Source organism: Saimiri boliviensis, chromosome 2 (genome assembly GCF_048565385.1).
Source record: "Saimiri boliviensis isolate mSaiBol1 chromosome 2, mSaiBol1.pri, whole genome shotgun sequence".
Classification (NCBI taxonomy): Eukaryota; Metazoa; Chordata; class Mammalia; order Primates; family Cebidae; genus Saimiri; species Saimiri boliviensis.
In genome coordinates, this window is record NC_133450.1 from 16,436,427 (window position 1) to 16,497,374 (window position 60,948).

General features: G+C 37.5%; 1 long non-coding RNA gene and 1 other non-coding gene across 2 annotated transcripts; both read right to left on the minus strand.

The window, feature by feature from the left end:
• Positions 1-11,507: 11,507 nt before the first annotated feature.
• On the minus strand, positions 11,508-11,642 carry LOC120364168 (U11 spliceosomal RNA). Its single transcript, XR_005579510.1, has one exon. It is a non-coding gene; the product is annotated as a U11 spliceosomal RNA (small nuclear RNA).
• Positions 11,643-53,975: 42,333 nt separating this feature from the next.
• LOC141582559 (uncharacterized) lies at positions 53,976-60,707 on the minus strand. Its single transcript, XR_012515432.1, has 3 exons — positions 60,517-60,707; positions 54,644-54,803; positions 53,976-54,179 (listed from the first exon to the last, which is right to left on the minus strand). It is a non-coding gene; the product is annotated as an uncharacterized LOC141582559 (long non-coding RNA).
• Between the last annotated feature and the right edge of the window lie 241 nt (positions 60,708-60,948).

Here is a 60,948-nt window from a genome sequence, read left to right on the forward strand (position 1 = left end):
AAAGCCTCTTCAACTGGGGCAAAATGATATCTCATTGTAGTTTTGGTTTATATTTCTCTGATAATTAGTGATGCTGTAAATTTTTTTCAGATACTTGATATATGTACTCCCATATTTATTGCTGCACTATTTACAAAGCTAAGATATGGAATCAACCAAAGTGTCCATCAACAAATAAATACATAAAGAAATGTGGTATACACACACACACACACACACACACACACACACACACACAAAATGGAATATTACATGCCATAAAAAGAATAAAATTTTGTGATTTGCAACAGAATGAATGGAACTTGAAGACATTATGTTAAGTAAAATAAGCAAGGCACAGAAAGACAAATCTTGCATGTTCCCACTCCTATGTAGAAGCCAAAAGAAATTGAACTCATGATTAGAATGATGGTTACCAGTAACTGGGAAGAGCAGCAGAAAGGAGAGTAAAAGAGGGGAAGATAAGATGATTCATGGGTACAAAAATACAGCCCCGGCACATGCAGTGGCTCACCCCTGCAATCCCAGAATTTTGGGAGGCTGTAGGTGGATTACCTGAGGTCAGAAGTTCGAGACCAGCCTGGCCAATGTGGTGAAACCCTATCTCTACTTTTTGTAATACTTAAAAGAGCAATTTTGTAAGTATTATAAATTTTGTATTTAAAAATACAAAAAGTAGAAAATGCACTTTTATTTATAAATACAAAAATTTGCTGGATGTGGTGTCGTGTGCCTGTAATCCCAGCTACTTGGGAGGCTGAGGCAGGAGGACCGCTTGAACCTGTAAGGCAGGGTTTGCGGTGGGCTGAGATTGTGCCATGGCACTCCAGCCTGAGCTACAAGAGTGAAACTCCATCTCAAAATATAATATATATTTCTATAGAAAAAATAAGATCAGTAGTATAATAAGGTGTCTCTGGTTGCAATAATGTATTGTTTATTTTAAAATATCTAAAAGAGTAGAATTGAAATGTTCCTAACACAAATAAATGATAAATGCTTGAGGTGGCAGAATTCCCAGTTACCCTTATCTGATCATTATACATTTTATTATTATATCAAAAAAACAATGTACCCTAGAAATATGTACAACTATTATATAGCCATAATAAAGAGAACAAACCAAAACAAAATATCAATTGACTATAGATGCTTGGGTCCATTTCTGGGTTCTCAAATCTGTACCACTGGTCTATGTGTCTATATTTATGCCAATATGATGCTGTTTTTATTACTATAGCTTTGTGATATATTTTGAAATCTGATGGTGTGACACCTGCAGCTTTGTTCTCTTTATTCAAGATTGCTTTGGCTATTTGGGATATTTTGTGGTTCCATAGAAATTTTGGGATTTTTTTTTTCTATTTCTGTAAAGAAATAAATTGGAATTTTGGTAGGGATTGTATTGAATCTGTAGATTACTTTGGGAAATATAGACATTTTAACAATATTAATTCTTCCAATCCATAAACAAATGATATATTTCCATTATTTATGCCAACCTCAATTTCTCTCATCAATGTTTTATTATTTTTAGTATATATAGATCTTCCACTTCCTTGGTTACATTTACTAAATATGTGTTTTATTTTAATTACTTTTATGCTTGAGATTTTTTCAGACAGTTAATTTTTTTATATGGAAATATTATTTATTTTTGTACGTTGATTTTGTATTCTGCAAATTGACTGAATTTTTATATCTGTTCTAATGGTTTTTTGATGTCGTATTCAGAATTTTCTATATGTAACATTATGCCACTAGTAATCATGGACAATTTCAGTTCATACTTTCTATTCAAATATCTTTGGTTTAATATTTTGTCTAATTGCTCTGGCTAGAACTGTCAGTACTGTTGTAAACAGCAATGTCGAGAATGACTTTCTTGTCTTATTTCTGATCTTAGAGGAAAAGCCTTCTAGTGTTCTTTGTTGAATATGATATTAGCTGTGGGCTTGTTGCATATGGCCTTTATTGTGTTGAGGAACATTCTTTTTATAGCCAATTGATTGAGAATTTTTAATATGAAAAAATGTTTAGTCAAATGCTTTTCTGCATCTATTGTGATGATCATATAGTTTTTCTTTTTTTATTCTGTTAATGTATGTGAATCACAAGTACTAATGTATGTATGTTAAACCAACCTTGCATCCCAGGGATAAATCCCACATAATCATGGTGAATAATCTTTTTAATATACTGCTGAATATTGTTTGCTATTTTTTTGTTGAGGATTTTGTATCTCTCTTCACCTGTGGTATTGGCCTGTACTTCTGTTATGGTGTCTTTGTATGGCTTTGGTATCAGGATGATGCTGACCTCACAGAACAAATTTGGCAGGATTTCCTCTATTTCAGTTTTTTGGAAGAATTTGAGAAGCACTGGCATTAATTCCTTAAATGCATTATAGAATTTCACTGTGAAGCCAGTTGATCCTGGACTTTTTGAAATGGAATATTTTAAATTACTTATTCAATATCTTTATCTTTTATTTGTCTGTTCAGATTTTCCATTTCTTTGTAATTCAGTCTTGGTAGTGTGTATATTTCTAGAAATTTATACTTTTCTTCTAGAAAATTGTCCAATTTGCAATAAACTTCCTTCTTAGCATGGCTTTTGCTGCATCCCATAGGTTTTGATATGTTGCATCTCCATTTTCATTTGCCTAGGAATATTTTGAATTTTCCCTTTAATTTCTTCTTTGACTCAATAGTTGCTCAGGAGCTTTATTTTTCATACATTTTCAATCTTCTTTGATTTCTTCTGTTATTAATTTATAGTTTTATAATGTAGATGGAAAATATGTTGATATGATATTGGTCTCAAACTTGCCAATATTATCTATTCTGGAGAGTGTTCTGTGTGCTTAAGAAGAATGTGTTTTCCATTAGTGTTGGATAGAATTTTCTGTATATGTTGTTAGGTCCATTTGGTCTAACAGTACATTTCAAATTCACTGTTTTCTTTTTTATTTTTGGTCTGGATAATCTGCCTAATATTAAGAGTGGGATATTGACATGCCATTCTATTATTGTGTTGGAGTCTATATCTCCTTTCAGATCTCTTAAGGTTGGCTTTACATGTTTATGTTCTTTGATGTTGGGTATGTATATATTTATAATTGTTTTATTTTCTTGGTGTATTTTCCCCCTTTGTCATTACATAATGACTTTTTTTTTTTTTAACAGTTTTTGACCCAGTCAGTTTTCTCTAAAATAAGTATAGGTACTCTCATTCTTTTATAATATTCATTTGTATGGAATGTGTTTTTTTAGCCCTTCACTCTCTCTTTTTTGTTTTTGTTTTTATTTTTTTTTGAGATGGAGTTTCACTCTTGTTGCCCAGGCTGGAGTATAATGGCATGATCCTGGCTCACTGCAACCTCCGACTCCTGGGTTCAAGCTAGTCTCCTGCCTCAGTTTCCCAAGCAGCTGGGATTAGAGGCATACACCACTACACCTGGCTAATATTTTATTTTTAGTAGAGATGGGGTTTCTCCATGTTCGTCAGGCTGGTCTTGAACTCCTGACCTTAGGTGATCTGCCCACCTAAGCCCCCCATAGTGTCTAGGATTACAGCCACTTCACCCAGCCAGCCCTTCACTTTTAATCTATGAATATCCTTTAATGTGAAATGAATCTCTTGCAGACAGCATATTGTTGGGTCTTATTTTTCATATTTATTCAGCTACCCTGCCTTTTGGTTGGGAAATTTAATACATTTATATTTAAAATAATTATTATGAGATAATAACTTATTAATGACATTTTGTTCATTGTTTTCTGGCTGATTCGTAGATAATTTGTTCCTTTATTCACTTGCTTTCTTCCTTTGCAATTTAATTGCTTTCTGTATTAGTATGCTTTAGATTTTTTTGTTTGTATCTTTTGCTTTATGGTGACTTTCATAGAACATCTTGCACTTATAACAGGCTATTTTAAGATGATAACTTAATTTTGATTGCATACACAAACTGTACACTTTGACTCCCCTTCCTCTCACATTTTATGTTTTTGTTCTCAGTTAAATCACATATTTCCCCTTCCCTCTGGTCAGTCCTTGGAGATTTATCTTCTTTTCGTTTTTCTTTTTGGAATATAATCCCTGTTTCTTCATTTTTCTTGGCTCTCTATGTTGGTTTCTGTGCATTAGATAATACAACTACCTCTCTCAGTCTTGTCATACCTGCCTCATGTAAAAGAAGGATCTCACCAATCTCTTAGGCCAGAGATTTTTAGGTGCTTCTCAACTTTTTGTGTCTGTCAAGATTACTGCCTCTGTTTTTGGTAGCCACCTGGACCTTATGATGTGCCACATCCATTCAATACCCCAAGACTGATAATGTAGGAATGAGACTCTCTAGATGTAGTTTGAAAGGTTGGAGTTGTTGAATGTGCATCTAATTCCTTCTATCTTCTTAATAAAGTTAGTAAGTACAGCAAACCACCATAGCACATCTATACCTATGTAACAAATCTGCACATTCTGCACACGTATCCAAGAACTCAGAGTAAAATTTAAAAAAATAAACAAATGAAGCTGTGTGTGTAGGTTTATCTCCCACTGTCTTTGAACTGAGCTGGGGAGATGGTCCAGGGCAGATGCCTCCACTCATGTTCTGACTAGATCCTCTGATCCTTGGAAAATTGTGCTGAGAGTAGGACCACGGTATGCACACTCTTTGCTTTCTGGGATCTAGAACCACTCAAAAATGTAAAGTCCCATTAATTCCCAGAAGTATATTGATAAGGAGACAGTCCTTCTGGTGGGAGCTACAGACAACATGGTAGCACTTGATGCATGGCCAAATTCCTTCCAGGTAGCATGAATAGGTCACTGGGGTGAGCTGAAGGGAAGGCTTGTAAAGTGCCAAGCTCTGCTCTGGCTGCCAGAGGGCTATAACTTATTTTCCTCGTTAGCTTCTGAAACAAGTTTGTTAGAAGCTAGGCCATCGAGTAGCCACTGGAAGTGTATGCCATAATTCCCTTTCAGAGCAAAAAGTGAAGCTGTACATTTCCACCTTTTTCCTGCGCTGCTCTAGAGTGTATAGGTGTTTGCTTGCCTGTTTAAGGGTGCCTTTGTGTTCTGTGATCTAGGGAAACTCTTGTATGCTTAGTTCCTTACATTTCCAGATCTTAGTTTTTGGATGGAGTCCTTGGAGGTGGCTATAAAAGTTGGGACACTCAGTGCATGGCATAAATCCCTTCTAAGGAGAAACAGAAAGCTGCATTTTTAGAGCCCCTTCTTTGTGTTGCTCCTGGGAGATGAAGCCCCTGGAAGTGCTCATGTGTCCATATAAAACTGCCATTTTTTTTTCTGTAGTCTAAAGAGACTCACATATACTCAGTCCCCTCTGCTCTGAGAGTTAGGAGGTTTAGGATGCAGTACCTCACGCTGAAGCTGTAAAAGTTGGGGTGCTATTGATGTATGAACAAACTCCTTCTGGTAGGTATTAAGAGACCTGGAGTTATTGCTGGGGTGAACTGTGGAGAGAGCTTCGGAAGTACAGATCTTCTCCTTAGGCTGCCAGAGGGCTATTACTTGTCTGTCCCTTTAACTTCTTGATAAAACATAGTCAGTAGCCAGTCTGCCAAGCAGCACTGGAATACTATGCATTAAACCTCTTCCAGGGAGACATGAGGGCCTGCACTGTTTAAGCCCCTTTTCTGCATCACTTCTGGGGGATGAAGCCCTTGGCAGTGCCTGCATACCCACATAAAAGAACCCACTTTTTTCCTGTGGTCTAGAGAGACTCCCATGTGTCTAATTCTCCTCACTCCAAAAGCTAGTGAATTAAGAACCAAACCTTGGGGAACCGTAGAGTTGGAGCACTGTCTGTGAGACCCAAATTTTCTCCCCACTCAGGGAAATGCCGAGTACTGGGGATTCTTCTTCTAATTTTAGGGTGTAGCACCCAGGATGGAGTCTAAGCCTGAATGTGCCTCAGCCTTTCCAACCTGTTCAATGTGGATGTTTTCTCAGTGGCCCCGTGGGTAGAAGTCTCCCTACTGGTCTCTGACACTCTCAGAGGAAACTGATTCATAAATCAGTGTTTATCTGGCTCATTTGTGGGTGGCAGAAGAGTCAGGAGCTTTCTATTCTGCCATGTTGCTGACGTCACTTGTCAGTCACTTTCAAAGGATGTTCTTTTGGTGAGCTCATCCTTTCAAAAAAGTGGAAAAAAAAACCCTGCAATGAAACAAGCTTGATATTAATAACAGAGAGATAGTGCTCTTTTCCTGCATTACTTTGTATGCAGAAGCTCCAGAAATAGATTTTATCTGTCAAAAAAGCAAAACAGCAAAGGGGACAAATGGTTTACCCTCAGACTGACAAGATCAAATCAGTGATGCCATGTTATGGAATTACTAGCCCATAAATGTGCTGTCAGAAAGATGCTTTAAACTGTTAATACTGCCAATTTCACTTACAAAGGTCACCTTTCTTAACACTTAAAGTAGAAGGTCATTTACTTTCTTTCATAGTTTCTCCAACGATTTTCAATTAACAAAATTTTATGTTCCCACATAATAATTCAAAGTAGAGTGGCTTTCAATGTTTCAATGGTGAACCCTTGCAAAAGTTAACAATAATATATAATAATACTTTCTCTTTTAATTTTTCTTCTTTGCCTCCTTTTCCTGTCCTTCTCATCTTTCTCCTTCTCCTCTTTATTTTTTCTTCCTTCTCTTTTATGCTCTATTTCTCCTCTCTATTTCCTCCCCCAATTCCTCCTGTTTTTTATGAATCTTTTTGACTTGATATTTTTCTAAGAATGCAGTTTCTATTGGGTATATGAGAGATTGAGATTGATACGGCAGTATCCCTTCAAGTGTGCTGTTAATGGTCTAGGTTTTATTTATGTGACAAGTTTGGTTTTACTCCACCTCATATAGAGTTACAGTTTTCACGACTGTGCTCAGTGTATTCAGGATTAAGGACTCTTATTATAAATAATTTGTGTTTTCAACAATCATGGTAAAGACCTGAGAAAATTTTTGTTTAGTCTTTGTATGATCAAAGGTAAAATGTTATTAAGAGATGATTGTTTACTTGCACACTAATGGTGCCTCAGATTTCCCAAAAGTTACTGTGGTTGGGCCCTTAGATAGTAATGTTTTATGGAAAATCTTAGAGGAAATAGAATGATGAATGAAGAGAAAATGATCAATTCCCAAGGTGTAACGTGGCACATTGGCATGAAGTGGTGCAAGTAATGAATAAAGGCAAAGAAGGGGTCTTCTTCAGCAGGCACAGCCAAATCACGGGTTTCCCCCCATGCCATGGGGCAAGATTTAGGGTTTCTCTTGCTCTGTGGCTACCCTGGCACCTTCTCCTCTTTGAATGTAGTCCCCTTAATGACAAAGAACTTTTATAAAAATTATAAATACCGGTTTATGTTTTGTGCTATACATTTTTATACTGATTTACTGTTGTCTTTTTAAAAATATGACACTGGCCTTCAATATCTCCACTAACCACCAATTTGCCAATTCTTGGAGTTGGGAAGAGAGGTAACAAGTTCTTCTAAGACAATCAGGGAATCCCTGACTCCTACCATTTTTACTGTCTCATTCTGAGAGAGATCCTCAGGTTTTCTCTTCTTCCACCAGCACTGGGATTAAAAATTCAGGTTTGAATGGAAAATATCAGGGTCTTAAAATGAATGTAGTCACCTACAGACAATTGTACTGAGTTTAATATTGTATACTAAGATGTATATGTGTTGTGTGTTTGTTTACATACATACATGCATACTCAATTGTGTGTTCAATTGAGAACTCTACGTAACAGTCACTGTACTAGTGGCTACTCAATAAATTTCTAAAGGGGATTAAATGGATTAATACCTGAAAAGCACTTAGTATGGTGCCTAGCCACAGTAGTGCTTATTATTGTTATTATTGAGGAGGAAACAGAATCCCAGAGAGGTTAAATAACTGGCCACAGCTAGTGGCTGTGTCGTATAGCCACTAATTGCTGGAGTTGATTTTTGAACCCAGGCAGTCTGATTCAAGACATTTTCTACTCAGCCACTCTTTCATAGTAAAATAGTTATAATACTTAGAGGGGAAAGAAACCCTATGTGCACACTAGTAAGCAAAGGCCAATAGTGGGTACATGGGTTTTATTACGTATTCTTGCATATTATATTCTATGTATTATTGTACTGATATATTTATACTAAACTTCCATTGACACATTTTTAGTGCAATTATTGGCTATCTTGTATTTCTAGTTGAGAAGGAGTAAAGATTCTCCCCAGTGGATCTCTCAATGGCAGATGATATAGTCAATGCAAAATGGGACATAAAGAGAATTTAGTAATTTGAACAGAAGCTTGAAGCCAAGATGAGGTAATACCCAGGGTGAAGAACAAACTGGAAAGAGAGCAACATGCTGAGATTAAGAGTATATGTGGGCTGCCTCGAATCAGTCTGTTTGAATTCAAACCCTACCTATGCCATTTTCTAGCACTGTGATTTTTGTTATCTTACTTAACTGCTCTTTGCTTTGATTTCCTTACTGGTAGCGTGAAGGATAGTATTTACTTCATGGATTTATTGTGATGATTAAGTGAGTTAATAGACATAACAAACTTAAATTACCTGGTGCATAGTAAACGCTCAATTTAATGATAATCATAAAATATTCTGTCATGTTTCCATTACCTGTCTTTACATAGTTTTGGATTACATGTGGGAAACATATATGGAAAAAGTTTCCAATCAAATCACCATGTAAAGTGTGTGTTATGGTAAAGTAGCCTGTGAGTGTAAGGATACTGTAAATTGGGCTGGACAATGGAAGTGGGGAAGCCAGTTGAATGTGAAACATCATTGACTATACATCCAGCAAGTGGGTTTCTAGGGGAGATAGTTAACTCCAGGAGCTGCTAAAGGTGAAAAACTACAAATAAACAAGTCTTGCCCAAGGCACAAGAGCTGCACATTACCAAAGGGCTTGGCAAGGAAGGAAATCACACCTGCCAATGTTCTGTCTCCTAAAATAGTCTTACCAGGAGCATTGTGGCTTACCTGGAGATGATCACATATCCAGAGGCTGCTCTCCAAACTCCTGTTGATCTCTTGGTAGTTAGAGATGAAATCTTGCATTATCGTTTTCATCTTTACCAGTCTCCATGATAATTAAGGTAAATTTTATTAAAAATCTTTTAAACCAATCTTTTATTAAATTGGATGGCTTCTCCTATCGTTAGTTTTATTAAAGTCGAGCTCAACTGTGTCGCCTATGTCAGAATCACAATGATGTGTACATAACATGCCTCAGGAACCTTTTTAGAAATGCATCTTTTCTGGTCTGACCAAAGCCTAATGAATTCAAATTTCCAGAAGGGAAGGTCTAGACTTGAGTATTCTGAAAGTGTTCTGTGGATGATTTGATGCCACACCATTGCCATGGCTATAAATGCTTTACCCTGCCTTGACATTTTATTCCTTGTAGAAAGAACCAGGTGAACACAATCTGGTCTCAATTGCGTTTGAGAAACTTCTTCAATGTTTTAGTGCTAGAAGATTGAATCTTCTTGAGTTGGCTGGAAGTAGGACGATTTATGAGTGAACTTGATACTATTGTTTTGATTTATGGCACCATTATGGACACTTGGCCATTTTGCTTGATTGTCTGACCTCCAGTGACTGCTAAGGGCCTTGGAAAGTGGGTAAGCATTTCCACGGATCTGTTGGAGTGCTGAGTCAGAAGCCAACATTTACCCTTCTCAGACAGCTCCTCCATTCCAAGCAGAGTGACACCTGGCAAGATGTTTATCTTCTTTAAGTTTCAGCTTTAACATTTCCACATTGGGACCATGCTTGCCTCTGAGGGGTTGTTGTAAGAACTAAATGAGAGAAAATATGGGATGCACACAACTTAACACATAGTCGGTGGTAAACAATATTAGTTCCCTCCCTTCTTCTTTACCTCCTTTATATCTCTCCTATGCTCTCTCTTTATTACTAAACATAGTGTGTAGGAGTCACTAACTCCCCTAATGAACCAATTAATGGTAGTTCCCAAGTGCCAAAGTATCTGAATTCATTATTCGTGTAGATCTGGGATTTTCTTTCTCATGGAACTCACAGTTCACTTGCATATTTTTTATCCCTCAGAGGTTTAGAAACATTTGTTTGAAAATGACACAGCTATTGTAAGGAATAGTTCAAATTTCTGAGTTCATTTCTTTGCAGTTCCCTTGTATTCTTAGGGTTGTTTGGGTTCTGTCAGCTCCAGCCATCAGCCCCTTACTGGCTTTCATGAGAAACTACCAAGACAGCACTATCTTAATTTTATAGCTTTAAGAAGACTTGTGCGATAAAGAGAGAGAGGAGAGGTTGCATTGTGACTGCTCTCCATGTGACCATCCTCCTTCAGAGCCTTTCCCCGACAGCCTTCTCCTCTACACAACCTCCACAACCTGTGTTCCCCAAACCTGCCTAATCTCTCAGGGAGAAACACAGTCCAACATTCTTGATTGAACGTCTTGATACACTTAGGTTCTTGAAAATGCCGTGTCTTGCATTGACTAAAGGGCAAATTCTGATAAATCCACCTGAACCAGAAGCCTCTTGAGCCCTTTCATTTCTACAAAACATAAACATAATTTGAAAGATTATTAGTAGTTGTGAAAATGTAGAATAACCACTGTGCAAATTTGCTTGAATGCAACCCCTGCCCTTTTGGGTCCATCTGCTTTTCTGTTTGCTGCTTATTACACTCAGAAAGCAGCGGAGATACTCATGCCTCATTGGCCAACTAAGAGTTAGTTTTCTTGTTTTTAATGCTGTATTAAATTGGAACACTAGTAATGCTAAATAGTCCCTCCCCGCATATGACCCTCTTTCTGCATCCAAATGACTTTCAAGATTGCATTCTATTATTGTTGTCAGTCTAATTTCATTCACATTTGAGATTTTTCAATGAGGTAGGTTAATCTTCAAAGAAGGAATGGGTAAATATGACTTTCATTTCTGAAGTTAGAAGTTTTTCATCAAAATTATTTATATTTTTTGGGGGGTATGAAAATTAAGGAAGTCTGAGCTGGTTCCCTTCTCCTCTTTCCTAGTTCACTGTCCCTTCTCCATCTTTCCTATTTACTCATTTACCTAAGCACATTAATTCCAGTATCCAAAAGAGAGACTCAATTTCCTCAGGTTCATTTCCCATCTCTGCTTCACATTAGTTACAAAGCTATGAGCAAGTCATCCCTGCCTTCGATGTAGTTTTCTCATTTAGCAAATAAGAATACTACATTTTGCCTGTATGGGGTTAGATGGCTATTTGGCCCAACCTATTTATTCCTTTCCTTTAGAGTTACTGAGCTCCAGATTCTTAGTTTTATTTTGTACTGAAATAAAGGCCATATTTCCTGGCTTCCCTTGCAGTAACATGTGACTATGTGATCAAATTCTGGACAGTGGAATATAAGAAGTGGTATATTCCACTTAGAATATGTGTCTTTTACTTTTTAATTAATTAATTTAAAAAGTAAGAACCCTGGGGCAAACAATCACCAACTTCCCAAATAAAAAAAAAAATATGCTTCCAAAATCTCTGCATGTTGATTCTGTTTGAAGAGCAATAGAATTGCCTTACGTGTGCCACTCATGACAGAAGCTCTTGGATTTGTCTTTAAAGGTAGTGGAAATGTGCCTGTTCTTTCCTGATCCCTTCTCTGCTGACTGGATGTGGGGGCTAAAGAGAAATCATCTATGTTGAACTTCAATGAAAGGAGGTCATGGTGGATGAACTGGTTCAGTGTTCCACGGTGTTAACCTAAGATTTTCCTCTGTTGTTGCTCATCCATGCACAGACTTCACAGTGCCAGGTTTTTTTCTTTGTCATATTCAACAATTGTTGAGATTGTCTTCTGCTTACTTTACAAATTCTTCTCACTTCACTGAATTTGAGAGCAATCTGACTTGTTCACTACTGTATTCAAAGCACCTAAACAGTAGTTCAAACACAATAGACGCAAAATACTGGTTGAATGAATGAATAAATGAGTGGCGAATGACCAACAACCAGTTCAGGGGATTTCTAGCCCACTGGGTCAGTGGCAGGCAGTGACAGGAAGATGCTACGTCCTGTTGGGTGGCATGAAAGAGCCTCCATGGACAGTGTTACCTAGCGGGGTGATGGTTGTCACTGTCAGGGACAGGCAGTCCAGCTAAGTAGCAGGTGAGGCAATAATGCATGACTGGATGTGGCAAAGTGATGGAACATTAAATCTATTGGTCGAAGTGTTTATGAGAACATGTAAAATATCCACTTAGGTACATAGGCATGCCTGAGTGGGGAGACAGAGAACGCTTTACATTAGTGGGGACAACAGTCCAGTGAATTTGAATTATTGTTGCTTTTCAGTGGCCATTTGTGCCCACAGGCTGGTAATAAGTAAACATTTGAGATATAACCGTCAGAATATACAGCTTCAAAGATAAAGTCAGCTTTGCTCCTAATTTTCTCTACCTTGCTCAGTGTAGAATTCTTACAGTTGCTATTTTCCTGTGTGTCTGGCTCCTGCTTTCCTCCAAACCCTGCATGGGGGTGCCCCTTCCTCACAAATCGTGGAGGTGGGTCAAAGGTTCATTAAAATTGTCTACTTTATTTGCCTCCTGTTTGTCCCGTCCATTAATCATGGAGCTCAGCCTTTTCGTTGGATGTACCCTTTGCATTCCTGCTATCTGATTCACATGGTTTGCAGAGATAATTTATGGTTAATATATGTTTTGTCTGACTCTGCTTTGAGTGTCTGAAGTGACCCACAGGGCAGTGGTGTGTATACAATGTGTGTGGGAGGGAGGCAGAGATAAAATGCTCTTTGAGGAATTATAAAGTATAATAAATTATTTTGTGCTTCACCTGACTTCTTCCCAGCCCCAATATCATGTGAAGGGAGGGGGATGAAGAGAAAGGAGGAGGGTGTAGGAATTTATGAATAACATTACCTGATCACTTTAAATAATGCATAGGAACAGCTGCCAACGCTAGAAATGAGAAAAAGAGATACAAAAGGCAGCTATGGCCACATTACATTGAGAATTTGTAATTTGGAATAAGTTGCTGACAAAAGAGTCAGGAGAGAGAATCTGCCATTGGATAGAAATATCCATAGAAGAATGGTTTACTGTAAAAGTATGTAGAAAATTAGGGGAAAAATCACTTGAAGGGGGGATTTGCTTTATTGTTCAACATTATTAGCACACAGATTTTTTTTTTTTTACCCATTCCTCTTTCCTAAAGATAGGAGAAATAAATAGCTCCTGAAAACCCTAGAAGGGTATGGTATTGATTTTCTTGCTGCCAATGTGTGTTTGGGATTTTCCGTCTTCAATAAATCTGTCTGGAAGTAAGTCATTGCACTCTTGGATTTTCTTTAGTGAAAAATGTTTTATGATTTTTTTGGTGAAGGGAAGAGAGGTTCAGTGTTTTTGAAAGAAATATAAAGCTAATATGACTCTTAAATCGAAATTGCTCCATGCGTTTGCAAAGGCTCATGGATTTGTCTGGTGCTAGGAGGAGCATGAGAGATCACACAATCAATCCATTTGTTTTTCAGGTGAAGAATCCAAAGAGGTCAAATGACTTAACACATGATCATTCTGCTCTGTTGGACTCCAAGGTGGGGGTGAGTTCTTGGCTTTTGACCTATAGTATAATATTTCTTTAGTGTTCAACTGAGTTTAACCACAGTCAGTCCTACCTACTAAAGCCCTGCCTAATCTGATAAATCACAATTTCCACTCAAATATCTAACAAGAACAGTGCAAAGAGAAAGTAAATATTGAATTCATGGAAAATCTCCTCATATATTTATATATCTCTACATATCTATGTATGTATCATGTTTGTATGCAAGTATGTATCTGTCAATCTACCTTTGCTGTATAACAACCAAGCAACAAAAAAAAAAAAAAAAGAAACTTGATTGGGAATCCTTGGATGTTTGATGTTCATAGGCAATTCATTTTGGTATTATGAACTTTTTCCCTTGACATACCAAGAATTTATGAAACTCCACTTATTTTTTGAGGTCAAATGTGCAGCTTTTCATGATTTCCAGACGATAAGCTCTTTAAAATGTTTATCTTTATGAGTAATAATTTTCTGTCTTCCGTAGTCTCTGAAGCACATAATTTTCACAAATCTAACACATTTAAATATCTTTGCCTTGCATTTTTATTAATTTTTTATCTAACAAATCAATTGTATATCAGTTTCTGTGCATTCTAATCAGCATGAAATCACCATAGTTATTGAGTTCTTTTCATCTAATGTATAGGAAAGTGAAAAGGAAAAAGGTTTTCAACCAAACCTTCTAAAATGAGCTTTCATTTATTCATTCTTTCAGCAAGTCTTTCCAGGTCCTGTGCCAAGAGTTGAGTGTACTTTAATGAACAAGTCAATTGTGGTTGCGCCTTCAGTGACTTGAGCTTATAAAACTTTGTGTGGATGACAGATATTGAATAAGCCAAGAGGCTCAGAGAAGCTAAGAAATAGATAGCTTTAAACAAGGCTCTATCTAAATTCAAAATCTCCTCTCCCTACTCCCGGTATTTCCACTATGCCATGATAGCACTGTCCTAGGGGCTGAGCAGGCAAAGGATTTGAAGCTATAGTCTATAGTCTTGTTGGAGAAATGGAATATATACATCAGAAGAAAAATGCCAATATAGACAAAATGTTCTAAGGCAATACTTTGTGAGTTACAATATGAGTGAAGCTACAGGCTGAGATGGTTGAGAAAAAGCTCTGCTGGGAAACATGTCAATACGGTTTGGCTGTGCGCCCAATCAAATCCCGTCTTGAGTGATAACTCCCATAATTCCCACATGTTGTGGGAGGGACCTGGTTGGAGATAATTGAATCATAGGGGCAGTTTCCCCCATGCTGTTGTTCTCCTGGTGGTGAATAAGTCTCATGAGATCTAATGGTTTTATAAGAAAAAACCCCTTTTGCTTGGTTCTCATTCTCTCTGCCTCCTGGCATGTAAGAAGTCCCTTTGCTTCACCTTGATTGTGAGGTCTCCCCAGCCATGTGGAACTGTGAGTCCATTAACCCATTCTTTTTCTTTATAAATTACCCAGTTTTGGGTATGTCTTTATCAGCAGTGTGAAAGTGGACTGATAGAGATGTTTAAGTGGGTCCCTGGAGGAACTGCAGATTTTTGATGAATGGATGGGATAGAACATGGTGAGGGAGTGCATTTCACATAGAAGGCCTAGGGTTGTATGTGCCTAATTCAGTAATTTGACTGAGTGATTAATTCCTTTAGGAGACTGGTGAGAGAGAAGATTGAAAAGCTTCTTGGAATCCTTGAATTATTAAGATTAGGATTTGGATTTACTCTGCAGTTCAGGGATCAGAAGACCTTTTCTTTAAATTACAATATTTTAGGATTCGAGGACCTTACCATCCCTATGGCAACCACTCAACTTTGTTATTATAGTAAAAAGGCAACCATAGACCATAGGGTTGTGACTAGGTGTGACTGTATTCTAATAAAACTGTGCTGACTTCTGCTGTAGCTAATGGTAATACATTAAAAGCTTGTAAGCTATATGTTTACAAACTGGTTTTGGGGAAGTGTGATATGGTAGTGTTGTTTTAGTGAGGAGAAAGAGAGGGATACACAAATTTAAGAAAATCAACTAGAAGATTTTTCCATTGACGCATTTCAGAGAATTACAGGAGAAAATATGGGTGGCAAGAGAGGAACAGGTTCTAAACAACAAAAAACAACAACAAGGACAAATGAAAAACCTCTTATGAGGAAATGTTGATAATGCTTGACAGCTGAACAAATGTGGAGGCTGAGGGAGGCAACAATGACTCCAAGAAGGTAAGTGTAAGAAGGGAAAAATGGAGGAAAGCATAGTAGTGAATGAACATTTCAAGGCTAAGGACAGAGGAGGCTCACTTCTGCAATCAAGAAGAAATGACTATCTTGGATTCAAGGGCAGGTGAAGAAGCTGAATCTAATACAACCTAATTAAACTAGGACTACTGAGGAAGCTAACATGGCTCAGGGCAAAGAATGCTATTTGGTTGTTGGTAGAAGTAAACAACAGAGAGATTGCAAAACAAGCTAATGTGTCAAGAACAAGGGTAACATTTAAGAATTTTTAGGTTTAAAAAGTAAACCTGAGAAAGCTTACAGTCATAGATCTTCACTAAAGGACTTTAAAGGATATCCAATAAGCAGGCCTTTAGATGGAATTGGCTTGTGCTTGAATCATAGGTTGAATCCTTACTTATTGTATGACTTTGGTGTTTCTCCCTCTGACTCTCAGTTTTCTTATATCTAAAATGAGGATAGCATTGACTTCATAGAAAGAAACTAGAATGGTTCCTGGCATAGATTAAGAGTCCATGTGTTTGGTAGAGCCTGGGAGCCATGGAAGGGAGACAACTTATGCATAATTTTCTGTTACTTTCATCTTTTTCTCATGCTGCGAGTGGCTTCTTACAGATCAAGTACATCTGTGACTATCTGCATTATATTGGATTTTGTGTCCCATTTACTATCATGTTGAGTTGGTAGGGTTTTTGAAATTTTAGGATCATTGACTTTTGCAGAAAATTGAGATATTAAAGGGTCTCTAGGCCAGTAGATCAAAGTGTACATGATAAACATGGAGGCCACATATATTGAAATGCTTGTACATGGTCATGCAGATTAAAAATAGAATCACTGTGATCATTTTTCCCTGGAAAATTATATAACAAAAATTTTATAACAAATTAGCTTGTCATTTAGTGTCCCCTCTAATGTGATGTCATTGTACCTATTCGACTTAACTGGCCTCTACCCTCTGCGTAATCACCTCCTTCTGTTTTGCTTTCTCAAATATACCGCTTTCACTCAGAGTATAAACTTTTCTCATTTACTTTCTTTTCTTACCTGGACTGTCCATGTTATTTTTTACAAGATTAATATATATTTCCATTTTAGACTCAAAAGTAACTTTGTTTTCCTATGCTTTCACCAACAATCCCTTTTCACTTGTAATTTCTTTTTCACTGATGACATCTTTTGCCTTTATCATGTAGTTTGTATGTCCTGATTTATTCACAAATATTTATCTCCCAAACATGGGATAGGGTATACAGGCAAGGTAACACAATTCACTCTCTTCCCTGTTGGTAATGATGCCGGGCATTTAATTGGAACTCAATCAATGAAAGAGTGTGTGTATGAAAGTCTCAGTTCAAAATAAATTCTTCAGGATCAAGAGTGTTTACATCTAAAGCATTATTCATTTGAGGTTGTTGGGACACATCATTTGTTACTAGCACATAAGTCATCTTATGAGGTCTCCTTAGTCTACCAATTTGTCACCATACTTTAAAGGTTGCTTGGTTTAAAAATCATTACACTTTTTAGTGGAAGCATAACCTGTCCCTTACCTCTTTAGTAAAGGTTTAATAACCATTTCTTTCACTTCCTGTGTAAATAATTGAACAATGTATTTCAGGGGAAGGAAAAAGAATTGTGTACTAATATAGGCTCCTGTAATTACCCACAAACTCTTCATTATTTTTATTGAAAGCTTACCCTTCAACCACAGAAATAATCTTACAAATTAGACAACTATTCAAGGCCATTTAATAATGGCTAATCTTTGAAAAATGAAATATTACCCTTACTCTCTGTTTTTAAAATTTTAAATGAACAGTGAGACTCTGATTAGAATATATTGATCGGTTGACAGCTACATAAAGACAGAGATTTGAAACTTGTTTATAAATATGGATTCATGTGGGAATTTCTGCTCTCCTCCCTCATAAGAGTTTGTTTCTGCTATGTAGGCATTTGAAATGTAGGGTCTTCCATTCAGAGACACTAGGATTGATATTATGTAAGAATGATCTCTTCTGTTGGTGAGACAAAATCCTAGACTTTCAACACATGATTAATTAATAGACATATGATCTATAATGTCAAATACGAATTTAAAACACTTGCTGAGAATTCCAATGGCTTTGCATTAACTGAAACAATCTGCCATGTCTCTTATTAGATAGCTGGAGGCAGATTCAAAAGATTTTCGTCTGACCCTTTAGTCTATTTCACTGTAACGGAATCATTTAATCAGATTTTATAAAACTCTGGGCTAGAGTGCAGTGAAATGTTAAGCACATCTTACTCATTAGAAACAAATGAAAAACTCATCAGCCTTGAGACTCAGCCATTTACATTAAATATCTATATAAAATGCTACCACAGACATTGGGTCTGGATGGGTCTAATTTGCACTACAGCCTATTAAAGAGATTTTAAAAATATATAGTCTATTTCATACTACTAATATTTCTATGGCACAAATGAATAAAAAAACCAATAAAAAGAAATCTAAAAAGCATATTTTATTTTTTTACCAGCTATTTAAGTGTCCCATTTTATTTTTTAATTTGGAATTTTGTTGGTGCAATTCTCCAAAGACATTCAAATGTGAAGCAGAGTAAAAAGAGTACTTAAAATCCTGTGTTTGGTTTGTCAAAACAACCAGTTGAGATTTAGCACACAATACCAGATGTTCAGAATATACTACAAATCACCCACCATACAACTCATTACTGATAATTAAGCTCCAATTAGAATTGTTTTAACATGTACTTTGGAAAATAAAATAAACTCGTGAGTAAGGACATGTATCTTTTACTTTGCTGTCAACTCCAATCTCTATAATGCATGGAGCACTATATTCCCAGCACCTGTGATGCTGAGAGGCTCATGACAGCTGCTCACTCAAAAGTTTATGGATGACTGATGGGGGTTAGTTAGACTGTGACAATTTCAAAGCATTTGCTGGTTGTTAATAAATCGTGGGGTCCACAAAATTTTTCTTACAAAAACATTCTTATCAGACATCAATATTTATCAGGCACATCAAATAATTCTTGCCTGGCCAGGACCATCTTTTGTAATAGGAATGTAGCCATTCCTATGTGTACCACCTATCCCCATTCTTAGTGTAGTGTCATGTAGTTTGGAAGGAAGATATTCCTGACTTCCAGAGGAGAGACCTGAGGCACATTTGTTTCATTATTTATGCCTCATTCATTCAGCCAAAAGAGAAAAATGACTTTAGTCCTTAATCTCAATGAATCACAGACCTCAGGGAGATACAAGCATGGGCACATTCACAGTAGAGGGCAGTTGCATCTGCAGAGTGCTTTACAGGGAGCAAGCGTTGCTTACAGGAGAGAGGATTAATTTATCATGGGTCAAGAAGGACAGATCCAAAAAGTTCAACAGAGGAGGTCAAGCTTGAGTGGGATATGGAAGATTCAATGAGCAGATGAGAAATATTAGGGTTTTCAGATATAGGAATCATATAGCCAATGTATATGTTCTCAAAAATGTCAGACGTAAAGGTGTAAAAAATGTCAGCACTCTCAGTCCAAGGAGTAGAAATAGAAATAGGATGGAGAATATGCATGCAAGGGTTTGTGAGGTGTTGGTATGGGAACTGGGGACTGAGAGATAGAGCAAACAGGAAGATGATGAATATCATTCCCCTTGTCTTGCCAAGGAGGTTGGACCTCACTTGCAGGGGATGTGAGGCTTGCAGAGACTTTTAAGGAAGCTTGGCTTGGTTAGATTAGCATTTAAAAAAATAATCTTTTATTCCTTTTAAGTTCCATACAATTTTTGACTCATGACATGGTTCAAAATAATATAAAAACCCTGAATCCTTATCCTATCCCATTTGCTCTTACCCCTATAATTTTGGATAATTTGTGATGTAATTTTAAGTAAAAGTATTTGTTTTTGTTCAGTATATTAGGATTGTACTGTAAAATCCATCTTTAAAAGTCTTTATAAAATGAAGATTATCAGAGATTAAATTTTATATCAAATTATGTAAACTTGAATAATTTTTGCTATTTAACAAGTAACATATAGTTAATGATAGTATACAATGTTTTTGAACAAGTGATTTGTTAACAAATCAATTTTAGAACAGTATTCATTTTGTTTTGTGTTGAAAAAATAATGTATGTTAAAATATTTATGGATGTAAAGCTATATGTTGCAGCAACAAAAGACCTAAATTGCTTCTATAAACTGATCTTCAAAATGATGAATTTCTATGTTAAAATCAAGTACAGAATAGATAACTTTTATGTTCTACTTCTAAATAAAAAGGGCTTTTTTGAAAGCATTCTTGCCCAATTAACACATTTTGAGTGTAGATAATAATTACTTATAATACATTAAAAGTCATATCAGGTTTAATAATTGTCAGATCTTCTCTTGGTAGCCTTGTGCTTTATAGCTGGAGAGGCCCTTTAAGGTGCTACCCAAGTATTGACTTGATACTCTAACTTATATATTTGATATTGTTACTCTTGAGAATGGTTTTACGTTCCTCTTAAATTTACATTTACCTTTTCTCTTAAACTAATAAGGGTATACATTAACAAATATGGCACAAAAAATGAAAATCTAATAGAAACACTACATAATCCAGCAATCTCACCATTGGGAATTTATCCAAAGGAAAGGAAATCATTGTATTAAAAGAAAGGGTGGTAGCCTCTTATTTATTGCAGCTGTATTTACAATAGCGAATTAACCTAGATGTCCAACAATAGATGAATGGATAAAGAAAATATGGTAAATATACCTGATAGAATACTATTCAGTCATAAAAAGAATGAAATCCTGTCATTCATGGCAACATGGTTGGCACTGGAGGACATTATGTTAAGTAAAATAAGCCATACACAAAAAGTGAAATATTGCATATTCTCACTCACAGTGGGAAGCTAAGAACAGTTGATAACACAGAAGTAAAAAGCAGAAAAGAAAACATTAGAGACTGGAAAGGATAGAGATAAAGGGAGGACAGGAAGAGATTTGTTAAAGGATACAAAATTCCAGCTTAATAGAAGGAACAAGTTCTAGTACTCCGTACTAGCAGTCCCCAACATTTTTGGCATCAGGGACCAGTTTCATGGAAGACAGTTTTTCCACGGACCCGGGGGTGAGGTGGGGGAATGATCAGGATGATTCAAGTGCCCTACATTTATCATGCACTTTATTTCTGTAATTATAACATTGTAATATATAATAAAATATTTATACAACTCACTATAATGTAGAATCAGTGAGAGCCCTGAGCTTGTTTTCCTGCAACTAGACAGTCCCATCTGGGAGTGATGGGAGACAGGGACAGATCATCAGGCATGAGATTTTCATAAGGCATGCACAACTCAGATCCCTCACATGAGCAGTTCACATCAAATGCTACTGCTGATCTGATGGTGTTGCAGTTCAGGCAGTAATGCAAGCAATGGGAAGTGGCTGGAAATACAGAGGAAGCTTCATTTGCTTGCCTGCTGCTCATCTCCTGCTATGTGGCTCTGTGTGAGTCAGTGGCCCCAGGATTGGAGACCCGTGTTCTGTACCACTGTAGGCTAACCATAGTTATCAATAATATAGTTTCAAGTGGTTAGAGGGAGGATATTGAACATTCCCAACACAAAGAAATGGCAAATCTTTGAAGATGGATATATACCCTGACCTGATCACTATACATATGTATGGGAACACAGTTATGTACTTCATGGGTATGTACAATTATGATTTGTCAATTAAACAAAATTTAAAAAAGAAAATCTATCACAAACCATATTAGCAGCTACTATAGCTCATGCTCTGTTCCTGTATATGTTCTTAGTGTCCCCCATTTTTTTTTAAATTTTGAGATGGAGTTTTGTTCTTGCTGCCCAGGCTAGAGTGCAATGACATGATCTCAGCTCACTGCAACCTCCACCTTCCAGGTTCTAACAATTCTGCCTCAACCACCTAAGTAACTGGGATTACAGGAATGTGCCACCATGCTCGGTTAATTTTGTATTTTAGTAGAGATGGGGTTTCTCCATGTTGGTCAGCCTGGTCTTGAACTCCTGACCTCAGATGATCTGCCCACCTCGGACTCCCAAAGTGCTGGGATTACAGGCATGAGCTACCATGCCTGGCACTTAGTCCTCTTTTAAGAAGTGACGAACACTATAAAGGGAGAACAACATTTGGAGACTCAAAACTTAATAGAATCTAGAAATAATTACAACATGTCAAGATAGCTTTTAGAAGTATTTCATGTAGTTTGAATCATGAAAAATCCTTTTCATGATATATTTATATAGAGCTTATGCTTTGTGTAGCTATAAGTTACAATAACATTTCATCTTTTTCTCAAAATTCCTCAATAGAAATTTAATTTGCTCGGTATCAAATTAGATTTTGTCATTGAGTTTTTGAACCACAAAAACCTTTTATATACTCTAAAGATGCTTGACTATAGAAGTGCAATTTCAGGAGGAGTCATACGCTTTGATTCTGAGGAAGCATTCTGCCAGCTGTCTCTGTGGAGTAAGCAAAAGAGCGAAGGTAGATGTTTATATTGTGTAATATAAAACTTGCCTATTTTCTGCTCCTGAAAAGAACCTCTCTTGCTCCAGGAAGCTTTGTGAGGTTTTGAAACTAGTGACTTTTAAAATCTTTACCAAGAATCTTAGAGTGCCAAACCCAGCTTGTTCTTTTCCTACCCTGAGCTCTTTGTAGCAGGCAGGTAATTTGCGCCTTTGGGAATGAGGGTGTAAAGTGTCCACTGTGAACTGGGGAATCGTCGTGTGCCTGCTCCTAAGGCACTCAGCATCTTCTTCTTCCTGGAACCCCCTGTGATTTCAGGCCTGCTGAACACACCTTTGGCATTGCCCTTGCTACCCAATATCACATTTTAATGATCTATTTCTGAGTTTGTCATGGCCACCAGACTTTGAGTTCTTTGGCAGCAGTGCCTGGATCTGATCCTTTCCTGGGAGTTGACACCATTCCTGGGGATTAACAGGCCCCTCTTCAACACCGGTGTAGGGCAACAGCCCTGTGTTTAACCTTACTGAGTAAACCTGAGAGACGGTACAGAGCACATATCCCAGCTATATTCCACCCAAGGTCGAGGGAGCGATACTGTTTACAAACCAGCTTCCATAAGCTGGGAATTACCTCCCCGTCTCTCTGTTTTGTGGTGTATATAAGCAGAGCTGGTTCTGGTGGCCAGAGAGAGCCCCCTGGTGAAATCAGGCAGGTGCTTGGGGCTGGCGGAAGTCAGATACTGTGAACTGTACTGTAAGGGTGCAGGACTGCAGGTAAGTTACTGACCTCAAATGCTCTATCTACCCTACCTACCATACACTGGCTACCCCAACCAAACCCTAATTTTCATGCCTTAAAGCCTGTTGAAATCCTGAACCCTTTTTACATCTTGCTTCTTATAAGGTCTCCTCTGACTCAGGACACTTTCTGTGTCCTGATGGCCATAGCAGCAACATCTGCAGCAGGGATGTGAGTGGTCATTCATGCCATGCCTGTGTGGTCCCACGCAGGAGATGCAAGGATAAGTTTATTCATTCACACGCTGTGCCAGGCCTGAGCTACAGGGTATCAAAGACTGCTGGCATTTGGCCTATCAGAACTCATGGTCTAAAGGGGAAGAAAGATACTTCCCAAAGAATCATAGCCCTAAAGATAACAATTGTATGCAAATTGTGAGCGACTCATGAAGGCAAATGAATGGTGTCATGAAAGAATACAAGAGGGATGAGAAGGCCAATTTAGAGAAAGTGGTTTGGAGAAATTGTTCGGAGGTAGTGGAAAATTATGAGAATTTCCCAGAAATCATTCAAAGAAGCCAAAAGGTAGAAAGAGTTTAGTACACTAGTGGAGTTGAAAATATTTCTTGCTTATTAATACATTTATATAGCAGGAAATAAAACAAAATATAGTAAAGCATAAAGAAGAAAATACACATCCTGATGAAATGGGAGAGTTTCCTGACTGCCCCTAGCAAGACATGCAACAGAAGTGTGGCCTCATCTTATTTGGCCACTGTATGCACTCAAACCCCTTATGTGATGGGGGCATGCAGACAGGCAGGTGCAGGAGCTGGGCAGCATCCAGTGGTGGTGTCTGCAATTCCTGAAGCCTAAATGGGCATGTGTTACAGTGTGCCCTTTTACCCTTGCCATCCATGCATGGCTTAAGTGTTAGACAGTTCAGTGGATCCTCTGTCTTTTTGCAAGGGCAGAGGGCCAGTGTGATAGCTTTCTTTATCCTGAGCTCTTGTCCAGCATCCAGGAAAAAATCAGGTCACCCAGGGACTTGAAGGATGAATGCTGGGGTTTTATTGAGTGGTGGAGGTGGCTCTCAGTGAAATGGATGGGGAGCTGAAAAGGGAATGGAGAGGGAAGATGATCTTTCCCTTGGAGTTGGGCTGTCCAACAGCCAATCTCCTCTCTGACCACCTCCAGCTGAACTCCGCTCAGTGTTCAGCTCCTTCTCTTCCTTCTGCCATGTTGTTCTGCCATTCTTCTGCTATTCTGTTCATCTCTTCCTCATCTGCTTCTGAAGTCTGGGGTCTGGAGTTTATATGGGTGCAGGATGGGAGGGTGTGGTGGGTCAGAAGGCAACCTTTGGGTGTGAAAACAGCAATGCTTGTTCTCATTTAGGGCTGTGAGTTTCCAGGCTTGAGGGTGGGGCCTTTGCTGAGGAACTGCCATCTTCTACCTAGTATGTCCCTGTCTCCTGTTCATATCACCACCAGGGGTAGGGGGAAAGATGTCCATTGATGTTTCTCTCTCCTTGTTCTTGCAACATCCACTTGTACACATTCATGTACATGTGCACACATACATACACACATGTACACACATACGCACACACACAGCAATGTTAGTACAAATTCTCAAGCTTCCCCTTTGAAAGTGTCCAGCACTGAGAAAGATTTGAAATTGGCTATTGCCTCAGAGGGATAAGAGCAGCATTTTTTAGTAAAAAGGAACTCATTCTTCAAACTTTCCAAGATAGATTTCTAAGGCCTCTCTGGGTTTATTTTCTCAAGTCACACTGAACAGCTTTGACTGTAGCAGCTTTAACTTAATTCATTTTACTGAAGCTTTTAAAAAAAAGAGTGGTTCAGAGCATGGAGTCATTATGGTGACTAGGGATTACATGTTGGCCTCTGTCCTGCAGGAGCCAGCCATCTCCAAGCATCCAGGAATCAGTTATTTTGCCTTCAAGTCTAATTCCTGAGGGGCAAATGCTGTCAACCTCTCCGTGGATTGAAGCAGGGAAATGCAGTGTTAGTCTCAGCAATTGCCTGCTGTCCGTGGCAATGAAAATAGAAAAGAGGAAGCTGAATTTCCTAAAGCTGAGTCAGTTTTACACTTGATCCAGTGTACTGGCTAATTAATAATATCAACTCAATAGACATTTATTGGGCATCTGTTATGTACGTTATAAAACATGGAGTATATAAAACCAAACAAAAATTACCAGCAATAATAGAAGCAATACTAACAGCTAATATCTTTCCATCAAGGCCTTACTAAATTCTAGGGATCTAAGTTCTTTACAATGTATTTTCATAACTCGTGGGGCGGGCACTAGTTTCGCACCACTGTGCAGCTGAGGAAATTGAGGCTCTGAAAGGTTAAGCAACTTGTCCACTGTCATGTAGCTGGTAAGTTCCAGAGTAAATATTACAACCAGGTGGTCTGAGGCCTCTCCTAATGCTCAAGTTACAGATGTCAAAAAGCTTGGGCTTTCATGAGGAAGATAACCAAAAAGCAAATGCCTAATAAAACGAATATATATTGAGTATTTCCTATGTGCCAAGCACCAGTTCGAGTATTTTATGTGTTTGACTGTTCTCAATCCTCACAATCACTCTTTGAAGAGGGGACTGTTACCTTTATCTCAATTTACAGATGGGAAAATTGAGGCACCAAGCAGTTATTCACACAGCTGGTGGAGGACAGAATCAATATGTCATAGTCTAGCCCCATAGCCTGTACTCTTGACTTTTTCTGTGTCGTCTCATTCCTGATTTGGGGTAGTATGAACCCCAAAGGCTGTGATCACAAAGGAAATTTGTCAGAAATAGCTTGGGTAAGGGGACGGCAGGAAGGAGTCAGAGAAGGTAAGAGAGGAAGCTCTAGCTGCACTCTGCAGGTCAGGCAGTGTGGGTCCAGGTGGTATGTCAGCGATGGGAGGAGCCTATGAGAGGACCTGGAGACAAGAGGGAACCTGGTGAGTTTGGTGGAACTGCAAGTGATTCAGACTTGCTCTGGCACAAGGCAGAATTGAGGAGTGAAAAAAAAAAAATGAGGTTGGACACCTAGGCCAGAGTGTGAAGGTCCTTGTAGTCCATATGAAGGAGTTTAGATCTTGCACTGGTGATGAGGAGCTCTGGAAGGGTTTTAAGCAGAGCAATAACAGGGTCAGATCTATGTTTGAGAAAGACCACTCTGTCTTGTGGGATAAGACTGAAGTTCATGAGCATGGAGTAGGCTAGGGCAACTGCACAGAAGAGATAGTAATTTGCAGATGAGGGTGGGAACAAGGAGGTTTAAAATAAGTGAAGGGATCCCACAATATTTTGAGCTAACTCAAAAGGAAATGTAATTAGAGGTATATGGGGTGACATAAAAAGAAGGGTGAAGGAGGATCCCCAAACTTTTGGCTTGAGCAAGTGGGTAGAAATTGGGCTGTTCACTAAAGCAGGGACTGAAGCAGATTTAAGGTGTTATAAGGACATGTTCTGTTGGGTATGAGTGGAGTGTTTGTGGCTGTGGGAAAACCTCACGGGTGTCTAAGGCATGAGTCTGGAACTTGGGAGAATTCTCCAGACTTGTATAAGAATTGGGGGACAGTGAGCTTACTTACGAGTGATTATTCAAACTTTGAAGTACATGAAGGTGTCAGTTCTTTGGTTATGGGATCACATTAAAACTGCCGAACTCATATCTGAATTTCAGAAATAGGTTCACCAAATATTATACTTTATTTCCTTTGGGAGACATCCAATGATAATTCTACATCAGCCTAGCCTAGAACTCATTTCCAAATTTCAGAAATAAGTTCACCAAATATTATAGTTCATTTTCTTTGGAAGACATTCAATGATGTTCTACATCAGCCTAGCCCTTTGCAGTTTTCCAGGGCTTTCATATACGTTACCTCATTAGAACAATGTCTCGTTGGGAACAAAAATGATGAGGGCTCATCTCTAAAAATAAGAACAGTATCTTAATCATCTATAGAACCTGTCAAATTCCTAGTTAGCCAGAGGCAAGACCAGAACGGGCGCCGTGCTGCTCAAATATTAATCTTTTTGGACTGATGTTGGGGTCTGTCTGGTAGGTTCTGATTTAGTGGTGGTGGGATTCACCATTTCTAATATACCCCGCTGATGTCACTACTGTTGATCAAGACACACTTTCAGTATCAACAACCCAGAAAATGGAGTTTTCTTGTCTTTGCTTAGCATTCATTTTACCAATCCACATTGACTCATAATCTAAAACTAAGAGTGTACAAGATAAGGTAAAGCATTTAAGGCTAGTACCTCAAGTGACAGAAGTTTTTAGATCTTAGAAGTAGAGTTTTATAAACCTGGGATCCAATTTCTTTTACAGAAATGGAGCGGCTATGCTCTGAAAGTTTGTGATCCCCCGAAGTCATATATTGAAATCCTAACCCTGGATAGGATGATATTAGGAGATGGGGTCTTTGGAGAGCAGATAGGTCATGAGAGAGAAGCCATTATGAATGGGATACTACCTTGAAAAAGAGGCCACAGCGTGAACCCTGGCCCTTTCCGCCTTGTGAGGTTATAGTGAGAAGATGGTGGTTCATGACCCAGGAAGCCAGTCCTTACCAGACCCTGAATCTTCAGGGAGCTTGATCTTGAATTTCCCAAATTCTAGAACTGTGAAAAATAAATTTCTGTTTATAAATCACCCAGTCTATGGTATTATGGCATATTGGGTTGGTGCAAAAATAATTGCAGTTTGCCATTACTATCAATGGCAACAACCACAATTACTTTTGCACCGACCTAATAGCTGCCAAAGGGTCTAAGCCGGGAACTGACTTGCCCAGAGAATAGGACAGGACTCCTGATTCCCTGGCTCATAATCCGGTGCTTTCTACTCCAAACATTTTCTGCTTTGCTAATTTAGAGACATACGGAGTTCAACAGGATTCAACAGACTTGGGGGTTTAAATGCCAATTCTTAATCCTGAAGTTTGTCCAGCTGAATACAATCTGGGATTCAATTGCCCCTGGGTCAGTTTTGGGTGAGAAAGCAAAGTTTGCATCAAGTGTAATTCATAAACTAACATGGGAAAGGACAGAGGCAAGAGGCATTACTTTTGGTGTTAAAACCAAACAGACGTTAAACCAAGTTCTTGTCCCTGGTTCTAACAGGAAGGCTTGAATCCCTGCTGGCTACTGATTTTGTTACCTGCAACCCACCGCCTCTGACTTACAGAGTTACACTCTTAAAGCCTAATTATGCTGGCTGGGATATGCCTTTTGTGGCCAGCTAAGGTATCATTTTTCCTGCGATGATCTTTACTTTCATATTTAAATCCAGCTTTCTTTAATTTAAATTTTGCTGAAAATAGCCATATTGCTTCAAGCGTAAATGAAGGTAGATGGACATTAATGGTGTCAGTTCACAGCTGTTCTTAAGTTAAATAATTACTGCTCACTCCTGGATCTCTGTTTGAAATGCCTGCAATATTCAATTAGGAGCACAAAGCACTTTCTTCATCATTGTTATGAAGATAAGGCTCAGACTGAAGAACTTGCATGTGGTATGAGGCATCCAAACAGGACGGAGACTTGGTTGTTGAAACAGAGCCAGTTAATGTTTGAGAGGAGTCTGGAAACGCTGCTGCTTTTTCAAATTTATCACATTTCCTTAAAAGCAGCTAAATTAATGCCACATTAATTACTGGTGGGTATGCACCCTGCAGCATATGTTGCTATTAATTGTTTCCATTATCACAAAATAAACATCTCTTTATAGAAACAAATGATACTTCATTTTAATATGTGGCTGGAAACACCCTCCTCCACAGCTGCTGCTGCTTCTGTTTTGGTGCCTTTTGTATAAAGAGCCACCTGTTACAATAGACATTTTATTTATTATTATTTGAAAAAAAAAAAGAAAAGAAAAGAAGCCTTAGAAAACAGAACCCCACCTCCTTAAAACATAAGAATCATGAAAAATGAAACTCCAGAGGAAATTTGCATTTTTTCCAGCAGAAGTTCTCAGCAGGAGGGTGACCATCACACCTTTACTCTAAGCTCTGGTCCCTTAATCTAGATTTGTTCATCTGATTTTTCAGTCTTGAAGGATTTAATTCTAGTTGAAACCTCTTCATGTCACCAATGAAAACACTGAAAGCAGGTGGTGTTGGCTTAGCGGAACTGATGTCCCCTGATGTTTTAACGGAGTCTATTTGTTCCGTGGTATTTGGCTTTTTGAGTGTATGAGCCTATGGGTTTCACTGACAAGCTGCTTGACCTTGGGCAAATTACTCAATGGCCCTGACTCTCAAATTTCCTTTACTGTTTAAAGGAGTGAAAAATTAATTCATTAAGTTTGATGTGAAGATTAAGTGAGTTAACACCAGTCTAATGCTTAAAATAGCGCTTGGAATTTTGTTAAGTCCTCTAAACCGTTGACTACTATAATAATAATTGCTGTTGTTATCCTTACTATCGGAGGAAGCAATGAACATTCCATATTCAATTCCTAAAGTGTTCGCTAAAGCTGTAAATTACTTCTCACTGATAGCATGGATCCTCCTTCAGGGACCTGGCAGTGCCCTTTTTACACACAGTCCTCATTTTTTTGGTATTTAGTGTTCATGAACAAAGAAACCGAATCATAAATTAAACTGTTTTAGTCTGAATAGCAAAGGGGGCACCACATATAGCAGTAACTAAACCACAGAGATTGAAATTGCCAGATATTATTAGGAAGATTTTATAACTGGCCATTTTTCTGCCTCTTTAAATAAAAAGAAAGAAAAAAATTACCTTAGCATTTTTATACTGGTCACAAATGACTAGGGACTTAATTCTGAATCATATTTAACTATGATGCCATTCATTCCTTCATTCATTCACTCATTCACTTTGGAATTCCTGTGTCGGGGGAGAACTTTGCAGTGTCTGGTGGTGGTGGTCAGAGTGGGTAGTAGTTGCACAATCAATGTTAAATGTGAGGAATAAAAGAAGACAGGATTGTAGTCCTTCATCTTGGAGAACTTGAGACTTGGCTAAAGTCCAAAGGTCTAGTGCTTAATACAAACTGAGTACTTAGGTAGCCATGGGCTAGAAGGAACATCCCCAGTACAGTTTGTTTCAAAGAGGCTTTCTGGAGGGGTGCTCCTTCTGCAAGCCTTCCTTGGTCTCCGTAAGGAAAGGGCAGTGGAGGCGCCACTGAATGAGTGTTGCACTTCTGTCTTTAGTGTCATGCCATATATGCACAGATTTGTCATTTTGCGTGCTTATCATTCCCCTGGTTTCGTAGCTTCTGTGAGATGTTTATGATCATTCATGAAAATGAAATGTTTTGAAATGCTGACATATATATCTTCCTGGAGATCTATAATTCATTTTGCTGATTAAAGCTTGACATATATATTCTTCTGGAGACATACAATGCATTTTGCCTATTAAAGGTTATTTAATGCAATTATTTAATAAATACATGGTTCTAATTTTGTTTGTAATTATTTTGATATGGAGCTCTTTTTAAAAAAAATTTAAGTTCTGGGATACATGTGCGGGACGTGCAGGTTTTTTACATAGGTATTCTTATGGTGGTTTGCACATATCGACCCATCAACTAGGTGTTAAGCCCTGAATGCATTAGCTATTTATCCTGATGGTCTCCCTCCCTCTGCCCCCTCGACAGACCCAGTGTGTGCTGTTTCCCTCCCTGTGTGCATGTGTTCTCACTGTTCAGCTGATATGGAGCTCTTTTCAGTAAAACACCTCGACATCTCCCAAGATCTAGTGCTCTGCACTGAGCCAGCTTGAAGCTTGATGTTCATCATCTTGTGGAATCTAGACCAATCATAAAAGGATAAAACGTAGGAGGAGAATCACCCCTTTCTCTTCATGTCTCTGTGATCAGGCCTCCTCCTGCCCCCTTTATTCAGCATTCCTAATTTATTAAGGATCATAACTCAGATTTTTATCTGACTCTGCCACTTAAAAGTTAGGTGATCTTGGGCAAGCTATTTACCCTTTCTGAACTTAAGTTTTCTCATCTACAAAATGAAGACAAACATATTCATCTTCTAGATAGTCTGTGGGTCTTAGAGTCCAAGTAAGAAAGAGAATGTGAAAGCATTTGGATTTTGAGGAATGATGCAGGTATGTAAGAGCTACTCATTGCAGTTTATCTTAAACCTTGAGTCTATTTATATTCTTAGCAGGTGCTTCCTTGTGGAACTAATAATCTTTTTAAAAATCATTTCTGTGATGCAAAGGATATTTCCCTTTAGTTGTCCTAAAAGTCTTCTCAGATTCCAAGAAGTGCCTCTGAGGATGATAAAGCTGGGGTCCATGATTTCAGCCTGCAGCAGGGCCAGCATCTCCTCTCAGCATTATGCTCTTTGGTACCTTGAGGATCCTGGATGTGTCTCAGACTGACTCACCCACTTGCATTAGGGAGTTCCCAGGGCATGATTTATTTCATCTCTCTTCCAGACCCAAGACTAGTCAGTCTCCTTTCATCCCAGCTTCCATCTTATCCTGGGATGTAGGTCTAATGGTAATAGTAGATTTACTAGCCACACATTGGTTATTGACATCACCTCCAGGAATTACTGTTAATCACACATTGTTATCCTGGGATGTAGGTCTAATGGTAATAGTAGATTTACTAGCCACACATTGGTTATTGACATCACCTCCAGGAATTACTGTTAATCACACATTGGATGCAAACACTTCATCCTCCTCTTTTCTCATAAGGAAACAAGAAATTGATGCAAATATTTTAAAAAGGAAAAGAACTTAGCAAACAATGCCTAATAAACAGTGATATGAATTGAGGTGTTAAGCATATTATTCAAATTACTCACTCTGAGTGTAATAAACGGTTAGTACATATCAAGCACCGTGCTAAGTGAAGATACAGAAATGGACTCGAAACAGATTATTTCTCTTAGGTGGCTTTCTGTGTTCCTGACTGCCTTCCCTAAACATAGTTAAATTCTGGCAACCTTAGAAGTACTGCTACTGGCATCAGTAAAGGGGATCAGAATATGCCACCCAAAATGTGCCACTCTGGCATATGATTATTCTAAGCTGAAGACAGTTGACAAGAAATAGATATAAGGAAAACTCTGCCTTGTATCCTGTTTGCCTAAAATCAGGAAATAAATTGGTAAATGTTTTGCTTCTCTACCAAGAAAGAAAGATGTTAGTCACTGGGGACAATTCTACATCCTTATCAGCCCAGAGATGGCACCAGAGAAATCTACAGAATGAACTTGACTGACTAGCTTTCTTTTCTTTTCATTCCTCCATATACTTACCTTCCACAATTTGTTACTGTAAAAACTGTTTTCTTCCTTTGTCTTGTCACATTTATTTTCTTTTGTTAAGATGGTATATATCTCCCAGTTCTAACGACCCCTTTTAGTTTCTCATCTGAGTGTTTTCATGTGTTAGTGGGATGCACTTGTTAATAATAAACTTGTTTGTTTTTCTCTTGCTAATCTGTCTGATGTGGTTGAATGTATGCTCCTTCTAACTCTCATGTTGAAATGTGATCCCTAAGGTTGTGGGTGGGGCCTGGTGGGAGCTGTTTGTGTCATGTAGGCAAATCCCTCATGAATGGCTTGGTAATGAGTGAGCTCTCACTCTGTGGATTCATGTGAGAGCTGGTTGTTAAAAAGAGCCTGACATCTCTCTTGCTCCTTCTCTTGCCATGTGACACACCTGCTCCAACTTCACCTTCTGCCGTGATTAAATCCTTCTGGGCCTCACCAGAAACCAAACGTATGCTGGTGCTCCGCTGGCACATCCTGCAGAACTGTGATCCAGATAAACCTCTTTCCTTTATCAGTTTCTGAGCCTCAAGTATTTCCTTGATAGCAGTGCAGACTAACACATTGTCTTCTGTCAATCCAATTTGCAGGGCCCTAGCCAATGAATCTAAGATGAGTAGAAGGAAATAAAAATATATTTTTTCTCTCCTACACTGTTTATGGAGCTGTGGGGAACATTCTATACCTGAACAAGGTTTGCACTAGGTGGTATCCATGGTTTCCAACCTGGAGGTCTTCAAAAACAGTCTATGGCTCCAAAATTCTTAGGCTAACAATGCAAATATGCATTGCATGGTCATAAAGGATATGCTTAAATATATTCTATATTTTTATAGACAAAATATTGAAAAGTTATGGGATCTATGTGGGACATTTTAATCATAAAGAGTTCTAGGTAGTTAAGAAGTTAGAAGCTACTGTTTCAAGGTTTCAATGCTAAAATTGCATGGACATTTCTCAGAATTAAGAATAGAAAACTTCTGAATATTTTTTAAGACCCTAAAATTTAATTATTGGCTACAGTTTTCCTACCTTAAAAAAATTAAAAATTTTAGAGGAATGCCTAAAAGATACTAAGCATTTTTAATTAGCATAATCTTCATAGACTTGCTTATCTCTAGATCGAAAACTTTCACCCACCCCAAAAACATCTGAAGCTCCCTAAACATCCCCAGCTGTTCCTTGGTTATGTGCATATGTATGTGCTGTCTTCTCTGCCTGAAATATCCTCTCAACCTGACTCAAACTCTTAATTGTTCTTAGTATTTCAGCTCAGACTTTACTTCTGCTTCTTCTCAGGCAAATTAATCAGGCAGACTTTTGATGCTTTGTGGATATGGCTGCTTTCTATAACAGAGTGTGAATTTTGCAGGGCAGAATCTCCAGCTCCCAGAGCAATACCTGGCCCAGAGTAGGTGCCCCAAAGTGTTTATTGAATAAAGTTGTAATATGTCATCCAGTGCTCTTGTAGAGATTTTAAAATGGGAAGAAAAGGAGCAAATATTGATTTTTAGTTCCAAGGTTAGTTATATCATTAGTCTGCTATTTCTATTATACAAAGAAAATGTCAAAACAAAGAATAATCGCATTGTGATGACTAAATCGTGGGGTAATAATATCATACTTGGGGCATTTAGAAGTTAGGAACAAAGAGGGTTGTGTACTGATGAGGAAATGACTTCCAGCATTTTGCTTTTTTTTTTTTTTTTTTTTTTCCCCCCTTTCAAGGTAATGGTGAAATACTCCTTCAGTAAGGCACTTAAAATGATATGAAGAATTGACAAGCTTCTCAAAATTTGATGTGCATCTAAATCACCGGGGGAATCTTGTCGAAGTGCATATTTTAGTAGATCTGGGGTGGGGTTTGAGAATTTGCATTTCTAACATGTTCCCAGGTGATGTCTATACTGCTGAATCAAGGAGCACTCTAAAGATAATAAGAATCCTGCATGGATTAAAGTATTGGCTCAACTCAGTAACAAAGCTATAATAATTTTAATCCCAAATAGTCACTCAGTTCAATATGCAGCAATCACACACATTTAATCTTAGGCTTTTTGCCTTTCTACTTTGTGATTCAGATATCACCATTAATTTTTCCTCTCTATAAATGATCTTGTACATGATTAAATATAAATTGGTTGCTAGGAGCAACAGTAAATGAGACTGTACAGTGGGAATAGCTGGAGTATTTGGCTGTTAGTCAACTGAGAGGAATAGAAAAGTGAATTATTAGCTAGCTTTATTCCTATTTATCATATGACTTTTAATAATAACAGGACATCAATTAAGTACTAGATATCTTCCTTCACATTAAATGTGTTAATTGACACTGCATTGCTTAATCATTCTTGGTATAAACTAATTAAATAGCTGCAGATTTTTTTTTTTTTTAGGTGAAAGAAGAATTGTTTCCCAACTGATAGCAATGAATGTGAGCGCTAAAATTTCCTACTCTGGATAATAAACTTCTGTTTCATGTCCTATCCTGTGGGACTAGGAAGCTATAAAACATAAAACACAGACATAAGAGAATGTTACACATTTGGTTGCTAGTTTCAGGATCAAAATGATGAATATAAAATAGATCTTACTATCTGGAAAACAGTAACAACAATAATAATAGGGGAAAGTGTAAAATTTAAAAATACAGCGGATCAAAACTATGGCTAGATCAGTGAGGAAACACCAAGTCATAGATTTCACTGGGATCTAAAATTCATATGTGGCTTTTGAATATCCATTTATGTAGGAGGAATTTAAGGTAGACAGTTTGGGTAGAAATTCAAGTGACTTGTCTTCAAAAATGCATTAACTGGCAAGAACGTGTGTGTGAGCTCACATATGACTATGTTTTATTTTTAATAGAATGGCTATTTGGGAAGGCAAAGATGAAGTCACTGATGAAGTTCATTGTGAGACCAAAACCCCTTGCTCTCACTGCAATCTTCCAAGCCACCTCTTGGTACTGCCATAAGCAGGAAATGAACAAAGATTTCATTTCCCGATATATATAAAAAATGCGCTATGGTCTATAAAGCACCACCCAAATTAGAGTTCGCATTTCTTTTGTATTAGAATTGGAAGAAAAGAAAGTGTAAATGAAAGTGAATGCAATCTGAATCTGTGCTGAATCCATTTTTATAGAATTGCAAGTGAAGTTTTAAACATCCATAAGAATGTAATTATGCTTCCATTGCTTAATGTATGGACTCAAATTCTGACTTAATTATTCTGTGACTAAATTTATGTCATTTATGGAGTAAATCTTGGCAATTGCTCTCACAACTATCATTGGAAATGTAATTAACTTGGGTTAGATAAAGTTTACAGTGAGAACTAAATGCAGTGTAATACCAAGGCATTATTTAAAAGGCAAAGGCCAAATACATCTTCTTTCTAAACTTTCTTGTTTGTTTGCAATTTCTTTTCCTCAGTGTAAATGCTGAAGATGGTTTTTTCAGCTTCATTTTTCTGTCTGTTAACTGAAAGCTTCTCTATTTCTTTCTTTTTCTTTTTAAAGGAGAGTTCCACTCTTTGTATTACATCTTTTACTAAGAGTACAGCTTATTTTTGAGCAAGGCTTTCTGTATACAAGGCTTTTTTCTGTTTGTTTTCAGAGCCAACTTTTCTTTGTTTTATCCTAGTTAAGTATTGTATTGCTTTCTTTTCTTTTCTTTTCTTTTAATTAGCAACTAAGCCTTCTCTAGAAAAAAATCATTCTGCTCAACTTAGGAACTACATTTTTCTGAATTGTTAAGAAATAATATTAATTATATAATGACTAGTTAAATAATAATTAAGGAAAAGAGATAAAACAAAAATGATTTCTAGACCCTATACCCATTGTTCAGTTCTTTTTCACACTGCTATAAAGAACTGCCTAAGACTGGGTAATTTGTAAAGAAAAGAGGTTTAATTGACTCACAGTTCCATATGTCTGGAGAGGCCTCAGGAGGCCTCAAGAAACTTATAATCATGGCAGAAGGGGAAGCAGCCATGTCTTACATGGTTGCAGGAAAGAGAGAAGTGCACCAAGAGGAAGAGCTCCACACTTACTAGACAACCAAATCTCATGAAAATTAACTATCATGAGAACAGCAGGGGGGAAACCGCTCCCATGATCCAATCACCTCCCACCAGGTTCCTCCCCTTGACACCTGGGAATTACAATTCAGATAACAATTCAAAATGAGATTTGAGTGGGGGTGGGGTGACAGAGTCAAACCATATCACTCACTGTTTAAGTTTTTTGAAAATATATTTAGCAATAAATGTCTTAGTCTGCTTGGGCTATTATAACAGATAAACATAGCCTGGGTGGCTTAACAACAGAATTTACTGCTTACAGTTCTGGAGGCTGGAAGATCAAGGTCAAGGTGTCAGCAGGGTAGGCTTCATTCTGTGGTGTGTTCTCATGGCTTGTAGGTAACCATCTTACTTTGTGCGCAAATGACCTCTTCCTTGTGCATACACCGAGATGGACAGAAATCTCTCTCTTCCTCTCCCACTTTTAATAAGAACAGAAAATGTGGCACCTATACACCATGGAATACTGTGCAGCCATAAAAAAGGATGAATTCATATCCTTTGCAGGGACATGGATAAAGCTGGAAACCATCATTCTCAGCAAGCTGACACAAGAACAGAAAACCAAACAGCGTATGTTCTCACTCAGAAGTAGGTGTTGAACAATGAGAACACAAGGACACAGGGAGGGGAACAACACACACTGGGCCTGTCGGGAAGTCGGGGGCTAGGGGAAAGATAGCAGGGGTAGGGGGAATTGGGGAAGGATAGCATTAGGGGAAATATCTAAGGTAGATGATTGGGTGATGGATGCAACAAACTACCATAGCATGCGTCTACCCATGTAACAAACCTGCACGTGCTGCACGTGTACCCCAGAACTTAAAGTATAATAAAAAAAAGTACAAAAAAAAAAAAAAAACCAGTAATCTCATCACTAGGGCCCCACCATTATGATCTTATCTAAACCCAATTAAATCCCAAAGGCCTTATCTCCAAATATTATCAAAATATAATTTTCTTGTGGGGGATAAAATTTTATCTATAGTGGAAAATAATTTTATTCCTACAGGTTTGAAATTTGGATAAATAACAATATCACAGTATGAAAGTCTTCAGAATCAACATGGAATTACTTGTGTCAAACACTAATGGAAAAATAAACTAAAAAAACTGAGAGATGGCTGGGAGTGGTTGTTCATGCCCGTAATCCAAGCACTTTGGGAGGCCAAGGCAGGTGGATCATGAGGTCAGGAGATCAAGTCCTTCGTGGCCAACATGGTGAAACCCTGTCTCTACTAAAAATACACACAGAAAATTAGCTGGGCATGGTGGCACATGCCTGTAGTCCACCTACTCGGGAGGCTGAGGCTGGAAGAATCACCTGAATCCTGGAGGTGGAGGTTGCAGTGAGCTGAGATGGTGCCACTGCACTCCAGCCTGGTGACAGAGTGAGACTCTATCTCAATTAAAAAAAAAAAAAAAAAGCTGCTCTTTTCTTCAGCGTCTTTGGATATGCCTTATATGATTTGGCTGTGTCTCCACCCAAGTCTTATCTTGAATTGTAATTCCAACAACTCCCACATCATGTGGGAGGAACCCCGTTGGAGGTGATTGAATTATGGGGGCAGGTAATTCCTGGAGAGTGAATGATTCTCATGAGATCTGATGGTTTTAAAGTGGAGTTTCCCTGCACAATCTCTTGTCTGTCATCATGTGAGATATGGCTTTCACCTTCTGCCATGACTGTGAGGGGTGGGGACCCCAGAAACATGGAACCATAAGTCCAATGACCCTTTTCCTTTTTTAAATTGACCAGTCTCAGCTATGTCTTTATCAGCAGTGTAAAAATGGACTAATACCGTAAATTGGTACCAGGGGTGGGACATTGCTGAAAAGATATCTGAAAATGTGGAAGTGACTTTGGAACTGGGTAACAGGCAGTGGTTGGAAAAGTTTGGAGGGCTCAGAATAAGACAGAAAAATGTGGGAAAGTTTGGAACATCTTAGAGACTTGCTGAGCGGCTTTGAACAAACATGATGATAGTCATATGAACAATAAGGTCCAGGCTGAGGTGATCTCAAATGGAGAAGAGAACTTGTTGGGAACTGGAGCAAAACTGACTCATTACATTTTAGCAAAGAGACAGACAGCATGTTGCTCCCTGCCTTAGATATTTGTGGAACTTTGAACTTGAGAGAGGTGATTTAGGGTATCTGGTGGAAGAAATTTCTAAGCAGTGAAGCATTGAAGGGGTGACTTGGGTGTTGTTAAAGGCATTCAGTTTCAAAAGGGAAACAGAAAATAGTATTTGGAAAGTTTGCCTCCTGACAATGCAATACAAAAGAAAATCCTATTTTGTGAGGAGAAATTCAAGCCAGGTGCAGAAGTTTACATAAGTAACAAGGAGCCCAATGTTAATCACCAAGACAATGGGGAAAATATCTTGAGGGAATGTCCGAGACCTTTGCGGCAGCCTTTCCCATCATAGACCTGGAGACCTAGGAGGAAAAGTGGTTTCCTGGGCTGGGTCTTGGGTCTCTGAGCTGTGTGCAGCCTAGGGACTTAGTGCCCTGTGTCCCAGCTGCTCTATCTATTGCTGAAAGAGGCCAATGTAGAGCTTGGGTCATGGATTCAGAGGGTGCAAGCCTCAAGCTTTAGCAGCTTCCACATGATGTTGAGCCTGGGAGTGAACAAGAGTCAGGAACTGAGGTTTGGAAACCTCCTCCTAGATTTCAGATGATGTATGGAAATGCCTGGATATCCAGGCAGAAGTTTGCTGTAGGAGTGATGTTCTCATGGAGAAACTCTGCTAGGGCAGTGCAGAAGGGAAATGTAAGATCGCAGCCCCCACACAAAGTTCCTACTGGACCACCACCAAGTGGAGCTGTGAGAAGAGGGTCACCACTCCCCCAGACCCCAGAATGGTAGATCCATTGATAGCTTGTACCGTGCAAGTGCCCAGAAAAGCTGAAGACACTCAATGCCAGCCCATGAAGGCAGCTGGGAAGGAGGCTGTACCCTGCAAAGCCACAGGGGCAGAGCTGCCCAAGATCATTGGAACCTACCTCCTGCATCAGCGTGATCTGGATGTGAGACATGGAGTTGAGGGAGATCAATATGGAGCTTTAAGATTTGACTGCCCCACTGGATTTTGGGCTTACCTGGGGCCTTTAGTCCCTTTGTTTTGGCCAATCTCTCCTATTTGGAATAGCTGTACTTACCCAATGCCTGTACCCCCATTGTATCTAGGAAGCAACTAATTTGCTTTCAATTTTATAGGTTCATAGGCAGAAGGGACTTGCCTTGTCTCAGATGAGATGTTCAACTGTAGACTTCTGAGTTAATGTTGAAATGAATTAAGACTTGGGAGGACTGTTGGAAAGGCATGATTGATTTTGAATCATGTGAGGACATGAGATTTGGGAGGAACAAGGAGTGGAATAATATGGTTTGGATATGTTCCCACCCAAATCTCATCTTGAATTATAACTCCCATAATTCCCATGTGTTGTGGGAGGAACCCAGTGGAAGGTGATTGCATTATGGGCCTAGATCTTTCCTGTGTTGTTCTCTTTATAGTGAATGAGTCTCCTGAAATCCGATGGTTTTAAAAAGGGGAGTGTCTCTGCACAAGCTCTTTTGTCTGTTGCCAATGAGATGTGCCTTTCACCCTCCATCATGATTTTGAAAATTCCCCAGCCACATGGAACTGAAGTCCAATAAACCTCTTTCTATTTTAAATTGCCTAGTCTCAGATATCTCTTAATCAGCAGCATGAAAACAGACTAATGCAATGCTAAGGTCCCCATAAGTCTGCATATCCTGGGTTTGCAAAACCCTTGCACATCCCCAAATAAACCTAAGATCCCTGGGGCATCTCTCCTTGTTTGTTACTTAGGTTGACAAGAGCAAAATTCTAAAATGTAATATTTTGTTATTATAAGTTAATTCTCCTCTTTCTTGTTCAGTTGGAGAGTGACATTTCACCTTTTAAAGATGATAAAATTTCATATAACTAATTTTTTGGAAGTTGGGGTTTGTCTCCATATTTGTTCCACTCACTTTTCATATACTTAGGGTTATACTAACATAAATTTCTTACATTAACCTGCCATTTAATTATTTATTTATTTGTTGTGTTAGGCTTTCTTCCAGATAGTATCTCATGTATGCATGAATACAAATAAAGGAAACCATATATATATATATATATATATATATATATACACACACATATATATCTGTATATATGTGTGTGTGTGTATATATATATATACATATATATACACATATATGAATTCTGGGAAGACTGTAGACAAAATATGACATATAAAACAATAAAGCTTTTAGAAAATATCACAGTCAAATATATTATGACCCTGGAGTACGTAAACATTTGTCACAATTTCAACAAATCAGCTAAAAAATCAATAAGCTGCAAAAAGAAATATTTGAATGGTCAATAAACATAAAAGTGCTCTCAAAATCATTTTTCATAGAAGAAATAAAAATCAAAATCACAATTAGATATATCACTGTACAGCAAATAAGATAGCTAAATTGAAAAGTCTGATAATGGTAAGTGTTGGCAGATGTATAGAGAAACTGAAATTCTCATATGTGACTGGTGTGAAGATAAATTGGTCCTGATAACTTTGGGCAACTTTTTGCTGGTATATACTGAAGCTTTGTATTTTTATTTTCACAGCTATATTGTATGTATGAAATTCTCATACATAACTGATGTGAGTATAATTGGTCCTGATAACTTCGGACAACTTTTTGCTGGTATATACTGAAGCTTTCTGTTTTTATTTTCACAGCTATATTCTGGATCATATACCCTGTGATCCAGAAATTTTACATATAAGACTATGTATACAGAAATGCATAATACGTTCAGAAAAAGATCATGATTACTCATAATAACAGTCTTTGCTATAATTAAAAACTGAAAAAACTCTCAAATGTTGATCTATATTAGAATGTATAAATAAATTGTGGTATATTCAAGCAGTAGAGAAGCCTACATGGCAATGACTACAACAGTTCTACAAACAATTGCGAAAAACAACTTAGATGACTATTTCAAACATAAGGGAAAGAAGCCATATATATTTTTGAATTCCATTTACAGAGTTCAAATATGTATAGACAAAGCCCCATTTTGGTGTTAAAATCAACAGAGTGTCGCCTTCAGAGTGGTGGGTAGGAATAGTGAGAACATGAGAAGGGACCATTAGATGTCTTCTGGTTTGTGGTCAATATTCAACAAAAGCCTTCTAAAGATGACAGATGAATAGGTAAACAACCAACATACACACTTCCCAATTTACAAATTAGTTCTATAGGTATTAGGCAACTTGATACACAGCACAGCACAGTATTAGATCTGCCAACACAGGTGATAGTTAAGAGGAATGGTGCGCATGTTAAATTTCATTCAGATTTTAAGGTGTTTCATAACTACTCATTAATCAATGAATGTTTATTTAGTTATCACTGTAATTAAACTTTGTAAAGGGCCATGATTATATAATGATGAGAAAGAGAGATATGGCTGTACGCTCATCAAGCTTATATTGTAATAGAAGGAAGACAAAACAGGCTTATAATACCATTAAATAAGGACTATGCTATAGATGCCAGAACACCCCCTTACTACCCGTGTGATTTTTGATAAATTACTCAGAGTTCCTGATCTTCAATTTCTTTATCTGTAAAATAGGACTATAAATACTTACCTCATATAATAGATTGTTGGTGTTAATCAAAAACTTACGTGAAAATTTCCATGCTCTAGCTGATCCTAATGGGGTTCCATTTCCTTTTTTCCCAAATACAAAAACAAGAGTGTCTCATCTATGTGTTTCTTATGTTTCATGCTAGCCTGAAAGATTCTTGCAGACAAAGGTTAACTTTTATTGAAAATTGACTGCACATCTCTTGGACTGGAACTTTCTTACATCATGTGTTAAACTTTCTCCTCCGAATGGGAATGTGACATATTTCTTTAGAATCCAAGGTTGACAAGGGCCAACTGCCAACCTTTGCTATTTCTTTTGGCTGATGGATAGTCTTTTCCTTTTGTACTTGTATCTCTTAAGAAAAATTACCTTTTGTGAGTTTTACACAACTGAAAAGAGGCAAAACTACTTGAATTTACAAATACGTCTCTGTAATAGACGATCAAGGAAATGGTCCTTTCCAGGGCTAAGGTGACATTTCTATGTACATTTAGAAGTGCTCAAGAATCTAAAGTTAAACAAACATAATCAAGTGAAATTTAGAATTTCTTCCAATGAGTCAGAGACTATGGCTGTTAACAGACTATGGCTTTTAAAATATTTTTGCATTGTATTTTTATTTTCACAGGTATATTAGATCTCCATTAATATAATTTCAAACAGCTTTGAGAAATGGCTGAATGAAGTGCAGCTTTATGAGTAATACACTTTACAAATTACTGTTTTTTGCTTCAAAACAGAATTGTATTCTTGGTTGAATATCTAAAAGAAAATTAAAAGAAAAAAACTTTAATATGACATTTTTATGAAGTCCTAGTATGCTTTTCTTCTTGTAATCACAGAAATACTGGCTGTAGAAAACATAAAGACTGATTTCCCTGATCCATGAAATGGAAAATTTAGACACAAAGAAAACTTTGTCAGTGCCAACCTTCTTAATTACTTATTTTAGGTGTGTGAACAGTAAAGACGTGAAAACAAATTATCTGACCAAACCTGCAGCCTTTTAAAGCAGGGTGTCATTGCGGGGTGCAGGCTGGAGACTTTGAGCACATGGACATTCAGAAATGTCTCTATTTTGATTTCATTCTTTATTGTGGCTTGATCGGATTTTACATTCTAAATTAAATTTCTTTAGGAATTTAAAGGCATCATCTTGTTTTCTACTCACTGATTACTGCTGATGAGAAAGCAGGTATTAACCCACTTCTTACTCTTGTGTAAATAGCTTGTCCTCTGATAACTTTGGAAATCTTAAGGATGTTTTCTGCTGTGGTAGTTCATAATTTTATCAATGTTCTGTAACTTATAGCTCTTTTTGAAAATTCATCCTGCTCAGCTCCTGAGAACCTTTTCAACATGTAGATGTGTTTCTTTAACTATGAAAAATGGTTTTCTACATTTATTTATATTTTTATATATAGGATCAAACTCTGTTACCCAGACTGGAAGAATGCAGTGTCAGGACCATAGCTCACTATAACCTTGAACTCTTGGGCTCCAGTGATCCTCCACACTCAGCCTTCTGAGTAGCTGGAAATACAGGTGTGCAGCACCACAACCATATAATTTTTTGTAGTTTTTGTAAAGATGAGGTCTTGCTATGTTTCCCAGGCTGGTCTTGAACCCCTGGCTTCAAGCTATCCTCTTGTCTTAACCTCCCAAAGTGCTGGGATTACAGGTGTAAACCGTGGTGTCCAGTAATATTCCATTATTTCTTGGTTATCTATCTCCCCTCTATTTCCTCTGTTTTCTCTTCTTAAACTTGTATTGAATGGAAATTGGTCTTCTGTATCCCAGTCTTTTCTGTCATGTTATCTTTCTCTTTGTCTTTTTTCTCCATGTCCTGATTTTTTTCTTTTCTCTTCATTTTAAATTTCACCAGTGAAAGATCGTTAGCCCTGTTTGCTCCTTTTTCATATCAACCTGTTTCATGGATGTAGCATCTTCAAAACTCTCTCTTTGAATATGAATAAAACATACCCAGACTTATTTTCACTGAGGCAAGCCATTCAGTTTCTTAGTTTTTAAAACAAATCCAACCTTTCTTTTTGTGATGCTGTTTTTTTTTTTTTAGAAATTCAACTATCTGTTAATATTTAGTTAATTATTTATATTTATCATTGAAGACCTTGGTTGATTTCATAGAGAAGTGTTCCCTCTGCCACATCATGAGGCAAGACTTTGGGTCTCTTGAGTGGAGAGTATGAAGACAGCCTGCCAATCAAACTTAAGACAAGGATAGACCTAAGGAACCCTACTATGCAACTGTAACCTTATCCCCTCTAAGGGATATATATAAAATATATATATTTCTATGGTTTGAATGTATGGCCCCAAAGCACATGTTGAACACTTAATTCCCAATGCAGTGGTACTGAGGTGTGGGTCCTGCTCTCATGAATGGACTAATGTCATTATTATGGGAGTGAGTATCTGATGAGGTGAATTCATCACCCCCCCCACCTCTCTCACATGCTCTTGCCCTTCTGCCTTCTGCCATGGGATGATACAGCAAGAAGACCCTTGCCAGATGCTGGCCCCTTGACCTTGGACTTCTTAGTCTTAAGAGCTATAGGAAATAAACTTCTGTTCTTTATAAATTACCCAGTAATTTATAGGTATTCTGTTATAGCAACGAAAAATGGACTAAGTCATATATTAAATATATTTTCCTTGGGGTAAGACTTTTAGCCATGGCAATATAAAGAGTCCTGTGAATCCATTCTGCAAAATATAAATATGAAACTGAATAAAATTATGAAAAATAACCATTTCAGTGCTCTGAAGATTGACTTGGGCAAACAACAAATTCAAAATTGTTTATTTATGAAAAGCAGCTATAACTTAGAGTAAAAACCAGTGGAATCTTTAGCATAAGTTTTGCTGCCATTGGTTCAGTTTTTACTTGGAGCAGAGGATAAAAACTCATGCTCACTGGCATTATTCACAAAAGCAGCAAGCTTTGTAGAAAACAAATGGGGACAATACACAGCTCTGTTAACCTGAGGTTGCAGACTATCTGAAGGAAAAAAACAAATCAGACAGAAATTTAACAGTGATTCAGGAGCTAAGAAACCCAGAAGGGCTAGATAAGCTCTCCACACACTCCTGGTTGATGGGAAACTGCAGGCATAATCAGGGAAGACCTGAGGACTCACGTTACCTACTTTATAGACCTATTATAAGATCACTCTAATACTGTGGTATTGGAGAAAACATAGATACACAGACCAATGAAACACAGTAGGGAGCCCAGAGATTGTGCCATGCATACACAGTGCATTGATTTTCAACAAAGATGTAAATAAATTCTAATAAATAAATGATAGTATTTTCAACAAATGGTGCTGCAGCAACTAGATTTTCATATGCAAAATCACAAACCTTTATCTATAAATCACACCCAATGAAATTAACACAATATGAAATATGAATCTAAATGATGAGATCTACCACTATAGAATGTCTAGAAGAAAACATAACAGAAAATGTTTTTGAGCTTTGCTTAGACAGTAATTTGTAGGACACGAAAAGCACAATTCCTAAAATAAAATTTGGTAGGTATGGCTTCTTCACTGTGATTACTAATGTTAGGGGTCAACTTGTCTGAATTAAGGAATACCTGGAGAGTTGGCAAAGCATTATTTCTAGCTGTGTCTCTGAGAGTACTTCCAGAGGAGACTGGCCTGTGAATGGTGGCCTGAGTGGGAAAGATCTGCCCTCAAAATAAGCAGGCACCATCCAATCAGCTGGCATCCTGGAAGGAACAAAACAGCAGAGGAAAGGTGAATTCACTCTTTCTCCTGGACTTGGGACAACCTTCTCTTGCACTTGGACATCTATGCTCTAAGCTCTGTGGCCTTTGGACTCTGTGACTTATATTACCAGCCTCCTGGATTCTCAGGCTTTCAGCCTTGGACTAAGAGTGTCATCATCAGCTTCTTCGGTTCTGAGGCTTTTGGACTTCAACTAAGCCATATTATTGACATTCCAGGGTCTCTAGCTTGCAGACAGTTATCAAGGAACTTCTCAGCCTCCATAATCATGTGAGTCAGTTCCCTTAACAAATCTTATCTATTTATCTATATATCTATATTATCTATCTATCATATCTAATCTGTCTATATCTATATCATATCTATCATCTATCATATGTATCTATCATCTTATATCTATCTATCATATCATATCTATCTATCTATCTATCTATCTATCTATCTATCTGGTTTGGCTCTGTGTCATCACCAAATCTCACCTCCAATTGTAATCCCCATGTGTTGCGGGAGAGACCTGGTGGGAGGCGATTGCATCATGGAAGCAGATTTTCTCTTTCTGGTTCTTGTGATAGTGAGTTCTCATGAGATCTGGTTGTTTGATAAGTGTCTGATGCTTCCCTCTTCCTGCTCACTCCATCCTTCCCCCATGTGAGACATGTCAGGCTTCCCCCTTGGCCTTTCACCATAATTGTAAGTTTCCTGAGGCCTCCCCAGCCATGCAGAACTGAGAGTCAATTAAACCTCCTTTCTTTATAAATTATTCAGTCTCAGGTAGTATCTTTATAGCAGCATGAAAATAGACTACTATGCTGATCTTACTGGTTTCTGACTCTCTGGAGAACTCTGACTAACAAGTCACCAAAATTAAAACATTTTATCTTCAAAAGATTCTATTAATAATATAAAAAGATAAGCTACAGATGGGAGAAAATATTTGAACATTATATATCTGAAAAATAATTTGTATTTGGAATATATAAAGAACTCTTACAACTCACTAATAGGAAGACAAATTACTCAATTAAAAATTGAGTAATATATGTGAATATACACTTCACAAAAGATGATGTAAAGATTAAAGATATATGAATTGCTACACACAAAGAAAGATGCTCATCATTAGTAGGTGGAGCAATGCAAATTAAAACTACTATGTGAATCATCAGTATACTCTCTAGAGCTGATAGGAAGATTCCTTTTGAAAGACTGTAAACATCATGTTTTGGTATCTATTTGAAAAAATTGGAACTCTTATACATTGCTGCTGGGAATATAGATATACAATCAGTTTGGATAACATTTTGGCAGTTTTTAGAAAAGTTAAATACGTTATTTACCATAAAATGCAACAATTCAACTTCTAGATACTTACCTAGAAAATAACAAAAACATGTTCTCACAAAGACTGGTATGTGTGAGTGTTCCTAGCAGTATTATTAATAATAGATTTAAACTGCAAACAATCTAAGAGTCTGTCAATGAATTAACAAAATGCGGTTTATTTACACAATGAAATACTATTCAGCAATTAAAGAAATTAGGTACTGATGCACAAGATATTATGAATGAATTTAAAAATGTTATGCTAATGAAGGAAGCCAAACATAATAGACCATATATCATATGATTTAAATTATGAAAAACAGCTAGAAAAAGGAGACAGCTAAAAAGACAGTAGGCATTATCAGTGATTTTCTGGAGTTAAGAGAGGAAATAGAAGTTGACCAAAACCAGGCCCAAGGAAATTTTGGGGAATTACGACAACATTTTCAGACTGAATTTTGCTGATGGTTGCAAAACTGTGTGCATTTATTAAAAGAGAACTCCTTATATTGGGTAAAATTCATGTCATGTAAACTATACATTAATAAAGCCCTTATATGAAGAGAAAATTATTTTTCTGTTCCAACCTGGAGCAAAGGCTTTTATTACGTTTTTGTTGTTGTTGCTGTTGTTTTAATGTGGAGCTAGGGTATGGGGAATCACATTGAGGAAACTTTGCTGAACACCATTTCCAACAGAGTTTCAGTAAATTGATTTGAAAACATCCTAGTCAGTTTATTAATACACCAAGTATTCATTTAGTGGAACACAACCAACATGCCAACTTTTTCATCTGGTGATGGCAAATTTAACAGTAGAAAAATAATGGAAGAAAATTGCCTTAAATGATACGTCACTGAAAGACACATATGTATATGAGGAGGAAGGAACACATAGTTTGGCAAAAGAGGATGCTGATGTTCTTGATTTCTGGTTCAAGCCGGCATTAGATCCTAATAGTGAGATGTGCTTGTGGATAACTAGTCTTAAATCTTAAATGACTTTCTGTAAGAACAACAGATTATCTTTCATTAGAATTTCTGTTGACCAATTCTTTTTGGTTGAATCATCCTTATTGTAACATCTTCTTTCATATTCTTCTAGAACAAAAGTTTCAGATTCCTGAAATGGTACATGTCTCTTCATTAACTTCCTCTTTGTCCCCTAAATCTGGCCCTATTGTTCCTGTGCTTAAGACACATTTTAGAATTTACTTCTTATTTCTTTTTTCATGAATTCTTATCACTGTTGTACTCTTTCATGCAACAGTTACAGGGATAATTATGTAATATTTTATTTGCAGAATAATAGCTCTTCCAATATTATGTACACAGCAATACAGCTTGTGCCTCCACTAAATCTTACACTATAGAAATTCTATAATTGTGTCTGTAACATAGATGGTGATTATCAGCAGGTAAGTTATTCATTATTTATCTATATATTCACATTTTGAAGAATAGCGATGTCAATTTCATTGGAAGAAAGACTCCTTTGATTTTGAAACAGGAAAATGTCTTTCCTCAGGATCCTTTTGATTAATTTATTTCTTACATTCACTCCCTATGGGTTGCTGACCCCTGTTTCCTTCACATAAATAAACTGTGTTAAGGTCTCTTTGTTATAAGAGATAAAATTGATTACTTTATTATTACCCTGCTTTGCTAGTTTAAAATATTACAGCCTAGTGAATTGCTGTTATCTTATTAATTATGAATTAATTTGTGGTGGTTGAATGGATTCACTGTTTTTCTTTAATTAATTGTTTTTAGATGTGTTGCTAGAGGAGTCTTTTGTAATAATGATGTGGGCTAATGACACAGCCTTTCATTTTTGGATACCAGGTCCTGTATTAGACAAGGGCCATAAATAATGTGAATCACATTTTGATTTAGTTGCCACTCATATGACCTGATATTCATCAGTTGACTCACCATGAAGAAAAAGTTAAAGGAAGTTTCTTGAGATCTGCCTGTGGAAGGGTTACGTGAAATGCTCTGTGTCTTTAGTGGGCTCTGATCTCTAAGTTATTCCTGTTATCTGACTGTCCACAGACTCTTTTGTGATGAAATCCTGGCTCCATTTTGTACTAGGTGCTTATAATCTGCATGATCTTATACAAGTTACTTCAACTTCAAGGCTTGAGTTTGTTCATCCCTAAGTTAGGGAAACTAATTACAATTATTTAAAAGAGTTGGTGTTTTCATCTGTTCTTGCTGCTATAAAAATACTAGAGACTGGATAATTTACTAGTTAAAATTTATTCTTTACAGTTATGGAGTCTAGGAAGTCCAAGATCAAGATTCAGGCAGGTTCAGCGTCTCATGAGGGATTGGTCTCTGCTTCCAAAATTTCACTTGAATGCTGTGTCCTCTGGAGGGGACAAATGCTGTATCCTCACATGTCAGAGGGATGGAAAGGCAAAGAGGGGCTAGCCAGTTGCTTCTAGCCCTTTTATTAAGTTGATAATCTGTATTAAAGGAGCCTTCATGACTTAATCACCTTGTAAAGGCCCTACCTTTTAATATTATCACACTGGCAATTAAATTTCAGCCTATGAAATTTTGGGGGCATTCAGATCATAGCAGGTGGCAATAGGATTGAATGAAATTACAAAGTGAATAAAGCAGTAATTGAAGCATACTTAAATGCTCACAAGAGGTTAGTTGTGTTATTACTGTCCTTGTTTTTATGGTTATCTAGCAACCATTTTAGAACCCCCTGTCCTACCCTTCACTTCTTCCCTCTTTCTCCATTTTATTTTTCTGTGAGTCTGGGATTCTTTTACCTGGATCTAAAAACACCAAAGATGAATTCATAATAATTTGTTACAAAACAGCATATTTATGCTGTTTACATGAGCTTTTTAAAATGTGAAAGGTACTTTTTTCCACTTGTTTGACTTTTGCATGATTCAGATTCCATGTCAACATGCCTAAAAATTGATAGTTTGGTTAAATTTTTTATTCATGCACTAAGCATTTTTTTTTTTTTTTGAGACAGAGTCTCGCTTTGTTGCCCAGGCTGCAGTGCAGTGGTGTAATCTTGGCTCACTGCAAACTCTGCCTCTCAGGTTCAAGGGATTCTCCTGCCTCAGTCTCCCGAGTAGCTGGGATTACAGGTGCTCGCCAGCATGCCGGGCTAATTTTTGTATTTTTTAAGTAGAGAGAGGGTTTCACCATGTTGACCAGGTTGGTCTCGAACTCCTGACCTCAGGTGATCTTCCCAGCTCAGCCTGCCAAAGTGCTGGGATTACAGGCGTGGGCCACGACACCCAGCCGCATTAAGCATTTTTGAAAGTATGTTTTGTAAATATTATCCTTACTTTTTTACTCTGGGTATATGTAGCCCTAAGTTGTATAATTTCAAAAGGCCTGCTTGACTATATGTTAGCTCCATTCATGTCTCCATGTATTTAACCAATAATTCTTGAGCACCTGCTCTGTGTTAAGCATTCTTCCAAATACTGAGTTATAGCTTAAATTGACCACTACATTTAAAATGAAGGCCACTGGTAATCTTGATAGTTGATAGCCTGATTGGAATATGATTAAGAGGAAACAGGAGTAGAAAAATTGAAGAAATCAAGTATAGATCATTCTTTTCGGGAGGTTTTTAGAGAAGAAGAATAAAATAAATTGGGAGGTAGATTAAAGATATTTTAGTTAGAGGAGGGTATTATTATTTTTTAGATGGGAAAATGATGGTTTGCATATATGCTAATGAAAATAGTCTGCTAAGGTAGGGAAAGGCTGTGATATAGGAAAGAGAAGGAGCAGTTGCTGGAGAAGGATCCTGAGTAAGTAGAGGAGACAGAGCCTGTGCCCAAAAGGAAGGCTGGCCTTTGATAGGTTTTTGATAGAAGGAGAGAGTCACATACTGGTCACCAAGATTCATTATTAAGTAAGTGCTCAGTCACACTTCCCTCTAACTAATGGGGCTGTCACAAAACTGCTTTCCACATAATAAATACTTGATACCTGCTCTCATCTACAGTTTCTTCTTCCTTTACACTGTCTTGCTTTCTTTCTTCTTCCTTTACACGGTCTTGCTTTCTGTCAGCAAGGACTCATCTCTATCTTTGCATTTAGCACAAAGTCTTACAATTATGTTTGTATATCTATGTCTGCCATTAGAATGTCAGCATCTTGGGCTTATAGCGCCTGACGTCTGCAAGACTAACAGTAGAATTCTCAACCTAATATTTTTCTCCAGCTGGTGAGAAGCTATTTCTAATTTCTCCAGTGAAATCAATGATTGGTTTACCATTTTCTGCTTTCAGTTCATCCTAATTCATCCCTTTCAGTTCAAAGTTTTGTATTTTGTGTAAAGTTAACCTATAAAATACATGTAGTTTCTTCAGGATATATGTGTGTGTGTGTTTGTGAATTCATGTATATTTGTGGGTATATAATTTTTTTAACTAGAAATGCTTCTGAAGGAGTGTAAGTACACTAATTTGTGGGAAATTGTGTGAAGACTGACATTCAACAGTTCACTTTCAAGCGCATGCATTGAGTTAGATGCCTGTGCACATCTGACTTAACCAGGGAGGAGGTACTGATCCTTCTGTCAGTTTGGGTGGAAGAATGTCTCAAGGATGGGCACACAGTAAGACAGAAGGTTGCTCTTTCCCCTTTAGTTATGGTAAAAGAAGTTTTAATTGCTTTAATTAATACCCTGGGTTTCTTTGAGATTCCCTTGCTCCTCTGCACAGTCAGGATAACATCTCAGCCTCTCTTGAATCAGTTCCAGGAGAATTGAGGGACATTTACTTTATTCGCATGAAATCGCCTTTGATTTCTCCTTATGTAAAAGCTGCTTATCATGGTTACCACCTTGGCTCTGCCAGTTGCGCTGAACTAATTTCTCATTCCTCTTACCAGAGTGATGTTTTATTTAAATAAACCTTGTGAATAACTCTTGGTTTTGGGGTAGGGCAAAGAGTTGAATTATAGGGCAAAATGCACAAAAATTACTCTCACTCACTGTAGGCTTTTGGTGAGCTTTGAGTTTTCTCATTTTCTGGATGATCCTAGATTGGATCTGAAATGAGAAACGGTAGGGCAAAAGATGAATTTGAAATGAAAAGTCTATTGAAAATATTATGAATCAATGTCAATTTTCTGATGTTGAAAATTATACTCTATGTTGTTAACATTTGGGGAAACCTGGAGAAAAACATAAGGTAAGGCTTTACACTACGCATGTGACTGTTTTGTAAGCCTGAAGTTTTTCCAAAATAAATCGTTTTTTAAAAATTTTCTTACCAGATCTATTTAAATTTATCCAAGCTGGGCACAGTGGCTCATACTTGCATCTCAGCACTTTCGTCTGATCATTTGAGGTCAGGAGTTCAAGACCAGACTGGCCCATATGGCGAAACCCTATCTCTATTAAAAATATACAAATCAGCTGGGCCTGGTGATGTACGCCTGTAGTCCCAGCTCCTCAGGAGGCTGAGGCAGGAGAATTGCTTGAACCAGAGTCAGAGGTTGCAGTGATCCAAGATTGTACCACTGTCCTCCAGCTTCAGTGACAGAGCAAGACTCCATCTCAATAAAATAAAAAATAAAATTTAAGAATTCATCCAACTCTGAAAGAGGAGTGTCTCAAGAAAGCTAAGTCTAATCCTACATACTCTTGGTGACTATATAAAAAATAGGAGGCTATATTTGGGGGGAAATGGGAAGTCTATTAGAAATGATAGATTTAAGAGCAGAGTCATTGGAATTGCTAGGAATAGTGACCTTAAGGAAGGCCTTGAAAATACTCAGAGAAATTGCCAAAGTAATAAACATGGTCACATTTGACATGCTGTCATGTGACAGAGGGGTTTGATTTCTCTCTATAAACTTAATGGGTAAATTAGAGTCAATGGTTAGAAGACATAAAAGATAGGCTTGAGGTTATATAGAAGAAATTCCTGACAATTAGACTTATCCAGAAGTGGACCTTATAACACAGGTTTATTGCTATTGCTTGAGAGTAAAACCAGAGACCAAGTGACTTTTGAGTTTTAATGTTGTAGAAGGGGGATCCTGAATTGGGTAGGAAGCAATAAAGAAACAAGCTTTTTCAACTCTGACTGCCTATGATTTTGTTTCTTGACAAATTAGCGATGCTTCAAACTGTATAACTTATTGTATTAATACTATTACTAGCCTCATATTGTGTATTAATACCACTACTAGCACTAATTAATACTGCAAATTAATATTCATTCTAGCACTAATATTGTTATGTGTATATATTTGTGTGTGCATGTGTGTGTATGTGTTTTCTCTCTAAGGTATAGGGTGTTTGAAAAGTTTGCCATAAGATGATAATTTTTATGGAATATATATGTGGATAATATTAGATGCTGCACAGTACCTATTAAATGTGATTTATTTGTCTGTAGGACAGTAGCCGGGGACTGCTCTGAATATATCTACAGGGTGCAGGTTTGAAATTAATGTGCTAGAGTACTTTAATGTAGGGAGCATGCTGGCTGGGTTTGCTGATGGTTGGTACAGCCAAAGGCTCTTACCTTGATGGATGGTTGTTTCCTTCTTGATCAATGCATGAATCATCTCTCCTAGGTCAACAAAGAGAGAAAACAGTAGGTGGTCTTGCCTACTGCTGGATTAAGTTCAAAGCCTGGAGAGAACTTTGCATTTGTAGGGCAGATACAAGAAAATGTGTTTATTTGAATCCTTGGCACATTATTCTTTTTCAAGTTCACATTGCTCATGCTGGATGAAAAAGGACCAGCATTCTCTCTTTCTTTCCTCATTGGAGTGGCTTAGATGAGATCATGAAAAACATCCTTAGACGTATGTCTGGGTTTTCTGCAAGAAATAACACTTGATTTATAAAAGAATCATATTATCAGGTTGTAACTATTATATCAAAGCAAACTCTTGAAAACGTCTCCATGTCATTGGCTATCACTTTTCTTTAGGAAATCAAATAATATCCAAGGTTCTAATGCAATAGTGCAAATGGTCAGTCTTGTTTCAATCTCTAGAATGAAGGAAGTGAATTTTCTACTCCATGGAAGAGGCACAAATGGTATCCTAACAGCCCTTATATTATAGGTGGACATGCAAAGACAGTTTAAGAGATAATTAAGTGTGGTTACTAAAAGGCTTTGGGGATTCAGATATTAGTTTTAAGACATTGTTAGAAATATCTAGATGAAGTAAAAACAAAAAGAAATCCTACAGTATAAATTGTTACTGACTAAAATTCTGCAAACCAAAATATAGGTAATAGAATGAATAAAAGAGGCCTTTTCATGGAAATAACTGACCATACTTAAAATGAGGCTTGGAATCAGGTAGACTTTGCTGGAATTCAGACTCTTTTGCTTATCAATTTTGTAATCCTGGAAAAACGGCTTGTTTTTCCTGAGTCGTCTTTTTTGTTGTTGTTAATTTGCAAAGTACGTCAATATTTTCTATTTCAATGGCCTGTTATGAGAAATAGAATAATCTTGAGTACCTAGCATCTATATAGTACAAAATAGACACTCAGTAAAATTTTCATTAAAAACAAATTGTATCTGCTAAACACTAGTCTCGATTAGGATAAGAGCTCTGTATATACCTACCGCTCTTGATACTCCATGAATCTAGCACTGTGTCTTGTAGTAACTAATCATTAAGTATTTATGTACTTATTTATTTGAATAATTTTTGTTCTTATTTTCTTGGGATTATAACTGAAGTGTGATAGTTGTTGGTAAGGATATTATTGAAAGAGATGGAGGAGAGGCGAGGTGTGATCCTTCTATGCCTTGGGTTTAGCTTCTTGATCTTTTCTGTCTGTTACTTCAAAGACTGTTTTCTTCTAAGAAAGGAATACATATCACATTGGAAATGCAAATGTAATCATCCTTTTAGAACTGGAAAAATTCAACCAGTTCTGCATTTGTAGCAAAACTCTGAAGCTTTAGCTGGAAGAGGAAGGCTGGGGTACTGGTGGTCAGAAGGTATCAGGACAGATAAAACAGACAGACTTGTAAAAGTTACAGTATTCTGGTTTCTTTCCTACGTACAATAATATCGACTGCCTTGAAAATCCTTTGCAAGGTGATGCTGGAATCAAGTCCTTCTGGATAGAGATCCCTTAAATGTCAGATGAAGGCAGCTGTTTCTGGCACTATTGAAACTTCGTATTCCTTCAAGATTTAGAAACTGTCTCCATCTTCACATTAATCAGAGAAGAGATGACATTACCTTTTCCCAGATGATTTTCAGTCCTTTCCCAGAAGCCTCTTAACCCTTCCATAAATAGCAACGTGTCTGTGTGTGCATTCTACAAACAAATGAGTTGCTTGAGCTCATTTTGTTTCTTAGCAATCACATGAATTTTATCTTATGCATTACAAAAAAATCTTGAGAAGGATTCCATAAGTTTTCTCAATGTGCCAAAGGAGTCCATGGCCCAAGAACAATTAGGAAGCATTGCCTTTCTCACTAGAAAAAGTATAGAAGGACCTTTGGGTCTACTATAATGTATATTAGCAGACTGTGGTAGATGGTGAATTAATGCTCAGGCTTCACTCATGCCTCCTCCTAATTTGCCTTTTTATATGGCAAAAACCTGGAATGCCATGAATATATATTGCCCAGACTTTCAGGACAACACTTGGAAGTCTAAGTGCCATGTTAGGCAGACCAATTAGTTAAGAAAGAGAATCATTATTTTTAAAATTTTTACACTCAGGTCTCTATAGCTAAATTTCCCTGAAGACGACTTTTAATAAAATAAAAAAAATTATACTAAACATTTTTTTTTGCTTCCCTGCCATTTTTCCGTGTTCTTTTATTTTTTTCCTTCCCAATCCACCTGAGATCCCTGAATCACTTCTGATCTTTTATTTCTTTGTGTAATGAAAAAAGCAAATTGTATTTCACATTTAATAGAAAGGGTGATTCTGTATCAGTGCCTCCAAATCCTTCTCTGAATACTCCCTAAATGTAGCTGACTACCCTTTAATGTTAATGGCCATACAAAATGTATGGACAGACCATACCATTTAAAAGAAATGTTTCTCCAACCATGGTTGGCAGCTCACTTCCAAGATGGAATACCAAGAAAAAAAAAATCTTGCAATTGGTGAACATTTTGGAAACAGGGAATGAACAGGGACCTATTGTCTGGTGTTAACTCTATAGGTCTATAGAGGCTTAATTATTCAGTGTGGCTATTTGGAAAGTCACACCTTATATAAAATGCTAATGAAACTAAACAGTGGATGTAGTGGCAAGAGAATTTGTTGAGATCATGCTGTACATCAGAAGCCATGAATTTTGAAGTCAGAACAATTTGGCTTGAATTCCTAACTGTGTGATCTGTTAGGTGGTATCTATGAGCCTCACTACTCTCTTCTAGAAAACAGGAATACTTACATATAACTACCACCTCAGGCAATAGTTCCAGTGGGCAAACTGAAAGATAAATGTAAACTCCCATAGTGCCATGTGTGTGCCTCTTACTTATCATGATTTGGAAGACAATATCTGTCTTTGAAACTTGTCTTCATCATTGGTTATCTGTAAAAGTTAGGAAAAATCACTTACATTTTAAGTTTTTTTTTTTTTTTTTTTTTTTGTGGAAGGAGGTACTAAGATGCAGAGGACTGAATTAATCATCTTTCTCAGCTCATTGGACACTATTGTCATCGATGCATACAAAGTTCTTCTTGTTATATTTACTCATTTCATTTTTATTTCCATTGTTCAGCCCCATTACTTCAGTTTTAAAAACGTTTTTGATATGTATTATTTTACTTATATCTGTTCTTGTAAAACATATTATTGCTTTGTTTGCATATAACTTTAATTTACATAAATTATATTCAATAGATCTCACTTTTTAAAATATTTTCGACTCAATATTATGTTTTAATAGATCTGTGTTGTGTGTGTAGAAAGCTACTTTTTATTCTGTTGTGTGGCACCACTGTATTTTATCTCTCCATTCCTCCAGTGATGAACGTCTGGATTGCCTTGAACTCCTTCACTGGACTGGCACAAGTTAGAGAACTGGACATTTCCAAATGATAGGGATTTAGAACTCTGCTGGCGGGAGAATAGAGGAGCACACTCACTCTGAAAAGCAGTGTGTGTGCATGCACCTGTGCACACAGGCGCCAGCAGAGAGAGAGAGAGAAGTATAGATGACAGGAAGTCCAGAGATGCACGTGTATGCATGCATACATACATATCTTATGAACTAGCAGTTATTCTACTGGAAGTCTGGTTGATTTAGGTTCATAGTATTCCAGCCTTTGTAGTATAGAAAGGCAAATTAGGAGGGGATGTGAATTCATGCTGATTATCAATTCACCATCTACCACAGTCTGGCAATATGTATTATAGTAGACCCAAAGGTCCTTCTATGTTTATTTTGGTGATAAAGGCAAGGTTTTCTAATTTTTCATGGGCATGGACTGCTTTGGCAACTTGAGAAAGCCTATGGAACCCTTCTAAAGATTTTTTGAATGCATAAGATGTGGTTCCTAAGAAAACCAATTATATTGAAATTGTCTTAGCACATGCAGTGGCTCACACCTGTAATCACAGCACTTTGGGAGGCCGAGGCAGGTGGATCGGCAGAGGTCAGGGGTTCAAGACCAACCTGACCATTATATAGTGAAACCTTGTCTCTACTAAAAATACAAAAATTAGGTGGTATGCACCTGTAATCCCAGCTACTCGGGAGGCTGAGACAGGAGAATCACTTGAACCCAGGAGGTGGAGGTTGCAGTGAGTCAAGACTGCGCCACTCCATTCCAGCCTGGGTGACAGAGCAAGACTCCATCTCAAAAAATAAAACATATTGTTAAAATTATTGATATGTTCTTATTGATACATTAAATAAAATCCAGTAGCATGTATAATAATTAATTGCTGCAATTTTGAAGGAATTACATGAGTAAAGGCTATTTCAGAATATTTTCAACAACTGCAATGTGATAAGAAAATACCTGTGATTCAATGGTGACACAGTGCAGGTATTGCTCATTCCACCGCAATTTTCCATATTCATAACTGAAGGAAATGTTCTGAATTCCAGTTTTAAGCAAAGTAAATGGTTTGAGCTGTGGTCTTCTTGGGTCACTCTTGACAACACTCATTTGCTCTCCATCCACTGAGGGAGGGTCTCTTCCAGTTAGGAATTGACATTTAAGTTCTAAAAGCGATTCTGCATTGAGAAGTACCAAGATGCCTTCTTCTAACCCTAGAAGTTTGGATGTGGAGAAGCACAAGACTGAGGGTGTCTAACCACCAGATCTGATTCGTCAACATGCCATCCTGGTGGGTGTTTGTCCTGCACCACTGTTTCTCTGCGGGCTGTGGTGGCTGTCAATTCCTGAGGTGATGCTGTCACCAATGACTGTTTCTCCTGAGCATGCGTAGCGGGTGCAGGTTTGGCGAAGAGGCAACAGCAGAACTTAATATTCTTTATTCCCTCCTTCCTCTCCACCTCTGTCCATCTCTGTTCCAGACTACACCGTAACGCTTCCTGTCTTTGTACACATCTTCCAGAGCACAAGAGCTTTCAGACTCTGCTAGAGTTTCTGATAGTTGTGTTTTCCATTGTTTAGATCCTTGTTATCTCTTGCTTCAGGAGTTTCTCCAGTATTTGATTTGGAGAGGAAGCAGACAACAGTTTATATATATATATATATATATATATATATATATATATATATACACACATACATATATATATACTATTATAGTTTGTTATAATAAGTGTGCTTTCTCTATAATGATAAACAACTACATAAAGAGGTACAGAGGACAAGATCTGGAGGGGTTCCAGCCCAGGAACTTCTGTCTTCATGGAGTCAGAGTGGCCCTTCCCAATCTCTGGCTCAAAGATGTGTTTTCCACCCTGGAAGCTCCCTAGCTTGGTTGTTTCTGAGTTTTTATCTCAAGCTTCATTGCATAGACATGAGTGGTTACGTTTGTCATCTTGGCAAAAGTTAGCAATTATAGCAAATACCATCTTTATAGCATTATTTAAAGAATAAAATGAGATACTGCAATATGCTTAGCATAGCTGCTGGCCAATAGTAGGTACACATACTAAATCCTCTACATTATAAAAGCATGTAACAAGTCTAATATGTATCAGTATCCATCACTGACAAAAGTCACATGGCAGAGGTCCTGGCTGTGAGGCAGCAGCTCTCAATCTTGGCTGCATAGCTGAATTACCCAAAAAGCTTGTAAAAGTTCAGATGCTCAGGTCACACTCTAGTCCAGTTAAATCAGAATCTCTCAGAGAGGGACACAAGTATTTGCAATTTTTAAAGTTTCTGAGATGATTCCAATGTGTGGTCAAAGTCAAGAGTCTCTGAATGAACTATTTGACTTGAAAATTGTTCATTTTCAATTATGGCCCTGCAACTCCAGGTGGTCATTGAGAATAATATTCAGGTTTCCATAGAAAGTCACAAAGCTTAATATTTTATAAGCACCCACTTATACATAAACATGTATTTATGATAAACAAGTATTTAAAGGGTTCAGAAGTGAAATGAACTTGAGGAGGAAGAGGAGCGAATATGACTATTATTTCAGACAGAGGATATTTTTTTTCAGTGGTCAGAGAACATATTCACTAACTGTGTAAATCTCTAAAATTAGTAAATGGATCCCTTTGGAAAAGGATTTGTTAACTTGAACTTGACAGACAGAACCCAGTAATCTTCCCGGAGATGATCATGTCATTCATTGTTATAAAGTCTGTGTCTATAGCTGAGTCTGCAGGAGATTTTACATTGAAAAACTTGAGTTCCTGGCTTATATGACTCAGTAGTTCTGGCTTTAAATGATTTGAAATAAGTCGGATTTGGAAGACATTATCCAGAGTTATTATAAACCCTAGTGTTTAAAAGTTGCCTGTCAGCTGGAAGTTATATCTGTATGTTTTTTCCATGTAGGGAGATGTGTGAAAGGGAGAAAGAATTGGCACAAAGCACTCTTCCTCAGGAAGAGCGAGAGTGCAGATGGTCCTGACAGGGGGTAGGAACTATAAGCTAGGGAAGAGATCGTAGCTGAAGACAGATTACAAACTTCCCCTGGAAAATGTTCTCTGAGCAAGAGTTAACAGAAGTTTATGCAGCTACATTGAATGGAAAGAAAGACAACGATGAATACACACCAGATGTCACATCCAGCTTCTTAAGGCAGTATTTTCAAACCCTCGAAATGATCATAGGTGAGCCAATGGAGATCTGGAATTTGGCAGCCTAGTGCTAGTGTGATGTTTATGTTTTCTTTAAGTTTGAATGGTGTCTTCCAGTCGTCTCTTTTCATAACACCGAGCCAGCGACTAAGAGCACTGTTAGCACTCAAATACTAAAAAGAAGAGAACAAGGAAGGATAAAAACAACCCCGATGGCTGCCCTGAAGAAAAACTGTGAAGCAGGTAAGGCGTGGCTGCAGTATCCTCCTCTCTTAAATAACGTCAATATTGAAAGCATCACAGTAACCCATCTGCCCGTGTCGCTGAATCAGTGTGCAATTTGGAACAGACCCTTTCTTTTCCTTCCCTATTCCCAATCAAATTTATCTCATTGTCCTATTCTCTCTG